Source organism: Ascaphus truei, chromosome 4 (assembly GCF_040206685.1).
Source record: "Ascaphus truei isolate aAscTru1 chromosome 4, aAscTru1.hap1, whole genome shotgun sequence".
Taxonomy (NCBI): Eukaryota; Metazoa; Chordata; class Amphibia; order Anura; family Ascaphidae; genus Ascaphus; species Ascaphus truei.
In genome coordinates, this window is record NC_134486.1 from 334,593,994 (window position 1) to 334,666,082 (window position 72,089).

General features: G+C 43.3%; 3 protein-coding genes across 3 annotated transcripts; 1 reads left to right on the plus strand and 2 right to left on the minus strand.

Annotated features, from left to right (window-relative positions):
- Positions 1-31,861: 31,861 nt before the first annotated feature.
- Positions 31,862-33,420, minus strand: LOC142492135 (uncharacterized). The gene is made up of 2 exons (XM_075594825.1): positions 32,326-33,420; positions 31,862-32,092 (listed from the first exon to the last, which is right to left on the minus strand). The coding sequence occupies exon 1, from the start codon at positions 33,316-33,318 to the stop codon at positions 32,326-32,328; it is 993 nt and encodes a 330-aa protein (XP_075450940.1). The 5' UTR covers positions 33,319-33,420; the 3' UTR covers positions 31,862-32,092.
- Positions 33,421-36,297: 2,877 nt separating this feature from the next.
- On the minus strand, positions 36,298-38,503 carry LOC142492136 (uncharacterized). Its single transcript, XM_075594826.1, has 2 exons — positions 37,409-38,503; positions 36,298-37,174 (listed from the first exon to the last, which is right to left on the minus strand). The coding sequence occupies exon 1, from the start codon at positions 38,399-38,401 to the stop codon at positions 37,409-37,411; it is 993 nt and encodes a 330-aa protein (XP_075450941.1). The 5' UTR covers positions 38,402-38,503; the 3' UTR covers positions 36,298-37,174.
- A 2,026-nt stretch (positions 38,504-40,529) lies between these two features.
- Positions 40,530-42,225, plus strand: LOC142492137 (uncharacterized). The gene is made up of 2 exons (XM_075594827.1): positions 40,530-41,624; positions 41,858-42,225. Exon 1 carries the CDS (start codon positions 40,632-40,634, stop codon positions 41,622-41,624), a length of 993 nt encoding a protein of 330 aa, XP_075450942.1. The 5' UTR covers positions 40,530-40,631; the 3' UTR covers positions 41,858-42,225.
- Positions 42,226-72,089: the final 29,864 nt, after the last annotated feature.

The following is a 72,089-nucleotide window of genomic DNA, read 5'->3' on the forward strand; positions in this document are numbered from 1 at the left end:
TATACATACCATGATCAGTCATACTGCAAATATACCTATAATGCAAAGGAACAATATATAAATTGCAAACATTGACATGCCATCTTCAGTACCGTAAACAACACATCAAAGTGTGTATTTGGTGTTAAATGTGCAACACCATGTATATTTAATGACATTCAAAATGTAAATCAGCCTGGTGTACACATCATATGGATGTACATGTTACACTGCACCAATAACATTGTATGTAAGCATACTAGAAGCATGAATGAGTATGGGCATAATATGTGTATTGTGTTAGCATAAGGAACAACACAATGCTAAAATATTAGTGCTTTGTTACCCCAGTTGTATTCACATACACACAACTAAAGTACAATTGAAGAGGGATTATATAACCTGTGCAACAATAACATACCGGTGCCACATCCCTTTGTGCACACAGCAGAGAAAAGAAAGGTGTGCAACCCATATTCATCTGTGTCCTAACAGAAGGTTATATAAAAAAAAATTATTGTTAAGATAACATAATGTAAGTATAAAAGTAGAACTTGGAACATATCTGTTTTTACTTACAAGAAAAAAATGAATTGATGAGATTCTGGCGTGTCTGGCCACCACTGGCTGTTTGTTCATTTTCAGCAGCTACATGGGTGGGATGCTCGTCTACCAAAGGCTCAGCTAGGTCTGATTGTACATTGTGCCTGAGTGCAACATTGTGCAAAATGCAACAGGCAAGGATAATATCAGAGACTTTTTGAGGCTTGTATAGAAGAGCCCCACCAGTTCTGTCCAGACACCTAAATCTGGTCTTGAGTAGGCCAAATGTCCTCTCTATAACAGATCTTGTAGATATATGGGCTGCATTGTACCTCTCCTCTGCTTCAGTTTGAGGGTTTAGCACCGGAGTCAAGAGCCACGGCCTAATTCCGTATCCTGAGTCACCTATAATGAATGGAGCACACATAAGCTTACATTAGTGATCAAATTCTACAATGCCAACATTCCTAAATAAAAATGTGTTTTGTGTTAGAACATGTAAATGTGTACTCACCCAGCAGCCAACCATATTCAAAAGGTCCCTCTTCGAACGCATGGAAGACTGAAGAGTTCCTCAGGATAGAGGAATCGTGACTGGAACCAGGGAATTTGGGTACCACATGCATTATCCTCATCGTGGCATCACATACCACCTGTACATTGAGTGAATGGTAGTGCTTCCGATTGCGGTGCACCTGACTAGGTGCAATCAAAGCAACATGTGTGCAATCGATTGCACCCAGCACACATGGTATCCCTGCTATATTATAAAAGCCAGTCCTGACTTCCAGCCACTCTGTCGCCTCTGTAGGAAAATGAATATAATTCCTAGCGCGTCTATTGAGTGCATAGAGAAACTGGGTGAAGGCCCGCGAGAATGTAGATTGCGAGACCCCGCCCACTATGCCCACAGTTGTCTGGTATGACGCGGAAGCAAGATAATGTAATGAGCACAGCATTTTAACAAGCCCAGGGACTGCACGACCTCTGGCTGTGAAAAAATCTAAATCTCCCCTTTACTCCTGATAAAGAGCTAAGATTGCTGCTGAACTCAAACGATAGCGACTTACAATCTCCTCCTCACTCATCCCATCTAACAGGGTTCTCTCCCTGTACAGACGCGGACGAGGCACAACTTGTCTCCTCTGTCTTCTCCTCTGATCTCCTGTCCCTCTCCCTGTCCCTCGGCCTGTCCCTCTCCCTGTCCCTGTCGTATCCGCGTCACTGTCCCTGTCACTGTCCCTCGGTGTGTCCCTCCCTTGCCCTATATGATTGTCTTCATCATCAAGCATGTCATAGAAAAGAATGTTCCTCCGTCTCCTAAACAATCTCAACATTTTGAAATTAGTAGCTGTGAATGAGCAGGTAATGGGCGTCCTTTAAATAGGTATAATGATGTCAGGTGACATAGTAAAATGCAAGGTTTTACATGAACATAATAAAGTACTTGTGTGGCAAGCTGTGTGCAGTTGTTGTGTGTATTCTGCAGGGAATGATGATATTTGCCAATGATGTGACGTGATGCTTTGTAGAAACATTGCTTGCAAATAAATAGTTGCATGTGCAATGCATGTAAAACTTGTGAACGCAAGAGTCAGTCATGTAATGAGACAAAAAGGCTGAGATTGATGTGGGAAAAGTTTTGTGTAACATGTGTAATTATCCATGTTATTGTGACATGTTGCCAACAATGAATAGTCGTGTGCATATGCATGCATTTGTGTAATGAGGATAGTTGCTATAGAATGAGTTTACAAGGTGTCCCAATGATGAATTACTGTACATGTGCGTATAAGTTAGGTTGAAGTGCTTGTAATGCAACGGTTATAATGTAAATATGCAATGTGATTGCGCGTCCAATAAGTGACGTCATGAAAATAGGGAGGACCAAACGTAGATGTAAACATGAGAATTTAGATGTACATGAACGTTTAAAGATGCGTGACACATTACAAGCATTGTGTAATGTAAAGGAAGATGAATATACGGTGTATGTGTGACATGTGTGACATGTGTAACATCATGTAAACAATTGTCGATCAATGCAGTAAAATGTGTGCTATGATGTGAGGTTCTCCTTTAAGAGTTGAGTATAGTATTTTCCCTTGCCACATCATCACATGATGAGTAATGTGACCAGCAAATGCTGCAAACATGTAAAAGTATAATGTTATGCAAATAATACACGTCAGCCGTGACACAATGCAGGGAATGCCCCCCACACTGTAATGCAAATGACGTTTGTATTGTGAGCAATGAAACGTAAACAGTACTATACTGTTATACGTCCCCGCTCCATTGACTCCATTGATGTACAGAAGATTTTTTTTTTCTAAGTGCCGTTCCGGCAGCCTTAGCGATCGTTCTCCCGTCCAAACTGCCAACTTTAGTTGGCGGGAGAAATCGGCCATAACATCTCAATTTCGTAGTGCCGATCAGCCCCGATAAGCTGTTTTTTTTTGTTGAATCCAGCCGATTTAAAAAAGTGGCGATCAGTGGCGAAAACAGGCTTATCGGCAGCCGACTGGCCATAACAAAATAATCGGCTCCGAAACCTGGCGAAATCAAGCACTTATCGGCGCTTACTGAATCTCAAACCCAATTTTGGCTATAAAATGGTGATAATTCCCTTATCAACGCTTACTGCATGAGGCCCTATGACTATAATGCTCTCTCTTGTTTTGCGTATAAATGCTGTCAAGGGCCCCTGTATTTACCAGTGTATTTGTCTGCGCTTCCATACAGAACTACATAGGCCGATATACATGTCCATCACGCATGCACGGCGTGCGGTCCAAGCTGACACGCATTGACAGTAGGAGATGACGCGCTGCGCATGCGCATTATAGAACAATGCACGACCTGTGTCTCATACTGACAAGCAGTGGGAGTGAGAGGTAACATGCTGCGCACACGCAGCACTCAGCATTGCAGGGCATTGAGTTGGAGACAGAAGGCATGACTTACGAGTCGCGCATGCACATAGTGCACATGCGGACCCTGTCATGACTCATCGCATTACAATGCGTGCCAGACTGACACGCAGAAGTGGCCTGTAGCTAGTAATCTAAATAAGCACTTGCAGCTGATGCCGCTCCTCTCCGTTTTTGGCGCGAAATTTAAACCCATATAAACAGTTCTCTGCCCTAGTTCCCTCACCACTCCAAGTCTAAGTCTCTGGACGAAACGCGTCGGAGTGGGGGTACTAGGCTGGACCCCTGACAGATGTTCACGTAACTATGCTACCCAGCACTGGTGCAATCAATTTTTTGGACTGTGACACTCTATTTTTACATCATAGATACTGACAATACACACAAGGTTATTTAATAGGTGTTCATTATCAGGCTGTTCTCCATACATGCTAATTACATACTTCATTGTTCTAAACATCTAGTGACTTTATCACATCATGTCACCTTTATCCTTCAAGTGATTTATTTGCGCTGTCGGTATTGGTTTACATATTTGTATGCTCAAGCAGATTTATGATGGTTTGAGATTGTCAGCAATATTTTGACTAGTCACTTGATTGGTGCTTAGTACGTATCATCTTTAGCATTGTAAAGGTGCCTGTGAACCCATTAACCTGTTGTGATTTACTTGGTCAATTTATGTGTCTCTTGAGTCACTATCCATTTTCATGTTGAGGGTTGACATTATTGAGTCATTCCCTAGCCTTGCCCAAATGTTTCTATGGGTAGTACCCGTGACAGGGGACCTAGCCTTTATTAAGTGTTTTTAATCATGTACTGTTTATTATCTCTTTTTTGCACTGTGTCAATTAATAAAATGCTATATGTTATTCTGCATACCTGAGTGCTCCCATACGGGTTACTTTTTTCTCTTTATATTCATATATATATATATATATATATATATATATATATATATATATATATATATATATATATGCAAATATAGCTGTATGCTCATCTGCATGTCTTAGGCAGGTCTGCAACCCCGCCTTTCCCCATTATCACCCAGCATACAGCACTTCCACTGCAGCAAGGGATTCTGGGAAATGATATGCAAATGAGCACACAGTGTCACTTTTTGCCTCAATAACCATTTTTAACATGGTTCCCTATAGGCTTAAGCTTGCTGCATGGTCACAGCTTTGAGCACAGCCAGGGTTAAGGTGCATACCCAGAAAACCACCCACAGACAGCTGTTTCGACCTTGATAGGTCTCATCAGTGTGGGGTTGGATTTACTGGGAATGCAAGAGAGGCTATGGGATAGGCTAAACCATAATACTGAGTTAAGTTATGGTGAGTAAAAAAAGTGACAAAAAACCTCCACAGGAAAGCAAATATGCAAATATAGCTGTATGCTCATCTGCATGTCTTAGGCAGGTCTGCAACCCCGCCTTTCCCCATTATCACCCAGCATACAGCACTTCCACTGCAGCAAGGGATTCTGGGAAATGACATGCAAATGAGCACACAGTGTCACTTTTTGCCTCAATAACCATTTTTAACATGGTTCCCTATAGGCTTAAGCTTGCTGCATGGTCACAGCTTTGAGCACAGCCAGGGTGTATATATATATATATATATATATATATATATATTTATTGTGGGGCTGTTGTGTGGTGTATTTTTTTATTGTGGGTAGCGGGGTTGGGCGAAGTGGGTATTAGCCCGAACGGTGGTTGTTTAGGGCTTGCGGGTGGGTACCGGATGGGCTTAACCCCTTCATGACCGTAGCGGTATTAACCGCTAAGGTCATGAAGGGGTTAAGTCCACCCGCAACCCCCCTGCAAGCCCTAAACAGCCACCAAGGGCCAAATACCCCCTTCACCCACCCCCGCTACCCACAATAAACCTGGCACGGCTTGTTAACCCCTTCATTGCTTTAGCGGTTAGCCGCTAAGTTAATGAAGTGGGCTTTAAATGCATTTTTCCTGCCTCGGATGTATGCTGGGGGGCTCCGGGGCAGGAATTAATAGGTATCAGCTCCAGAGACCCCCGGCATCAATCCCAGGCAGGAAAAAGGCCTGATTTTTTCTAAGTGTCGACCTTGCCACTGCTTCTCCCCCACCAACTTGCCAACTTTAGTTGACGGGCCGGATTGCTGTAAAAATCTCTATTCTAGAATGCCGATCATTCACAAAATACTACAGCCAATTTCCGCTAGGGAAATTTCTAACCAGCCAATCAGAGCGATGCCAGTCTTCTGAAGTCGGGCAACCAGGGATTCCGAATCAGTCAAGAGCATGCTCAAGTTTGCCACCTTAGACCTGGGTCCCGCTGCTACCGACGGCACACGCGGCCGCGTGCGCTTCACTTACCAGACAGGAGATCCTCCCGAGCCGGCCCCAGTCCCCCCTCGCTGCAAGGATCGCTGCGCACTATGACGCGTCAGCCATTAGGGGATACATGAGGATCGTGATCCCAAGCGGCGACGTGTCACGTGGTGCGGCAGGGAGCCAATAAGGGGAGGAAGGGAGCTGTCTGGAGTGCAGGGACTCATTTGTGTGAATCGCTATCTTCTGTGCAGCTTGGCAGCATTTCCCCACTCCCTCCCGTGCCCATTTTGCAGGCTATGTGTGCTGGGGAGTTCGCGGCCAGCTCCGGCTGCTGGGGGGGAGGGGGGTAGTTTCGCCAGCTCCCGGCTCAAAGTGAAAGTGAGGGGGGGTTCCCAGCTCCCGGCTCAAAGTGAAACCGAGGGGGGGGGGCAGATTGGTTTCCAGCCTGGGCGAAGGGTTAGGCTTCAGTGCCTATTACTTTCCCCCTCCCTTCAGTGGATGGCAAGGCAGGCATCTGCCAACAGAGCTCCACGGAGCATACAGATCAGCTGCTGCCGGTTTGGCCACGCTCCCCCGCGCTGAAAACCGGCTCCCTAAAGACTGCATATAGCGGTAAAGTGCCATACATGCGCCGCCTGAACGCAGTGCGGGAGCGCCGGCTCGTGCAGCGGGCCTTAGCCTAAGCCACTTGGTATTCAGATGCCACCCGCTGGGTTAGGCTCCTCACTGTCTGGTCGGGCAAATGGTAGTCCAGAGGACTTCCATGCATCACAAGACGTGGGTACCTTAGCCTAGACCTTCTGCCCAAATGTTCTTCACACCTCTGGCATCCTCTGTGGCTTTCATGTCCATTGTCTCTCTCAATTGGCACAAAGTTGGTAACCAAGTGGCTCACTCAGAACATTGGTTCTGAAAGTCCCAGCTCATAAAACCGTGCACAACAATACATTTTATACCTAACACAATCGTAATAAAAATATATGATTACAGGTCCTAAGTCTCTGGGTATGGGGAATAGAATAAAAAGCTGCACTTTATTTTCTATTAGCCTATATTCCCCACACACTATAAAATGGACTTAGGACTGGACTTTTAAAATCTCCTCACAACCTTATATATGGTTGGAACACCCCAGAACTCTATTCTGCTTCTGAGTAACCTGGGAAGTAACTGGGTATCACCCATAACCTAGGGACCTCTTATAATACAGGGACCCTTTGCATCCCTTTGCCCCCTTTACCTTCTGGGCTGTGCTGAAGCAGGGAACCCTAGTGGTGGGTTGTGCAAGTGTTCTCAAGAGGAGATATTGCCAGGAAAATGTGCCTATATGTATCCGGGAATCACTCATGATTCTCGGGTACATTTTTGGGGTATCCAGCAACTCTGGATCCCGACTACCTAGACACATTCTGCAACACTTTCTCAACAAATCCCCCCTTGAAACTTATACCCTAGAAATCCTTGCTTTAGAGGGAATCCCTGGAAAGGTAAAAACACAACAATTCTTTATTGTCGCATAATTACAGGTAATGCATATACAACAGTTATGCTCAAGAGCTGACACTCTTAAACCCCAAAACATGGATCAGAGGTAACCAAATGGGCTTAACCTTTATTAGTGAGCCGGGTTACCCCCTCACCATCACAGGTATTATCACTGCCGTATTCCATTTTTGTTATTGATGCATGTGTATCTGGAGGGACCCTGTTGGTAAAGAGTACTGTTATCCCTATTGTGTGTTATTTGCTGTGTAAATATATATGTTCCAATGAGAAGCCATCCCATCTATAAAGGTATCCGCTACGCCAAGCACCCTCAAGCTCCCTATGAGCAGAGGCTCTGGCCTTCTGTGAGCATGCAGGTTAGCACCATAACACTCTGTGTATGAAAATCTCCCTTTGGAGGGGGAAAAGGGTGTTACATACAGTATACATAATTATTTTGATTGATTACCTTGATTTGGCATTCTGGAATAGCAATTAAAATACGGTAGTAGGCTCTGTATATACTATGTGATGAAATGCATTGGCCACTAATTTAATGAGGTTCATCTTGGGAATTAAATCCCACAAACTGTCTGATAATTGCATTATGCATAATCATTGTTTCGTTAAAAATATATAATTATTTTCTGCATATAATGTATCCCTTTCCAATTATAATTTTTCATAAAATTTGGTCCTAGGAATTAACTTTCTATTCTTATAGATAATGTAATAATGATCCAACATGACCATGTTTCATGTTTAGCCATTTCAAAAATGTAATCTGTATAGGTAGGTATAAGTATGCACAGGGAAATAAACTTGACTACTAATAACCTCAGTTCTCATTAGGGTTTGCGAAAAATAATGGTGATTCTTCTGAGGACACTTCCTAATAGTTAACAAATAACACTAATCAATTATAAGTGAAAACCAGGATAGGATTATTTTCCTTGCTTCTCATATCTTTATATTAAATATAGTTTGAATTTCCTCCAGGAAAAATTACCAAAGATTTACATCAATACGCTTCATAGAACAATACATGCAATGCTTCAATAAAAGCAACAGCAATAATGGTTACGACTATAATTCTAGGTTTCGAATTGTACCACAAACAGCACACATTTAAACCAGGAACATACAAGATCCTACAGATGCAATATCTTTCAATTATTGGACAATTGGGCTTATTACTCTCTACATAGTTACAGTAAACATACTGTACCTATGCACAGCATTGCTTTGATGTTGCATTCATATTTCTGCATTTAGTTGATTTTATTTACTGGGGAAAGATAGAATCCAGTTATTGTTGCACTAGAATGCCCCCTAAGCAGTGTAAAATCATTGTATTGCTGATATATAACAAATATACATATGGGTCTAGTGATAGTAGCAATGAGAACGATAAAATACTGTATATTATAAAAAGGAAAAAGGCGTGCGTGCTATATGGGAACTGTGTGTTCAACTGATCTTCAATACCCATTTATTACAGAATACAATGGGTTAATTGATGAATGAATCAGTGAAAATTAATCCTGTGTCACATTTCTAACCTTCTATATGTTGCTAAATATTGTAGCTGAAATACTGTGACTAAGGCTCATGTTATACTAATAGTCATAATGTAACTTATGCAGATGTAAATAACAAAGGCAGTTGTTGTGATGTGTTGGGTATATGCAACAAATAATATTACTGAAGTACCTAAGTAGATATAAGACCAATTTAGCACTTTAATTATACACTGCACTTAGTATTAGGTCTATTCTGGTGGAGGGGTCAGTGTGGTAACAGCCTCTCTCTATCTGTAAAAGGCCTCACTAGTTTTATTATTTCACAAGCAGTGAAGTTGCAGCTAATATGGTCATATACAAAACATTAGCAGTGTTGAATCATCCCCAATACTGGGTGTAAACTCAACCTGCTCTACTATGTTGTGCATGGTAGATGCTTTAAGTATAAGCGTATACTAGTATCGCGGGAGAGCAGTGCTTTAACACACATTGATTGAACAAAACGTGACATAAAATAAATTGTAGTTTATTTACACCAGAAACACGCACAGCTTGAAGTACAAAAATTTACGAATAAAAACTTACTGGAATGGGGCAGAACAAAATAAAATGTCCACGGAACGAAATCCACAGAAATCAAGTCTCTAGGCATCAATTCCCAGGAGCGGGGTTGATGCACAAAAAGAGCCGTGTAACAGTCCTTGGCTAGGGACGCCACTCGCAACCCCTGTATCTCTGCCGAAAGTATTTTTTTCTTTCCCCCTTTCAAGATTCGTTTGGGAATCCTTAGTTCTAACGAACGTTCTGAGCAAGGTACAAATCTTAGTTACGATGGAATTTCTTATACCGCATGATGTACTGTTGCGGCCCCTTTTATCCTCCTACATCCCCAAAATTTTCGGGGATGTTTTCCATATGTCCCGCACTTTGCCGCGTTCAGACGCATTCATGGCTAGACAGCGCTAATAGCGCTAAACAATGAAACCACCCGCGGCGCCTAAAACGGAACATGCCGCATCTGCCCCGCGGTTTTTAAAATCGCGTTGAAACGGCCGCACGAGGCTGAAGATGGCCGCCACTGTAGCTTCGCTGAATCTTTTTACAGCATGTTGAATCTTTGGTGAATCTATCTCCCGATCGGCTGCACGCGACGTTAATGACACACAAAGTGTATTCTTACACTGTGCAGCCAATCACTGCGTGGGAATTAATAATCCCACCTATTGGCACGCTCTGCCAGTACTTCGGGGAGCCGGGAAAAGGCTTCAAGGTATGCCATGGTCATGCACTAACTTCAAACCTGAGTAGCATAGCATACCTAACCAAGCCACCTGCCCTGGTGACCTGAAGTCTACCCCTCCCCTGATATATGGATAGTTGCCAGGCACAACTGTTTATTCCTACTTCCCGGCATGTAACACTTTTAAATGTCGGTATCTTTTTAAGTCCGGACTTTCCTAGACACTCTTGTGTAAGTAAAAACATTTCTTTATTAATACAAGTTAAAACAAGCAACAAGTCAAAAAATAAACAACAGTTGAACAGTCACGCAAATTTGATCCCCTCCAGATTGTACTTCCAGGGCCGATGCCTTGTATGACGCAAAATGACATTAATAATAATAGCATGTTCTTGTATAGCGCTGCTAGTTGTATGCAGCGCTTTTCAGAGACATTTTGCAGGCACAGGTCCCTGCCCCGTGGAGCTTACAATCTATGTTTTTGGTGCCTGAGGCACAGAGCGATAAAGTGACTTGCCCAAGGTCACAAGGAGCCGACACCGGGAATTGAACCCTGCTTCAAACTCTCAGTGCTAGTCATTGTCTTTACTCACTGAGCCACTCCCTCTCCCAGGAGGGGAGTCTCTCACAATTTTCATAAAATTTTCAGGAAGCACCCTTTTTTCACGATTTCCTTCGTAGTTTACATTTTTGGCCCACACGCAGTACACCAAGTAGGACACGTGGTGCTTGAAAATTAACATGGCATACTTCTGGGGTAAACCAGCACTCATCACCCTATACTTCTCCCTGATTGGATTGGGCAGCTCGCGCAGGATGATGTCGGGCACCGTATCGATGCAAGCGTATGTGGGTTGGATTCTGGGAGTGGGTGTTCTTCTGGGAGCGGGTGTGCTTGTGGTGGCAGGCGAGGATAGGTTGTCTGGGAGGATGCTTTCCCCCTGTCTTGGTTGCCGTGTTGTCTCCTGGTGTGGTCTTGATGGGGTTGTCATGTCATTCTCATCAACGGCATACATGTACACATATTCTTCTGGTGGAGGGGGTGAGCTTGTTGATGGAAGGCGGTTGAAGGTCCCATTCATCCCATCCATGCCACCCTCCTGTTCCGGCGTCGGAGATACAGGGGCATGAACTCCGAGCAAATTATGTATCCCCGTTATATCAGTCTCTATCTACTCCATCCGTTGATCCATCTTCTCCATCCATTGATCCATCTTCTCCATCCGTTGATCCATCTTCTCCATCTGTTGATCCATATTTAGCATGGTCTCTAAAAGAAGATCTATCTTTACCAGCATAGTAGTGCTCCCGGGGATATCGACACTAAACCCATTCAGCATCCGGTCTAACGAGCTGGATCTTGTGAATGGGGTGTTGTGGACATCTGGGTGGATGGGTGCTACGGAGGATGAGATGGGGGTTCCCTGGAGAGAAGCGGCAGCGTCATCAAAGAAGGATGGAGGAGGTGACTTGTGGATTTCTGGGAGAGAAGCGGCAGCTTCGTCGAAGAGGGATGGAGAAAGTGACCTGTGGATTTCCGGGAGAGAAGCGGCAGAGTCGTCTAAGCGTAATGGAGAAAGTGACCCATGGATTTCCGGGAGACCAGCGGCAGCGTCGTCGAAGAGTAGTGGAGAAGATGGGCTGTGGATTTCAGGGAGAGCAGCGGCAGATTCGTCGAAGCGTAATCGAGGAAGTGGCCTGCGGGTTCCATGGGTTGACTGCCATTTGTTTTGCTTTGAGTGTACATCACCGAATTTCTTCTTGACATAATAAGGCTTACGTGTATTAAAACCCTTAGCCTTTGGGGTAAGCAGAAGGTTTTCTTTATTAGCCTTAGCCTTTCGCTTTGGCCTTGGCTTGGAAATGGCTCCTGCCTTTCGCTTTTTCTGCGTGATTATAGTTATTTCTGTTTATTTATATAACTATATAATACAGTATATCTATCTATTATTGTTTATATTGCTGCACATTAATTTAACTATATAGTATAGATCTATCTAATATTATAGTTATTTCTGTATATTTATATTACTATATAATACAGTATATTTATCTATTATTGTTTACTGTAAATGATGTGCTGTACTTGTGGCCGACTGCAGTGTAGCTTACAGGATTGTTGTTTTTCTTTACACTGTAGGGAGACAACTCTTCTGGTCGACAAGGTCAGGTAGCCACGAATGCAGAGATGCAGAGTACAGCAGAGAAACAGGATTCCACCGGACAGCAGTGGTATGGTAAAAAAGATCCTTTATTTAAACATCATGGTGCAGACAGGAATGGGTGCAAAAAACCTCCGTCTCGAGCGACGGAGGTTTTTTGCACCCACTCCTGTCTGCACCATGATGTTTAAATAAAGGATCTTTTTTACCATACCGCTGCTGTCCGGTGGAATCCTGTTTCTCTGCTGTGCTCTGCATCTCTGCATTCGTGGCTACCTGACCTTATACTCAACCCGCAGAAGCACGCATCTTGGAAGGCATCATGGGCATGGTCACGTGAGTTCATGTACTTTAATATTGTACTTTGAGGTATTTTATTGGTGTTAACAGTCGTTTGTCAGACCCAGTCCACATTGGCAGTGAGGGGGTGGGGCTCATATATCTCCATTACCAACACTCAACCGGAACATTTTATATAGGTCTTAGACATATACGCTCACCCATACATACCTCATTTGCTCACTTATACACCATTAACCCAGCCTATTACCGTTCTTCAATCAAGAAACCAATGTATTATCACATGTTGAACATCCAAGGTCCTTAGAGCACTATCACTGAACTATGTTCTCCTACCTTCTGGTCGACAAAATAAGTGAAGAGAATGATGAGAAGAGTGCATTAAGGGTCAAATACACTCTGCTGCAAAATCACAATCTCACTGTATCCAAGACCAGCATAAAGAAGATGAGACGCAGAATTTGATGGAAATATGGATGTGTGAGGTTAGTACTGGACAGTACAGGAGGTTAAAGTGTTGTTTAAGAAACTGTACTGTACTGTACCTATAAAATTATTCCTTGTCATTACAGAGCGTACCCTATGATAAGGGACGTTAACAAGATCAAGAGAGTGGTCCAGGCCCAGGCATGGAACGACAGTGAAGAAACCTTCCAGGATTGCATCTTCACTGACGAGTCTACTGTATCGCTGAAGAGATTTGCCACCTTTGCATTCCACAAAAAAGGTCGCATATCTTTGAAGCCGCGTCCAAAACACCCAGTGAAGATGCATGTGTGGGGTGCCATTTTCTAAGGCGTGGACCAGGATGCATTGTCATCTTTGAAGGTAAAATAAGTCACACGCTTTTGCCTTATGCACTGTACTGTACTAGTGTGCAGTTTATTTAGCACTTTTCTTTTCTTGTTATAGGAATCATGAATAATGCTTTTTTCCAAGAGCAAATTGTGCCTGAGATTGTGGAATACATCATACGTGAGTTCCCAGATGGTCACCGTTTTTACCAGGACAACGATCTGAAGCACACCGCGTCAACAGCGCATATCCTTGAGCGCGGTATCAACTGGGTGAAGATGCCAGCGGAGTAAGTGCGTAACCGTGTCTCATTTTTTCCCACTGTTTTTACTGTGTATCTCTTTAACTAATTGTTCTTTTTTTCCCCCTCCAATGACAGATCGCCAGACTTCAATCCTATCAAAATGGTCTGGCATCAGCTGAAGGATAATGAGTTTTTGGAACGATGTACTCACCGTGGAACGATGCAATAAATATATTGACCATATTGTGACTGTGTTGCCCATTGTGATCGAGCATAATGGGTAAGCATCAGGAAGGTAGTATGGTATAGTACTGTACTGTAGTATGGTAAGTACAGTATGATACAGGTAAGTATGGCACAGATTTTTTCATGTCTATCATTTTGTAAACTGTGTGTACAGTTAAGTGTATCTAAACTGCAGTCATGATTTACACAAAACCTCCCCTCTCTCAATGAACTACACAGAATGAGGAAGAAGATAAAGACGGAAAATTTGTATTACTGTTTTTATTATTATCAATGTGCATTATTCATGATTATCCACCGGCCCTCAATTTTCAACCCTCCCTCTCTCAATGATTATTTGTATTTTTCTTTCCTGATAAAATAAAATACATATTTAATTACATTAAGATTTTATTTCTTTGAACTTTAAATTCACTGTGAATGTGTGTGGGTGGATTCTTCAAGAAAACATACAGTTTTAATAATTGGTTACCTTTTTAATAATTGGTTACATAATCAGATTTACATAAGGGAAAGCCAATAGGAATATTAACGAATGGTCTGAGAGAGATTGAAAAGCACAAAGACAAGCTTTTGAAAATGAATGGTTTTGGAGAGGTGTCGATAAGAGGTTGAAATCCTTGAGCGAGCCTTGTGTGTCTGTGGGGGGGAGGGGGAAAAAGCTGCATGAAGGATTAGCTGTACTGTAGTTCAAAGACATGACATATTTTCAACAGGCAGGTCATCATAATAATTTGATCCCCACACCCCCAAATACATAAAAATCACACAAATCAATCATGTGCAGTCAAACGCACAGTGTCGCAGTCAAAAGCCACAGCGCAGATTGGATATCGTAATATCAAGATGGTTTAGGCAGGCATGTGGAGAAAATAAAAAATGACAAGAAAAAAAAATATATTTTTTTTTTGGTCACTCACTCTTGAAATTTTTGTTCCCCAATGAGCATTAATAGTCAACACAGAATAAATCAAACCAGGCTCTGCACTGCTGCGTTACACACGCAGGAATGTGATGACAGGAATGTGATTGAAACCAGAAAGACACCAATTCAAATGAATGGTGTGGGAGAGGTGTACTGTAGATAAGATAAGAAGTTGAAATACTGCAGTGCAGTAAATTAGCCTGTTTGTGTGCGGGGACGAGCGAGGGGAGAGCGCTGTATACAGTACGCCAAAATGTGATACTGTTACAGTACATGCCTATGCTTTTCAACAATGTTCAAATGAGACATACAGCACTGTACATGCATGTATAAATATGCAAATTTACAATTACTGCGCGCGCACACACAGACTGTGTAGGTTGAACTGCTACAGTATTAGACTTTGAAGACAACAGCTCGCGAACGATCACCTGAGTTTTTAGACGGTATTGCAGTATTGCAGACAGCGCTAAGAATATGCTAATATTACGAGCCCTAAAATACCGGAACATATTCCGGGAAAAAAAAATATACTGCAATTGCCCGCGCTTATCAGAGTTGCGCCGCTACGGCCGCATTAGGATAAAGGCGGCCGCAGCTGTAGCAATGGGCGGAACAACCCAAACCGCAACTGCACATATCCAATTAACCTGCAGTTTAGGCCGTGACTCAGTGTAGCAATGCGCAGAACTTGCCTAACCGCAACCCACTTATTCAATTGACCTAAATATAGTGATGTGGTAAGTGTGGTTGCAACCCTCGGAACCAATGCTTTAACGGTGACCGCAGCCATTGAATGTAGCTTGTTTTAACGCGTTTGGTCCGCTTATCCCTAGCCAGACACACACAGACAATTCTAATGTAATTACAGGCTCAATCCACAGTGGGCTGCAGAGCTAACACTTCACAGTTACAATATGACTCAGGGGCACCCAGCCGGGCATAATACCTTTATTTACTGGCCTGGGTACCCCTCACCATCACAACTAGTATTAGAGTTAATTAAATAAAATGCTTGTTGATTGTGCATCTAAATTTACGATTCTGCTTTAAAATTTGAGCATATATAGTCATATAAGAGGTGGTTAGAGCGTTATTGCTGACCACAGAGCAGTCTAAATGCTCTGACTGGATTGCAACGCTGGCCTCTACGATAAGCCGGCACCTCTTTGTATGGTAACATCTGACTTACCATATGTACGTTTCACCAATTACCCTCCAAATACCCTCCCCAGTGAAGTTATAATTGGAGAAACGTATCACTATTGATTTTGATAATAGTGTGTGGGGGCAGCTGGTCTCCTGAGGTGAAATGTATTTATTTCAACCTACTTCCTGAGATACAGGCCCCAGTATGGGGTATCCCCTGTGCTTTTAAATCTCTAGTGTCACGTGATCGTGGTATTTAAATCCTGCACTAGGATACCGGCACCCCATAACGGGGCCTATATCTCGGGAAGTAGCGGTCGCTGAGGTTGAAAACAATGTGGTTCACCTTAGAAGACCCCCTGCACCCTCAAAATAGTATCAAAACCCAAATAAACTAAAAAAAATATTGTTACCAAAGCAGCTATCCGCTATGGCAGGGGAGCGCAAACTATTTGTGCTGCGCCCCCCTGTCACTCTGCCCCCGGCTCTCGCGCCCCCCTGCCTACCTTCATTCGCGTCAGATGACGTCACACGCCCACGCAGCGTCAAGTCACATGGTGCCGCGGCGTCTATTGACGCCGCGTTGCCATGGCGACACAACACAGATGGCTGAATCCCGGTAAGTAAACAGTTGCAGGGGCCTCACGCGATCCCCCGGCATTTAATTTAAATGCCTGGGGGAAGAGCGCGGGGCCTCTGCAACTGCCCGCGCCCCCCCAGCACAATCTCCCACCCCCCCTGGGGGTCGCGCCCCCCACTTTGCGCACCGCTGCGCTATGGTAATAAAGCTGCTTTAATGGGATTTTTACTAATAGTGTGCGGGAGAAGTGTGTCTCCTGAGCTTGACCGCATTGACTTAAGCTTCAGGGACCTCCTGCTTCCCTTTTTACAGGACCTGATATGGGGTGCCAGGTCTTCTCCAGTATTTAAATCCCACGATCACATACATGATGAGGAGGATTTAAACATGTCGGCAATACTGGCCCCCTGTACCCCATACCAGGGCATGTAACTCGGGAAACAGAGTGTCCCTGAGACAGGAATCAAAGCTATCCAGGTCAGGAGACCCCCTGCTCCTATACACTAGTACTAAAATCAAATTAAAGCAGCTTCTTTACCTTAGAGGCTAGCCACTAAGGCAATGAACGGATTAAGGCACAATAGCAAATTTGTTGGGGGAAGAGGGGGTGAGTGAAGAGGGTACTTGGTCCTTCAACCACCCCCTCTCCCCCAATTAACATTACCATATCTACTGCCCACCAATACACAACCCACACAAACCCTGTAACCCCAACAACTCCCTTCCCCCCTAACACACATGAAATAATTTTTTTTGTACAGATTTGATACCAGAGGCTGGAGGGGGCCTCCAAGTGGTCACCGCAGATGTACAGGGACCCCACGGGTGTCTTGGGGTTCTCGAGTGGTCTCCACAGTTGTCCAGGTGCCCCACCAGTGTCTGGGGTCCTTGGGTGGTACCTGTTGGTCTCCGCTGGCCTGCGGTATCAATCCTGTGCAGAAAGAAAATGGGCAATGCATTCAAATAAAGCAACCCCCCCCCCCCCCAATACATGCAGTACAGTAATGGGCAAAATTACTATTATCCAGATATTAATAATAGTGCATTTGACCATTTCAAATAAAACATTAATCAGCAGTATAAAGTATATAAAATTTACACTTACCCCTGCTAGCCTGCCAGGCTGAAGGGCGTTCTCATCCTCATCACAGTCCTTGTCCTCCGTTGGCAGCAACAATACAATAAAAAATACAATCTAATGGCCCCCAACACCTTAATCACCTTAGCGGTTAGTAACCGCTATAGTAATTAAGTGGTTATCCACCCTCCCCCACTATCCACCCGGGAGGCCTAACCACCCTACCCAGGGACACTACCCCACTCTCCACTCCCACTACCCATTGATTGGCACAGTGTTAAAGCATGCACATTTAATATGGGCATGCTTTGCCACTATAGCAATAAATGGGGAAGCTAAAAAAAAAGAAAAAAGCTGTGTGTGCTGTGCACGCGCATAGTAAGTGAAACTTCTTTGACTTTTGTCACAGAAATTGTATTTGTGTTGGTGTTGGTGATGTTTTAATTAAAAATCAAAATACAATCTCAATGACAAAACGCAAATAAATTTGACTTAGAATGCGCGTGCTCGGCACACATCCCCTGTATTAGCTATTTGCACTAAGTGTGAATTCCGCGTGTGACAGTGTGCGTGTGACTGAGAGTGTGCATGTGACTGAGAGTGTGCGTGTGACTGAGAGTGTGCATGTGACTGAGAGTGTGCGTGTGACTGAGAGTGTGCGTGTGACTGAGAGTGTGCGTGTGACTGAGAGTGTGCGTGTGACTGAGAGTGTGCGTGTGACTGAGAGTGTGCGTGTGACTGAGAGTGTGCGTGTGACTGAGAGTGTGCGTGTGACTGAGATTGTGCGTGTGACTGAGCGTGTGCGTTTGACTGTGCGTGTGACTATGCGTGTGCGTGTGACTGTGCGTGTGCATCTGACTGTGAGTGTGACTGAGTGTGCATCTGACTGTGAGTGTGACTGAGTGTGCGTGTGACTGAGTGTGACTGAGTGTGCGTGTGACTGTGAGTGTGACTGAGTGTACGTGTGACTGTGAGTGTGCGTGTGAGTGTGACTGAGTGTGTGTGACTGAGTGTGCATGTGACTGTGAGTGTGTGTAGGGGTCTGGGGGGGTCAGTGTGTGGGGGTCTGGGGGGGTCAGTCAGTGTGTGTGGGGCTCTGGGGGGTCACTGTGTGTGGGGGTCTGGGGGGGTCAGGCAGTGTGTGTGGGGCTCTGGGGGGTCAGGCAGTGTGTGTGGGGGTCTGGGGGGGTCAGGCAGTGTGTGTGGGGGTCTGGGGGGGTCAGGCAGTGTGTGTGGGGGTCTGTCAGTGTGTGTGGGGATCTGGGGGGTTCAGTCAATGTGTGTGGGGGTCTGGGGGGTTCAGTCAGTGTGTGTGGGGGTCTGGGGGGTTTAGTCAGTGTGTGTGGGGGTCTGGGGGGTTCAGTCAGTGTGTGTGGGTCTCTGGGGGGTCAGTCAGTGTGTGTGGGGGTCTGGGGTGGTCAGTCAGTGTGTGTGGGGGTCTGGGGGGGTCAGTCAGTGTGTGTGGGGGTCTGGGGGGGTCAGTCAGTGTGTGCGGGAGTCTGGGGGGGTCAGTCAGTGTGTGTGGGGGTCTGGGGGGTTCAGTCAGTGTGTGTGGGTCTCTGGGGGGTCAGTCAGTGTGTGTGGGGGTCTGGGGTGGTCAGTCAGTGTGTTTGGGGGTCTGGGGGGGTCAGTCAGTGTGTGTGGGGGTCTGGGGGGTCAGTCAGTGTGTGTGGGGGTCTGGGGGGGTCAGTCAGTGTGTGTGGGGGTCTGGGGGGGTCAGTCAGTGTGTGTGGGGGTCTGGGGGGGTCAGTCAGTGTGTGTGGGGGTCTGGGGGGGTCAGTCAGTGTGTGTGGGTCTCTGGGGGGTCAGTCAGTGTGTGTGGGGGTCTGGGGTGGTCAGTCAGTATGTGTGGGGGTCTGGGGGGGGTCAGTCAGTGTGTGTGGGGGTCTGGGGGGGTCGGTCAGTGTGTGTGGGGGTCTGGGGGGGTCAGTCAGTGTGTGTGGGGGTCTGGGGGGGTCTGTCAGTGTGTGGGGGGGTCCGGGGGGGGTCAGTCAGTGTATGGGGGGGGTCAGTCAGTGTCTGGGGGGGTCCGTCAGTGTGTGGGGGGTCTGGGGGGGTCCGTCAGTGTGTGGGGGGTCCGGGGGGGGAGTCCGCGCGGGTTGCGCCCGGGTTTTTGTACCACCGCTTCCTGGGGGGCCCGCAAACGCCCGCGTCACTGGAGGGCTGAATGGCGCCGCTGCCAGCCGCTTCTGCGCATGCGCGGCATGGCAGCGGTAGTGGAAGTTAGGCGGGCCCATGTGTGGGCTGGGAGGGAGGTCCCATTCGGGTTAGGAAAGGGTGGGGGGGGGGGGGGCTGTCCCGGTCGGGCAGTCTCTGCTGTCCCGGGCAGCAGACGGGGAACGGCAACACATGTCAACAGCCGTGGCAGCGGGCGGGGAACGGCGCCGCTGCCAACCGCTTCTGCGTATGCGTGGCTTTCCTCCAGTCCCCATGATTACTGAGCATGCGCGGCTTGGCAGCGGATGTGCGGGGGGAATGGCGGCCGTTAGGAACGCATATGTCATCAGCCATGTGGGGGGAGCAGCGGCCGTTAGGAGCGGCGCCGGCAGCTATCGCCGCCGCCGCCGCATCTGATTTGTGGAGCGGGTGTGATGTCAGTGTTGGGGTCGGGCTGAGCCAGAACACAGCCCGGCCTCAACTGCCAGCACTGACGTTACATCCGTTTCATTTCTGTCTCCACAATCCATTTTTGCCCCATCACGAATGAGGTGCCACTAAGGAAGTTTCACTTCTAAAACAAGCCCAAAATAAAACACATTACATAAAAAAATATACACATTACAAATGCCAAGAAAACAAATGATTGGCACAGTGGTACACCATTTCTTATTCTATAAATCTATTTTTAGCTCGTTATTGCCTTTCTGGTGATTTTTAATACAAGAGAAACAGAAGAGGAATCCTTATAGATGCAATCACTAATTGTCAATGATCAAAAATAATAACATTTTATTGATAGTACATGTAGCAGGCACATTCAGAAGCACTTGCTCTATTATTCCCTTGATATTACATCTATTGGCTGTCTAAGATTTGCGCTACCATTGAGGTTTTATATAGTTTATGCTTTCTACTATCAATAAAATTTTATTATTTTTGATCATTGACAATTAGTGAGTGCATCTATAGGGATTCCTCTTCTGTTTCTCATATATCTACTTTCTATCCCTGATAGCACCACTCAAAGTTTCTATCCCCTATGTAAGCAGCTGAGCAGGGCCTTCCCAATCTCTCTACCCGCTTCCCTTCCTATTAGTGACGCTTTTTAATACAAGCCATTAAATCTACCTAGAAGATGAGGTTGATTTATGTCTAAAGACTGCAGCTGTAGTGTAGCTCAGGTGATTCAGCCCTTTCTCACTTGTATGATGGTGTTATGTGGAGTCCAATGCTGAGGACCGGGAGCAGGTGCATTCCCTAACCAGATCTTATCTATGTCCAACGCTTGGAGTGTGATTGTTTACACCGTTGAGCAAGAGCAGGTGCCTTCCCTATCGGCGTTGCTTTCGCTCAGAGTGCAGACATTTACTACTTTACTTTACAACCTGGTAACATCTTCAAAGAGCAGTTCGTGATCTACATGGAAAAACTGGTAACACTGTATAGATTCTAATGCAACATTGTTATCTTTCTAAACAGTACTGTTCTACTTTATGTAGCACTAAACTTGTTCTATGTGGCATTGTCCATGTGTTTTTATATACTTCAAATATAATTTTTTACATGTTCTGCTAAAATTCATTATGTGAATTATTGCACTACACTACTGTGTTTCTTCTCGATTACTAAAATATAACTTTTTATTTTTACGGGTAAAAATGTCCAATGTGCCAGCCCAAAGAAAATGCTGATTGAAGAAAATTGTACATTTGGAAGAAGGGTGAAATAAATTGTATTATTTTATTTTCACAGTCATTTACTGCAATTATTCACTTGCCTTCACTGTAAGGCTTGTGAGTATGGCGCAAATAGAGCCAAGGATTTAAAATCAAATATTACTGGAGAAGTTTTCCCTGTTACCAGTTTAATAAACTACAATATGAGTTTTGTCGTTTATCTTTTGGAATGCCCTTGCGGCCTACAATATGTAGGCCGCACCAACAGGCAACTGAAGGTTAGATTTCTTGAGCATGTAAAGAATATAAGGATAAAGAAATCCCATAATGTTTCTATTCAATTTAAACGTTATCACCAATCAAACCCAAAAGGTTTATTGTTTAAAGACATAGAATTCATTTCAAACAACTGGAGAGGTGGCAATAGGGAGAAAGATTAATCCCAAAAAGAAATTCTCTGGATATACAAATTAAAAACTTTGAAACTATCGGAGTTAAACCTGGATTTAAATTGGGTCCCTTCTTAAGTAAATAAGTCACAATGTACTGTAATGCACTTGGGTCAATAATCAATTTATTTGAGGGATTTGTTTGGTTAACCTTTATGGATTTTTAGTATTAGCTTAATAGATTTTTAAATATATATTTTAGAGATTTTAAATATATTTATATTGGATTTATTATTGAGTTTAATGGATTCTACCTAAATTGCATTAATTCAGGTTTGTGGTATTATTATTATGAATTTAACATGTTGTCTCCTTTTTTGTAGATATTTTTCATAATGTTCTATGAATGTTTATTCAAGAGTTTTAACTTTCACGTGTTTAGTTTCATTTCGATGTGTTTTAGATTGATTTATATTTAGTTTGTATTTTTTAATTATTTAAATTAAAGTATTTAGCATATTATTATTATTATTATTATTATTATAATTATTATTATTATTATATTGTGTGATTTTGGCTTTTTTTATTATACTTTTGTGACATGTAATGGGAACTGTGATATGAGATCTAAAACAAATGCACAAGTCATAATCCTGAGAGTATTGGATGTATTGGATTGGCACAGTCCTAACCAGCATGTCTACAAAAGTATGCTGGGGAGTTTGGATTTGACAATCCCTGAGGAAGCCGATATTCTAACTTGGAGGACACTATACAAACCAGCCAGCAAGTCAGACACCTTTGGGACAACATACTGTTTTGAACACGCAGACACAGAATTACCAACTTCGGCAAACACAACAAAGACACGAGGAGCTGAGTGGGACATCAGTGGCTGAACATGGCATTTTTGGGACACTCCAGAGTGTCTAGAGTGTGCCCTTATAACACTCATTGCTCTCAACAGACTGGGAAAATTTGAGTGCAACCTGTACGTTCCCTGTTCTGTCAATGCATATTAAATGTTATTATGCTATGTTCACCCTATGTTTTAATTTGAGGAGGATTTCAGTGGGCAGTTATCACCATCTGACTACTGCATTTTTGGTCAACTGACTACCAAAGACTAGTTGGGAGCGCTTGCAAATCAGTTGTGAGCAGTCAAAAAAAATTATGCTATATCTGTATGCTGTGCAGCTCTTCTAGAAGTGTATGGAATTCAATCTTCAGGAAATCACCTTCACATCCTTATGGCACACTATTGTGCCTTCCTTGTTTCAGATAGTATTAGTTCTTCCTGTCCATTTTATGATTGAAGTTATTACTTGCCCATGTACCATAAATGGTGTACTTATGAAGAAAAATAAATTATCCTTTAAAATCTATGTAGTCACTACTTTTGTCATTCACTGACACTAGGTTAACTTCCTTATGTAACGGGTTTCCCCCCCCCCCAATCTCACATTGGCCCGGGTACTCTAATAACCAACTCCCATTACGTGTGTGTTTGGTGGTGCACCTATAGGCAACAGAACTCCTGAGTCTCCCGCTTGATGGTATTAGGGGATGTCATCAGGACAGGTAGCTGAGGTAGTGGGTGCGAGTTCAACTTACATCATGTGCAGCGCCTCCACCTCATCAGGGTCTATGCTTCCGCAGGGAGATGGTCCTGGTGAGGATCTCCTTCTTGGTGGTGCCATCCACTGCTGAGTAATTTCACACTCACACAGTGGGGGTATCGTTAACAAGGTCATCTTTATTGTAGACGGTGATATAGCAGACTGCCCCATGCAGCTGCCGGCTCTAGCCGCACATCTCTCCGTGCTGTCCCTTCGCCAGGTGGATTATTGTATATGGAGCTCCGCTCTGCGGGGCAGCTACCACATCCGTACAATAAACATGCCTTGTGCACCACCTCGTGTACCTAACATATGTCTAACTCATGTTTGCACTACCTCAGGCTAGGCTCACTCTCTCAGTGTCTACTGTATCTCCTTCCTCCCAGTCTGTGCTCCCTTCGGTAAGTGATCTGGAATGGCTAGAGTACTCTGGGGCTCCCATGCAGTACTTGGGCGTCTACCTCTCTTGGTCAGCCTAGTGCAGACCCTCTCCAGGACTCCTGACCTAGTTAACAGGCTCTCCCTTCTGGCGTCCTACCCCTAGCGCGACCTCAAGGTGACTCGGACAGCTTTAGCCCCTCTCCAGATCCACTAACTCCTCTCAGGTTCCCAGGGTATCCCTGCAGTTCCATCCAAACACAGCACAAAGTGGCAGCATACACTCTCCCTGTTTCCTAGTGTGCCTAGCAAAAGCCTGTCCTGTTGACAGGTCTCTCAGCAGCGCCTCCAATTGTAACGGGTTTCCCCCCCCCCCCAATCTCACATTGGCCCGGGTACTCTAATAACCAACTCCCATTACGTGTGTGTTTGGTGGTGCACCTATAGGCAACAGAACTCCTGAGTCTCCCGCTTGATGGTATTAGGGGATGTCATCAGGACAGGTAGCTGAGGTAGTGGGTGCGAGTTCAACTTACATCATGTGCAGCGCCTCCACCTCATCAGGGTCTATGCTTCCGCAGGGAGATGGTCCTGGTGAGAATCTCCTTCTTGGTGGTGCCATCCACTGCTGAGTAATTTCACACTCACACAGTGGGGGTATCGTTAACAAGGTCATCTTTATTGTAGACGGTGATATAGCAGACTGCCCCATGCAGCTGCCGGCTCTAGCCGCACATCTCTCCGTGCTGTCCCTTCGCCAGGTACGCCCTCCCAAATTGAAGTGGGATTCCCTCTTCTCCTAGGGAGATCCTCTCTGTGCCAGGTCCCTGGACACAGAGTGGCTTAGACAGGCTGATTGGTCAACCAGGACCGCTAGTTACTTCACTAGGGTCACAAAGTGTTCCTACAATCCCTTATGCAGGAAAATACAACTTCCCAACAGCTTTCCACAGCTGCTAGAACACACTGTAACTAACTGCGTTGTGCCTTATATACTTCAGGAGGCAGGCGCATCCCTGATGTCACTATCCAGGGACTCAGAGCATACAGCCACTCCCCTCCATACACAGGGCACCTCACCATGGTGTGAGGGAAAACCTCCATAACTACTGCTGGCATGCCTGTACTTATCAGGACTTACTGCCAACAGAGAGGAAAGTAATATACCATTATTATGCATGGCTATATACTCCCCCTGGTGAATCCCCACCGTCCCGGCTGGGGCCTAAATTTGGTGTACCTTGCTCCAGGAAACACTGAAAAAGAACACACAAACTTAGCGGTTAAACATTATCACCTTCACATAATAATGACAGAACATACGCTCATTGACCAGCAGAGAGCATCAAAGAAAAAGGCAGACCACTCTTTGACGGACCTAATAGTAGTGTCGAGGGTCTGGTTTCTTCACCTCCCGCCCCGCTGCATCGGTGACTCTTACACTGAACTCTCGGGGCAAGCCTCGCTCATTGCAATACACCACCTTGTGCATATAAACGCTGCGCCCTATTTTTCAGACCCGCATCAGTTGGGAGACCCTCTGCTCAGCCTGAACTCCCTTAATGGCTCCTCCCTTATTAACGATATAGTATTCGATATCATTACGAAGCCACCTTTCTCTATTGTCCTCTATTTCCCTCATCAGAGGTTCAGGGACATATGGGTATTCCAGCCCGTGTGACCTTTTATATTTAGCTGCAATAGCCCGTTCAGCTCGGCAGGCCCGGGTCAACTTAGTTTTCCCAGCCCTTCCCGGCAACACCCATGACAGGGGCTCATCTGACTCCACCGGATCATCTAACCCCTCAGATCCCTTTGGGGTAATAAGACCTACTTGTATTCGGTCCCACCTTACTCGTAGCTCCTTGAGATAGGCCTCATCGTCAAAATCCCCAGGAGCCCACCAATGGTCAACCACCATATCCCTTTCTAGAATGAAACGGGTGCGGTCCATCCAGGCGACATATCCCTCATATAATGGGGCCCACAACCTAGTTTCCCGTACCTCCTCTGAGTTGGGTTCTAGGGGCTCTTCCTCCTCAGGCCCACCCGATGATACCCCTGAAGTACCCTCAGATGGCGCAAACCTTTCCTTACGCTTTGACCAGTGTCCACCCGTAATACTCAGTATACTAGTGCTATCACTGGGTACCGACCCTCATCGGGAAATCCTCCCTCCACCCTCCGACCCATCGTCCGAAGTTCCCCAGTCCAGGCTTCCAGTCCGTTCTGTGGTAGGACCCCGGGAATCCCCTGACATACCCAGACTAGAGGTAGACCTGAAGGAACAGGTGACAGGGACAGGGGTTTGAACTAGGGCCTTGGGGCTAACTTTGGGGATGGACGGGGTTGGGGGACGGGGCCGAATGGTAGGTACCGGCAAGGTCACGGCCTGCTCCTCCGCAACACCTGACTCACGTTCGCCACAAAGTTCGTTCTGTCCTTCGGTAGTGGATACTCTCGTTCTCCGATTCGAGCGCCTACTCCGTCAGTCCGTAGGGGATCGACTCCCACTGCTCGACCATAGAGGCGCAATCGCCTCCCATTCGACACCGCTCAGGTCGTCCGGAAATGCTTCTGGATCCGCACGTGCTGCGACGCCATCTTGGGTTGGGTCCCCAAGCGAGACCTCTTCCTCCACGAGGATATCCGGCAACGCCCTTCTGCTGCGCGGTCCAGCCTGACCCTGAATCCGCTCTTCGCTCACCTCCACCCCCGAGATCTGCAGTGAGCACGGAGTTAACCTACTGCTCCGCAGGGTCGGGGTGGATCATCCTCCTTCCGACCCGCTAGTCACCACGGCAGTGGGACTCCGGCGATCGGGTTGTCGCGGTACTGGAGACACTCGACTCCGTGTCTCCACACCACGAGGGATAGCATCTCGCCACGGAATACCAGTAGTATGGTACTCCTCCAGCAAGTCCTGTGCCTCTGCCAGCCTGGCACAGTCCTCATCCGAGGGCTCTAATTTACAGTTCGGGCGGGGTATTCCAGTAGGGGACCGTCGATGGGCTCCTTTCCGGTCACCTCTCCGATGGTTGGGTTTCTCGGCCTTAGGAACTCTGCTTGATTCCGGCTCCACGGGACCTGCACTCGCATTCCACAGTGCACCCGGAAGCTCCGCTGCCGACGTCGGGGTAGGATTCCTCATCCCCATGGCTTGCACCAGCACAAAGGTCATCATAGGCCACATATATTGCAGTCCACAATGAGGGCATCGAGCCTCACTGCCCACGGCTCCGCTAGGCAGTCTGCACTGCACGTAGAGACAGACCATTGTCTCCACACCTTCTACGCGGATAATCAGGAAGCCTCCTGGAACCGAGTAGGGGTGGGTTGATATCAAGGGACTCTGTTCCACTTTCTCCGCTTGCTCAGCCATGGTCACCAACGGAAGCACTCGTCCTAGCGGTCTGTATTGATCAATGGCTCTTCGCAACTGAAGTGCCGAGGAGGGTTGAGCAATCCTTCCCCCCACTTCCTCCATCGACATCCGGTGGAACTATAGACCACTCCCACTGGTTGAAACTAGGGGGATGTCTCGTCACTTTGTAGGCTGACCCAGCACAGGGGCGGAGTGAGTCATAGTCCATGAGGGCGTGGCTCTAGCTTTCGCGCCAAACTCCTCAACTGGGTGGAGTTTCCTCGTTGCCGCCAATCCTGGCCAACAATTTGCAGCCTGCACAGTTGAAAGACCTTCTGCAGCTGGCCCACGCGGTGTCCCGGGAACGCTGGAACCGCCATTTTGGTAAGCACTGTCCTTCTTTATATTTGAGGTAGCGTCTGGCTGTTTGTTTATTGGTGTGTAACAAAGTCCATTTTGTTCCTCCCATCTCGCAAGGCTGTCGTCCTCACTATTCTCAGGTGTATCTTCCCAAGAACATAGGCATGACAAACACGGCGCAGCCATGGCTTTCACGCCATTCTATAACAAACACACAAGAGTCACTCCTGTAGCTTGTTCTCCTTCCTCATCCCGGCATCCTGGACCTTCTGCTCTTTGCAGATCCTCCATTCTGACGGTCGCTTCTTGCTCACGGTATACTGGATTATTGTATATGGAGCTCCGCTCTGCGGGGCAGCTACCACATCCGTACAATAAACATGCCTTGTGCACCACCTCGTGTACCTAACATATGTCTAACTCATGTTTGCACTACCTCAGGCTAGGCTCACTCTCTCAGTGTCTACTGTATCTCCTTCCTCCCAGTCTGTGCTCCCTTCGGTAAGTGATCTGGAATGGCTAGAGTACTCTGGGGCTCCCATGCAGTACTTGGGCGTCTACCTCTCTTGGTCAGCCTAGTGCAGACCCTCTCCAGGACTCCTGACCTAGTTAACAGGCTCTCCCTTCTGGCGTCCTACCCCTAGCGCGACCTCAAGGTGACTCGGACAGCTTTAGCCCCTCTCCAGATCCACTAACTCCTCTCAGGTTCCCAGGGTATCCCTGCAGTTCCATCCAAACACAGCACAAAGTGGCAGCATACACTCTCCCTGTTTCCTAGTGTGCCTAGCAAAAGCCTGTCCTGTTGACAGGTCTCTCAGCAGCGCCTCCAATTGTAACGGGTTTCCCCCCCCCCCCAATCTCACATTGGCCCGGGTACTCTAATAACCAACTCCCATTACGTGTGTGTTTGGTGGTGCACCTGTAGGCAACAGAACTCCTGAGTCTCCCGCTTGATGGTATTAGGGGATGTCATCAGGACAGGTAGCTGAGGTAGTGGGTGCGAGTTCAACTTACATCATGTGCAGCGCCTCCACCTCATCAGGGTCTATGCTTCCGCAGGGAGATGGTCCTGGTGAGGAACTCCTTCTTGGTGGTGCCATCCACTGTTGAGTAATTTCACACTCACACAGTATCGTTAACAAGGTCATCTTTATTGTAGACGGTGATGTAGCAGACTGCCCATTGCAGCTGCCGGCTCTAGCCGCACATCTCTCCCTGCTGTCCCTTCGCCAGGTACGCCCTCCCAAATTGAAGTGGGATTCCCTCTTCTCCTAGGGAGATCCTCTCTGTGCCAGGTCCCTGGACACAGAGTGGCTTAGACAGGCTGATTGGTCAACCAGGACCGCTAGTTACTTCACTAGGGTCACAAAGTGTACCTACAATCCCTTATGCAGGAAAATACAACTCCCCAACAGCTTTCCACAGCTGCTAGAACACACTGTAACTAACTGCGTTGTGCCTTATATACTTCAGGAGGCAGGCACATCCCTGATGTCACTATCCAGGGACTCAGAGCATACAGCCACTCCCCTCCATACATAGGGCACCTCACCATGGTGTGAGGGAAAACCTCCATAACTACTGCTGGCATACCTGTACTTACCAGGACTTACTGCCAACAGAGAGGAAAGTAATATACCATTATTATGCATGGCTATACTTATATAGTGTAAGATTTACATTATAACTATCTCCACTGTTTATGAATCCATCTACAGTATTTTGATATGATCTATGCTTATTTTATTTTTTCTTATTAAAATTGAAGCATAACTCACTTAAACATTATACGTTCTATCATAAGTTACATTACAATGATTTATACTTTTTTTAAATTCTACATTTTTATAAGTTGATGCATCTGTAGCTTTCTCATAAAAATTAAAATACTGTACATTATCTGAAATATAATGTCACAATTATATTGCACCGTACTGTATATTGCCATCATAACTATGTGTAATTTTGTTCATATGATCTTTACTACTTAACCTTCTTTTCTTAGTTGTTTTGAAAGCTTTATTGAAACTCTTCTCTAATTAGACATTAATAGTGAAACATATGACATTGAGATATCTATACCTTTTCCATTATGACCTTGACTTGATACCTAAGAAGACAGAGGCATATACTATTTATAATTTATTGCTATATTAGAGCAATATATGTTCCTACTGTCAGGCTGTCATATTCATCATCTTCTAACAGTAAATAAAGTGCAGCATAGTCTATTTCTATCCAGAATATTTACCTTTTATATTTTGCTCATAGTGAACCATACAGTTAAGAGGATATTTGTCTTCTACAATGACAGAATACCAAAGCCTGTAACAACCTTTGGAACATATAACATTGAAAAATAATTAGTGGAATGGGTTTTACTGCACACTGTATCTTGATAATTAGTTTTCTACTGCTTCCAAATGTTGTCATTGTATTGTAAGTGAGGCTTTAACTTTTTAGCTTATCCTTGCAATGTATGCTTGCAGCATTTAAGCGCTTTACTTGGTGTAGCATAATTGTCAATATTTGTTAATGGTAACAGCAAAAGAAAACAATAGCCTCTATGGAAAGTAGTCAACTTTTTCAGTGTGATTCTAAAAATGTTTTCATGATGTAAACAAATATTTCTGCTTAAAAAAGTATGTTTTATCATGCCGGCAAAGTCATACTACATCATATAAAATATATATTTTTAATGTACTGGGGAAGAACATGTTGGATGCAAGAAGTACTGTATCACCCACTTACATTTCTAGATTTAAAGATGAAGGATGACCGGAGTGCTCCGGAAAACAGTACCACCTGTCAATTGGGAGATTCTCTCTGGATTAGTTTCTGTTTGATACTAATGTAGCATGTTGAAAAAGGTTTTGTGCAAATCTTTCCTGTACCATTGTGACCACTGTAAAATATATTGTTTAACAGTAGAAGAGATGTGAAAGCCAGTCACAGAACATTTTACAAATGTGCCTTTTTATTTTATTGCAAATTGGCAAAATGTTGTACTAAAGGCGATTTATTGATTTGCAAATTCAAAAATAAGTACAGTACTTCTAAATTTATTTATATGATTATTTGCAAAGTTCACACATTGTCCAAAATTTTCAAGTATTCACCAATATTCCCATGTATGTTTGCCATTTTTGTATCTGTGAAAATTGGTGCCTGAGGACCCGATTCAATAATGTCAGAAGTAGAGACATGAAGCATAGTAAAACAAAAACGGATCAACACTGTGACGGTGAGGGGGTAACCAGGCTCTCAATAAAAGTTTAAGCCCCTTTGGTTACCTCTGATCCATGTATTGGGGTTCAAGTGTGTCAGCTCTTGAGCCTAACTGTTGTACATGCATACTGTGTAATTGTGCGACAATAAATCATTTTTGTGTTTTTGCCTATCCAGGGATGCCAGCAAGCAGGGATTGCTAGGGTATGAGTTCAAGGGGGGGGGGGGGTTGGAGAGGAATTGTTGTCAGAATGTGCTTAGATAGTTGGAGTCCAGAGTTGTCGGTTCCATTAAAAATGTACCCGAGAAACATGCTTGGTTCTCGGATACATATAGGCACATTGTCCCGGCATAATCTCCCCTTGAGAACGCTTGCACGACTCACCGCTAGGGTTCCCTGCTTCAGCACAGCCCAGAAAGGTAAATGGGGCAAAGGGATGTAACATATCCCTGTAACCGAAGAAAAAAGTGAATTGCGCTCTAAAAAATGTGTTAATGTGCTCTTAGTGATATTAATAATATAAATAAGATAACCTGTTTACAATATGAGAGGTTTATGCTGCTGCGCTCGTGGTACCGCTCCACAACCAAACTAGTGCAAAAACAAAGAAAGAGACAGCGCAAAAAACCTCATTGTGCAATATTTAAACAAAATTGTATTGGTAAACTGGTGAGTATCACACGTACATCAATATAGTTAGATTTAAGCAGAACATGTTATGGACATGTTACCAATCTGTGCTCAGGGTACAGGACTTCTAGGTTAGCTGGCTTCTCACAGGTCTCGTGGAACAGCATGCAGGGTACAGCAGTCGTCACCGCAGGGGAACTGCCACTCCAGATGAAGAGAACACTCCGATACCGAGTGTTACGGTGGAAAGTCCTATCAACTGTATCCAGCCCTCTGCACACCAGCTTCAAAACGCCACACGGGGCAGAGGATGATTCGGCTATGTATGCCGCTGCAGGGAACCTCACCGTCAGCCGCTTACTCGGAGAACGCTAGACGCACATCCGTGACGTCATCGGGCGGCGTCAGCGTCGTGCGCGAGTGGGTCACTGCTTGAGGAAGCTAGAAGTCCCAAGAATGTCCCGTATAATGCCCGCTTAAGGTCGCGAGCAATTAGACAATGTATTAGACAATGTATTAAAACATCCAGTATATAGGAATAAATGAATGCGCCCCCAATCCAACGCGTTTCGTGTTTACAACACTTCGTCAGGGAATGGAGGATTAATTCATGGGGGCGCTTCATATACCCACAGATCTCTTATGATTGGCTGCTTATCAAAAAGTCCAGCCTCTCATGTGGGAGGTACAATAAAACACAAGTGTTTCCAAGCAAACATAATTATTTTACATAAAATACACACAATATATTTATTAATCAAACAAAAAACTTTTCGGCGATGTTGCTAGAAATATAAAAAAACACATATTAGTACATAAAATCAAACACTTAATATAATTGTTATTTAAAAAGATCTATAAGGTATATATGAAAGAGGAAAAAAGAAAGAAAAATATATATAGGAGAGGTATAACACCAGTTTTGTGACCTATATAGAGAATACACCTATACTCTAAAATGACAGATTTATAAAATTATTATATTTTAAAACAATAATTTAAAATAATTTAAAATTACTTAGTAAAGGGACCAAACATCGAGTTCTTCATTAAGTCCTAGAGGAGACAGAGTTTGCATTTTATAAATCCACAGACTTTCCTGTTTTGAAAGCATCTTGTCTCTATCTCCCCCACGTCTTCCAATGTTAACAATTTGGATACCAATATACTTCAAAAGACTAGAGTCACAGTTATGTTTATTTTTAAAATGTCTAGAAACACTATGATGTTCTAAACCTAATTTGATGTTTCTAGCGTGCTCTAGTATCCGAATCCTCAAATATCTTTTAGTACGTCCAATATATTGGTACCCACATGGACATTGAAGCAAATAGACTACATGTGTGGATTTGCAAGAAATGCAGTCCTTCACCGTAAAACATTCCTTTGTTGTATTTGAAATGAATTTTTTACGGTCAGTATGGAGCATTTTGCAAGCTTTACATCTACCGCAACTAAAATTGCCCTTAGGTTTTACAGGTAACCAGGTTGTCCCCGATTGTAAATCAATTGGGGGACCAATATCACTGGGTGCCAGATAGTGTTTCAAATTTTTTGCTCTACGGTAGATGAAGCTTGGTGTGGACTGTAGAGACGGGCCAAGGATAGGGTCATTACATAGAATATTCCAGCTATTACCTATAATTTTCTGGATATTTCTACTGACTGAGTTATACTCAGTGACAAAGGGGACTTTAATTACATTGTCAATATTTCTATCCTCTGTCACAATTTTAGTCTTATTTTGTATCAGAAGCGACTCTCTGTCCATGTCATAAACCTTTGCTAGTGATTTAGTAAGGAGGGCCCTATCGTATCCACGTTCAATGAATTTATCAAATAAGAGCACCGATTGGCTCTCAAAATCAGACAATAAACTGCAGTTACGTCTTATACGCATAAACTGGCTCTGTGGGATGTTATCTATCCAGGACCGTTTATGGTTGCTTGTTGATAATATGAAGCTATTTGAGTCCACTTTCTTGAAGAAAGTTTTAGTATTAATTTTCATGTCTATTCTAGACTCTAAATGAAGGTCCAGAAAGTGAATCTCTCTGTCATTAGATTCAGCTGTAAACCTCAAATTGAAAGTGTTTTTATTAAGATATATCTTAAAAAGTTCCAAAGTATTCTCATCACCCTCCCAAATGCACAGAATATCGTCAATATATCTTTTCCAAACAATTACATGGTTTGAGAAGGGATTATTATGCCATATGTGTTGGTCCTCCCATGATCCCATGTAAATGTTGGCGTAGCTAGGGGCAAAACGTGTCCCCATAGCCGTACCACAATTCTGAATATAATGTTGATTCAGAAAAAGAAAATAATTGTGGGATAGTATAAATTTAATTGCATTGACGATAAACTCACAATTCAGAGGGTGTAATTCTAGATCCTTCATTAGGGTCTCACTGACGGCTTGTAGGCCTTTATCATGGGGAATACAGGTATATAACGACTGGACGTCGAAAGTGGCCCATCTATAGTTTTCTTGCCATTTTATTGTTTTCACTAAATGGAGAACTGCCGTTGTATCTTTTATGTAAGATGGCTGCACTTTTACATATTTCTGTAAAAAAAAAGTCTATATACTCAGACAAATTGGCCGTCAGTGAGCTAATGCCAGAAATTATTGGCCTACCTGGTGGATCAGTCAGTGATTTGTGTATTTTGGGAAGGTGATAGTACACCGGAACCTTTGGAAATTGTGCATATAAAAATTGAAATTCAGCTTTATTAATTACAGTGGATTCAATAGCTTCATCCAAAAGATTTTTTAAATCCTTGAGGTATTCATTTGTAGGATCGTGGGGGAGTTTACCATAGTAAATAGGGTCATGTAATATACGGAATGCTTCCTTTTCATAGTCCCTTCTATTTTGAAGCACTACCCCTCCCCCTTTGTCTGCTTGTCTTATGATTAATTCATTATTGTCCTGTAATTCTTTAAGGGCTAAATGCTCATTGTACTTTAAATTATGTTGAATATCTGTGGACTTAAAGTTTTTTACTAATGATATGAACTCGTTATTGACTATATTAAAAAATGAATCAATAAAACTGCCTTTACTATTAGCAGGATAAAATCGAGATGGTGGTTTAAAAGGCGTATGTTGACAAAGTGTATCCTCAAAAGTATCATCTCCAGAGACTTGATCTGTCTCCACTAATGTATAATTAATGCTTCTTTCCTTTTTAAGGAAGTGCCTTTTCAAAGTCAAGTTTCTCGTAAATTTGTGTAAATCAGAGAATAACTGAAACCCATTTGGGCCGCTTGACTTTGAAAATTTTAAGCCCTTATTTACACTGGCGACACACTTTATTCGAGCTCGGCTAGTCCCACGAATTCGGGTATACCCGGGTGTATTGAGGTTTGTGACTGTTTTCTGCCCGAGTGCATTGAGTTATTTTCCAGCAGGGATTGAAGCATTTTATTCCCGCTGGCTGCAATACTGAACAGTACATATATATATACTGCATTACAATTCATGAATTTATGCCATCTGGTAGACACGCGAAGCATTGCAGCCTATTAAATCCTAATCATTATCATTTAACAGATCAGCCGCCCATCAGCCAGGCATGAACCCAGGCTGGGAAGGCAAATGCAACGGGGCTTGTCAGAGGTGAGGAGCGGCGCATTCCAGGTATCTGCCAGGTACATACCGGGTATTTGCTCGAATAAAGTGTGTCGGTGCAGTAGAACTTGTTTTTGGCAAGGAGATAATATGATTGAAGATAGGTTAAAGATACCATCCACTTTATCATTTGAGCCTAGTTGGATTCCCTTCTCTGTTTGGGGTTTCCGCCCCCCTCTGGTCCCTCTTCTGGTGAATGATGTCTTTTTTGGGATCTCGATATCTCTTGGCTTTTTATCTGTTTTTCTCTCTCCAATTTTCCCTTCTCTGTCGGACCCAAATATCGTGATTTCAGGGCCTCCAGAAAAAGGGAACGTTGTGGAGATTGGCGCTCAGAGTTCGTTCGGGGTGGTGTACTAGCTCGTTCATATTTATCATACTGTTTCTCTCTATAGTTAGACTCTCCATGTTTTGAATATTCTGATCTGGTATTAGAACTATCTCTTCTTTTATTTTTATAATTTTTATAATATTTTTCTTGATTCTTTTTAGGATAAGGTTTGTATGATTTTTGATGTTCTCTATGTTGTTCACCCTGATCTCTATTCCCTTCGGTGCGGTGACTACCATACCTTTGCTTTTTCTGATTATTTGGCGGGGGATTTTGACCAGTCTTATTACCACTTTTATTTTTTTCTTTTTCAAACCTATTCCAATCTTTCTGTCTACCGTTATCGTAATCATATTTATCACGGTAGAATTTTTTCTGTTTGTTCAACATGATCTCCTCCGTAACTGATTCTAAGTTCATTTTAAGTTCGCATTTTAATTTAGAACAATCAGTATTAATTATTAGAGGTTCTAGTATTAAATTTTTTTTACCGATATCCTTTTCCAATTCTGTGATAGTTTTACTACGCTCATATATAATGAGTCTCATCAGATCTCTAGAACACTCTTCTAGGATCCTGTCCCACTCTTTCATGAAGTGGGCATTGTCTCTCCCAAACGTGGGGTTTTTCTGAAACCGTAATCCACGTGGGGCCCTATTACAATCCAAATATCTTTGGAGGGTATTACGTTCTAACCATAATTTGCTTTCAACCATTAGTAAATTTTCTAGTTGTTTGAAATGTGTTTCAACAGAAATTTCAGATATATCATCATCTTCAAAGACCTTATTCTCATCTTTAAACATTGAATCAAAGAGTGCTGCTCTTTTTTCTCTGCAGCTGGACAAGGTCCATGCCATGGTTAAAAGCTATAGTGTAATACAACAAAAATACAATTTAAAGTGCCGCAAAACGTGAGCTAAAGAAATAGTGATAGAAGAAAAAAGTGAATTGCGCTCTAAAAAATGTGTTAATGTGCTCTTAGTGATATTAATAATATAAATAAGATAACCTGTTTACAATATGAGAGGTTTATGCTGCTGCGCTCGTGGTACCGCTCCACAACCAAACTAGTGCAAAAACAAAGAAAGAGACAGCGCAAAAAACCTCATTGTGCAATATTTAAACAAAATTGTATTGGTAAACTGGTGAGTATCACACGTACATCAATATAGTTAGATTTAAGCAGAACATGTTATGGACATGTTACCAATCTGTGCTCAGGGTACAGGACTTCTAGGTTAGCTGGCTTCTCACAGGTCTCGTGGAACAGCATGCAGGGTACAGCAGTCGTCACCGCAGGGGAACTGCCACTCCAGATGAAGAGAACACTCCGATACCGAGTGTTACGGTGGAAAGTCCTATCAACTGTATCCAGCCCTCTGCACACCAGCTTCAAAACGCCACACGGGGCGGAGGATGATTCGGCTATGTATGCCGCTGCAGGGAACCTCACCGTCAGCCGCTTACTCGGAGAACGCTAGACGCACATCCGTGACGTCATCGGGCGGCGTCAGCGTCGTGCGCGAGTGGGTCACTGCTTGAGGAAGCTAGAAGTCCCAAGAATGTCCCGTATAATGCCCGCTTAAGGTCGCGAGCAATTAGACAATGTATTAGACAATGTATTAAAACATCCAGTATATAGGAATAAATGAATGCGCCCTCAATCCAACGCGTTTCGTGTTTACAACACTTCGTCAGGGAATGGAGGATTAATTCATGGGGGCGCTTCATATACCCACAGATCTCTTATGATTGGCTGCTTATCAAAAAGTCCAGCCTCTCATGTGGGAGGTACAATAAAACACAAGTGTTTCCAAGCAAACATAATTATTTTACATAAAATACACACAATATATTTATTAATCAAACAAAAAACTTTTCGGCGATGTTGCTAGAAATATAAAAAAAACACATATTAGTACATAAAATCAAACACTTAATATAATTGTTATTTAAAAAGATCTATAAGGTATATATGAAAGAGGAAAAAAGAAAGAAAAATATATATAGGAGAGGTATAACACCAGTTTTGTGACCTATATAGAGAATACACCTATACTCTAAAATGACAGATTTATAAAATTATTATATTTTAAAACAATAATTTAAAATAATTTAAAATTACTTAGTAAAGGGACCAAACATCGAGTTCTTCATTAAGTCCTAGAGGAGACAGAGTTTGCATTTTATAAATCCACAGACTTTCCTGTTTTGAAAGCATCTTGTCTCTATCTCCCCCACGTCTTCCAATGTTAACAATTTGGATACCAATATACTTCAAAAGACTAGAGTCACAGTTATGTTTATTTTTAAAATGTCTAGAAACACTATGATGTTCTAAACCTAATTTGATGTTTCTAGCGTGCTCTAGTATCCGAATCCTCAAATATCTTTTAGTACGTCCAATATATTGGTACCCACATGGACATTGAAGCAAATAGACTACATGTGTGGATTTGCAAGAAATGCAGTCCTTCACCGTAAAACATTCCTTTGTTGTATTTGAAATGAATTTTTTACGGTCAGTATGGAGCATTTTGCAAGCTTTACATCTACCGCAACTAAAATTGCCCTTAGGTTTTACAGGTAACCAGGTTGTCCCCGATTGTAAATCAATTGGGGGACCAATATCACTGGGTGCCAGATAGTGTTTCAAATTTTTTGCTCTACGGTAGATGAAGCTTGGTGTGGACTGTAGAGACGGGCCAAGGATAGGGTCATTACATAGAATATTCCAGCTATTACCTATAATTTTCTGGATATTTCTACTGACTGAGTTATACTCAGTGACAAAGGGGACTTTAATTACATTGTCAATATTTCTATCCTCTGTCACAATTTTAGTCTTATTTTGTATCAGAAGCGACTCTCTGTCCATGTCATAAACCTTTGCTAGTGATTTAGTAAGGAGGGCCCTATCGTATCCACGTTCAATGAATTTATCAAATAAGAGCACCGATTGGCTCTCAAAATCAGACAATAAACTGCAGTTACGTCTTATACGCATAAACTGGCTCTGTGGGATGTTATCTATCCAGGACCGTTTATGGTTGCTTGTTGATAATATGAAGCTATTTGAGTCCACTTTCTTGAAGAAAGTTTTAGTATTAATTTTCATGTCTATTCTAGACTCTAAATGAAGGTCCAGAAAGTGAATCTCTCTGTCATTAGATTCAGCTGTAAACCTCAAATTGAAAGTGTTTTTATTAAGATATATCTTAAAAAGTTCCAAAGTATTCTCATCACCCTCCCAAATGCACAGAATATCGTCAATATATCTGTTCTAATACCAGATCAGAATATTCAAAACATGGAGAGTCTAACTATAGAGAGAAACAGTATGATAAATATGAACGAGCTAGTACACCACCCCGAACGAACTCTGAGCGCCAATCTCCACAACGTTCCCTTTTTCTGGAGGCCCTGAAATCACGATATTTGGGTCCGACAGAGAAGGGAAAATTGGAGAGAGAAAAACAGATAAAAAGCCAAGAGATATCGAGATCCCAAAAAAGACATCATTCACCAGAAGAGGGACCAGAGGGGGGCGGAAACCCCAAACAGAGAAGGGAATCCAACTAGGCTCAAATGATAAAGTGGATGGTATCTTTAACCTATCTTCAATCATATTATCTCCTTGCCAAAAACAAGTTCTAAATAAGGGCTTAAAATTTTCAAAGTCAAGCGGCCCAAATGGGTTTCAGTTATTCTCTGATTTACACAAATTTACGAGAAACTTGACTTTGAAAAGGCACTTCCTTAAAAAGGAAAGAAGCATTAATTATACATTAGTGGAGACAGATCAAGTCTCTGGAGATGATACTTTTGAGGATACACTTTGTCAACATACGCCTTTTAAACCACCATCTCGATTTTATCCTGCTAATAGTAAAGGCAGTTTTATTGATTCATTTTTTAATATAGTCAATAACGAGTTCATATCATTAGTAAAAAACTTTAAGTCCACAGATATTCAACATAATTTAAAGTACAATGAGCATTTAGCCCTTAAAGAATTACAGGACAATAATGAATTAATCATAAGACAAGCAGACAAAGGGGGAGGGGTAGTGCTTCAAAATAGAAGGGACTATGAAAAGGAAGCATTCCGTATATTACATGACCCTATTTACTATGGTAAACTCCCCCACGATCCTACAAATGAATACCTCAAGGATTTAAAAAATCTTTTGGATGAAGCTATTGAATCCACTGTAATTAATAAAGCTGAATTTCAATTTTTATATGCACAATTTCCAAAGGTTCCGGTGTACTATCACCTTCCCAAAATACACAAATCACTGACTGATCCACCAGGTAGGTCAATAATTTCTGGCATTAGCTCACTGACGGCCAATTTGTCTGAGTATATAGACTTTTTTTTACAGAAATATGTAAAAGTGCAGCCATCTTACATAAAAGATACAACGGCAGTTCTCCATTTAGTGAAAACAATAAAATGGCAAGAAAACTATAGATGGGCCACTTTCGACGTCCAGTCGTTATATACCTGTATTCCCCATGATAAAGGCCTACAAGCCATCAGTGAGACCCTAATGAAGGATCTACACTGGCGACACACTTTATTCGAGCTTGGCTAGTCCCACGAATTCGGGTATACCCGGGTGTATTGAGGTTTGTGACTGTTTTCTGCCCGAGTACATTGAGTTATTTTTCAGGCAGGGATTGAAGCATTTTATTCCCGCTGGCTGCAATACTGCACAGTATATATATATACACTGCATTACAATTCATGAATTTATGCCATCTGGTAGACACGCGAAGCATTGCAGCCTATTAAATCCTAATCATCCTCATTTAACAGATCAGCCGCCCATCAGCCAGGCATGAACCCAGGCTGGGAAGGCAAATGCAACGGGGCTTGTCAGAGGTGAGGAGCGGCGCATTCCAGGTATCTGCCAGGTACATACCGGGTATTTGCTCGAATAAAGTGTGTCGGTGCAGTAGAATTACACCCTCTGAATTGTGAGTTTATCGTCAATGCAATTAAATTTATACTATCCCACAATTATTTTCTTTTTCTGAATCAACATTATATTCAGAATTGTGGTACGGCTATGGGGACACGTTTTGCCCCTAGCTACGCCAACATTTACATGGGATCATGGGAGGACCAACACATATGGCATAATAATCCCTTCTCAAACCATGTAATTGTTTGGAAAAGATATATTGACGATATTCTGTGCATTTGGGAGGGTGATGAGAATACTTTGGAACTTTTTAAGATATATCTTAATAAAAACACTTTCAATTTGAGGTTTACAGCTGAATCTAATGACAGAGAGATTCACTTTCTGGACCTTCATTTAGAGTCTAGAATAGACATGAAAATTAATACTAAAACTTTCTTCAAGAAAGTGGACTCAAATAGCTTCATATTATCAACAAGCAACCATAAACGGTCCTGGATAGATAACATCCCACAGAGCCAGTTTATGCGTATAAGACGTAACTGCAGTTTATTGTCTGATTTTGAGAGCCAATCGGTGCTCTTATTTGATAAATTCATTGAACGTGGATACGATAGGGCCCTCCTTACTAAATCACTAGCAAAGGTTTATGACATGGACAGAGAGTCGCTTCTGATACAAAATAAGACTAAAATTGTGACAGAGGATAGAAATATTGACAATGTAATTAAAGTCCCCTTTGTCACTGAGTATAACTCAGTCAGTAGAAATATCCAGAAAATTATAGGTAATAGCTGGAATATTCTATGTAATGACCCTATCCTTGGCCCGTCTCTACAGTCCACACCAAGCTTCATCTACCGTAGAGCAAAAAATTTGAAACACTATCTGGCACCCAGTGATATTGGTCCCCCAATTGATTTACAATCGGGGACAACCTGGTTACCTGTAAAACCTAAGGGCAATTTTAGTTGCGGTAGATGTAAAGCTTGCAAAATGCTCCATACTGACCGTAAAAAATTCATTTCAAATACAACAAAGGAATGTTTTACGGTGAAGGACTGCATTTCTTGCAAATCCACACATGTAGTCTATTTGCTTCAATGTCCATGTGGGTACCAATATATTGGACGTACTAAAAGATATTTGAGGATTCGGATACTAGAGCACGCTAGAAACATCAAATTAGGTTTAGAACATCATAGTGTTTCTAGACATTTTAAAAATAAACATAACTGTGACTCTAGTCTTTTGAAGTATATTGGTATCCAAATTGTTAACATTGGAAGACGTGGGGGAGATAGAGACAAGATGCTTTCAAAACAGGAAAGTCTGTGGATTTATAAAATGCAAACTCTGTCTCCTCTAGGACTTAATGAAGAACTCGATGTTTGGTCCCTTTACTAAGTAATTTTAAATTATTTTAAATTATTGTTTTAAAATATAATAATTTTATAAATCTGTCATTTTAGAGTATAGGTGTATTCTCTATATAGGTCACAAAACTGGTGTTATACCTCTCCTATATATATTTTTCTTTCTTTTTTCCTCTTTCATATATACCTTATAGATCTTTTTAAATAACAATTATATTAAGTGTTTGATTTTATGTACTAATATGTGTTTTTTTATATTTCTAGCAACATCGCCGAAAAGTTTTTTGTTTGATTAATAAATATATTGTGTGTATTTTATGTAAAATAATTATGTTTGCTTGGAAACACTTGTGTTTTATTGTACCTCCCACATGAGAGGCTGGACTTTTTGATAAGCAGCCAATCATAAGAGATCTGTGGGTATATGAAGCGCCCCCATGAATTAATCCTCCATTCCCTGACGAAGTGTTGTAAACACGAAACGCGTTGGATTGAGGGCGCATTCATTTATTCCTATATACTGGATGTTTTAATACATTGTCTAATACATTGTCTAATTGCTCGCGACCTTAAGCGGGCATTATACGGGACATTCTTGGGACTTCTAGCTTCCTCAAGCAGTGACCCACTCGCGCACGATGCTGACGCCGCCCGATGACGTCACGGATGTGCGTCTAGCGTTCTCCGAGTAAGCGGCTGACGGTGAGGTTCCCTGCAGCGGCATACATAGCCGAATCATCCTCCGCCCCGTGTGGCGTTTTGAAGCTGGTGTGCAGAGGGCTGGATACAGTTGATAGGACTTTCCACCGTAACACTCGGTATCGGAGTGTTCTCTTCATCTGGAGTGGCAGTTCCCCTGCGGTGACGACTGCTGTACCCTGCATGCTGTTCCACGAGACCTGTGAGAAGCCAGCTAACCTAGAAGTCCTGTACCCTGAGCACAGATTGGTAACATGTCCATAACATGTTCTGCTTAAATCTAACTATATTGATGTACGTGTGATACTCACCAGTTTACCAATACATATCCCTGTAACCATAAGGGTTCCCTAGGTTAAGGGGGATACCAAGTTACTGCCCAGGTAGCCCAGATCCTGTATTGGGGTTGTGAGGGGACACTTTGACTCAAGTCCATGTCTACGAGATAGTGTGTAGGGAATATAGGCGAGTAGAAAATAAAGTGCAGCTTTCTATTCTATTCCCCATACCCAGAGACTTAGGACATATACAAGTATATTTTATTCATTGTTGTTTAATATGGTATATAAAGTTGTGCATGGTAAATGAGCTGGGACTTTCAGAACCAATGTTCTGACAGGCTACCAGGGCTACAAAGTTAGGTGCTAGTAAGTCTGCAGAACATCAGAGTCATAGCCACCAAAGGATGTCTGAGGTGTGAAGACCATTTGGGTAGCAGGGAAGGGTTTAAGTACCCATGTCCTGGGATGAATGGAAGTCGTCCGGGTTACCATTTGTCTCACCAGACTTGGAGGAGCCTGATCCAGCAGGTGGCATCTGAATAGCAAGGGACTTAGGTGGCAAACTTGTGCATGTCCCTTGGCAGATTCAGATTCCCCACTTACCCGGCTTTCTAGACCATCATCGCTCTGATTGGCTAGTAAGAAAGTTCCCACGCTCTGATTAGCTATAGTATTTTATGAAAGAACTCCAAAATACTATAAGAAACCCCTCAGCTAATCAGTCAGGAGATTCTCAAGCGCCAAAACAGTGGCAGGCTTTTTGAATGTGCTAAAAAGTGCTCTTGCACGAATAGCAAGGCACTGGCTTCAGAAAAACCTACCCGGAATATTTTCTAAGTCCAGCTTTTTGCGACCAAGTTCTCATAAACAAATGTAGCGGTCGCGGTTGGGATTGCAAGCAATTTTAGTTCTAGGACATTTGGAGCTGTGTCCCGATCAAGGAGAAAACTCTGTTTTAGAGTGTGCACAGCAGCTGGGAAAGTCTACAATTTTTTTTACCCCAGTTCCCAAGTAAGTGTGTCTTTTCTTATGTAGTTTGTATATCATAGTGTGTATGCCTTTTCATGCGAATAAAACACAATTTATTTCACTTTACATGTTTTGCTCAATGAATGATCCTGGTAAAAAGGTATAAATGCCTAGTCTACCGTAACAAGCACTCAACAATAAATCTGGAAAAATCAATTAAATGCCATAAAGACAAAGCAAATTTCGCAAAGCTGCACACAATATGCTATTACAAAGTTTGACTCTCACAGATTATAAAGTAAAAGGTATTGAGTAAGTATTGTACATCCTATGCCTACCTATGCATACCCTCTTTGTAATGCCATTAGGTCCCAGCATAGTCAGTCTAAGTGACACAATGTCATATCCAGTGTGGGTGCAGCATGCATTAACCTCCCTAGACACAGCTTCCATTTCATGGGACAAATGGGTGGAATGCAGACTGCACCAAGTTTGATGCTGCAAGATATTCTTTCCCCTGTTTTCACTTCCAGTTAATGTAAGAGTTTACCCCAAAAAAAAGTCTTCTTTAAAAAAAAAAAAAAAACAACTATGGACATTCCCAAGATTTGTGACTGTTCCAATGTGGGCTACAAAAATAAATTGTACTGCTAACCTTATGTACTTTACCCAGTGACCTCTAATGCTATAATAAAAACATTTTTTAAATTATCCTTGCATTTTTAAACAAGGATTTACATTCTTGTCCAAAAGATTTTTTAATGTTAAATGTTTTTTTTAAAACAATCTCTCTTTTTTAAAGTATATACTATTCAACATATTTCCTTATAAACAAACAATTTATACTATACACAGTGACCCAGGCAATGTATTTTTTTTTTTTCCAAATAATTTTATTAGGCAGTTAAATATGGAAGCAGGTACAACAAGCGAAATAGCCTAACATTTTTAAATCGACATATTTTTTGGGGGAAACAGATTGACAACCTCAGTTGTCTGAAAAGAGGGGGGAGTGCCTTCCAAGAGGGGAGGCAGGGGGGAGAGTGGGGTGGAGGGGAGAGGGGGTTGGATGGGGAAGGGTAGGGGGGGGTGGGTGTCCCATCTGGCTGTTGGGGATGTAGTCTCGCAGGTAGTTTTTGTTCTCTCAAGGAGAGGGGGTAGTCCTCTGTCTCGTTGAAGCTGGTTGTCTGACCCTATTGCAGGAGGTCCATGGTTCCCAGATGTCCTCATGGGCGGGGAGTTTTTGTCTCACTATGGCGGTAAGTCTTTCCATGATCATCACCTCGCTGACTTTTTTTGATCGTACCAAGTGCCGGCGTGGTTGTTTTCCTCCAGGAGGCCGCGATACAGCATCTTGCCAAGGTCAGAATGAAGGATATTAATTTCCTGGTTGGCCGGACTATGTCGGTCATTGGTGCGGCCAACAGGTAGGTCAGTGGTTCGATAGGTATTTCCAGGTCGGTTACCTCTTTTATCAAAATTTGGACCTTGGCCCAATACTTCACAATTTCTGGACAGGTCCACCAGATGTGGACCATGTCGCCTCTATGACCACAGCGTCTCCAACATAGGTCTGATGCCAGAGGGTAGATCTGGTTTAATCGTGCTGGGGTAAGATACCAGCCAAACATAATTGTATAAATGTTTTCCTTTATTGTAGTACATAGGGCAGTTTCTGAGGCTGCCTGACAGATTTCCTCCCAAGTCTCTCTGTCGATATTTATATTTAGGTCTGCTGCCCATTTGTAAGAGTATAGTCATGCTCTTTGGTGGGTCAAGGAGTGCTCTAGAGCACCATATATGTCCGAGATTGGACCTTTCTGGTGGTCCTTTGTCTCGCAAAGGTGTTCAAACGTCGTGAGAGTGGGGTATTCTGGGAGAGGGCATGTTGTCCTAACAAAGTTTCTGATTTGGATGTATTTAAATGTGTCCAATTCTCTAATTTTATATTTGGTCCTCAGTTCTTGGAAGCTCAGAAGCCTCCCTAGGCTCAGTAGGTCCGCAATCGCCTCTATACCCCGTGTGTTGAATTGGTCGAACAGTTTAGATCCACATCCCGGGGGGAACTTTGGATTGTTAAAAATAGGGGTCAATTGGGAACTTTTGGTGGTAAGGCCGTATTTGTATTTACATCTTATCCAAACGTCCCACGTGAACCGTGAGGCCTGTAGTTTAAGATTGTGTGTATGCCCCTCTCTTCTGTCCAGGCTCCAGAGGCAGGCTTGCAGAGAAGGCATTTTGGCACATCGAGTCTCTATCTCTACCCAACTACAACGGGTCGGGTCCGAGTTCCACATTACTACCTGCTTGAGCTGTGCAGCTAAGTAATATCTATGTAGATCAGGAACTCCCAGTCCTCCCCTAGATCTTGCTGCCAACAGGACCGATCTGGCGACTCTGGGTCTCTTGCCCTGCCAAATGAAGTGAAACAGTCTGTTCTGAATATGTTTTAGATCAGTGCCCGGAATGTGGGTCGGGAGTGTTTGGAAAAGGTATAACATTCTTGGGAGTATATTCATCTTGGTAGATATCATTCTACCGAACCACGATATCTGGTAACCTTCCCACTGATCTAGATCTTTTATGATCTTGTCCCATAACTTCGGGTAGTTATCCCGGTATAAATCCCGGTAGTGCCTTGACACATTAATTCCCAGATATTTAATGTATGAAGGGCACCATCTGTAGTTAAAGTTTGTTTTGAGGAGTTTGACTTCGGGATCTGGGAGACAAAGTTTAGAGCCTCTGATTTTTCGCTGTTTATTTTGTATCCTGATACTTTACCAAACTCCGTTAGTTCCTTCTGAAGGTTAGGGAGGGAAGTTAGGGGTTTAGTCAAAGTGAGAATGATATCATCAGCGAATAGGGAAATTTTGTATTGCGCTTTTTCAATAGGGAGGCAATGTATTTTTTAAACATACGGGTATCATGTTAACTGTACAAGTATTACGTAATTGTTCATTTATTATTACCTAAATGGTATGTAGTTACACACTCAGGTAATCAAGTATAGTTCATTCTGATAATGATCTATAATCATCTTATCTAGGTTCTTTAAAGATCCAAAAACACAGACTTTGTCAAGCTATGCACAGTTTGCATGTTATAAAATAGATGCTTATGGTCTCTTCTTAAATCTCAATATGTAATAAAGATTAATCAACCAGGAGTCTGTTACACCGATACCATTGTCTGGGTCTCTGGCTCTAAGATCAAGAAATGGGCATCCTTGTAAAGGGGTGATAATCAGATAAAGAATCTTTTTAACTGAAGAATTCTTCAAAGGTTCTCCAATTTACAATGATGGATCTTACAGGAGTGCAAGTTTGTATGTATATAAATACAGAGGAGTAGAAGGTTCTCCATTTACTCATCTGAATTTTCTATATACTTGTAAGGGATCGGGGGACTACATAGCCGATCAGGCAGAGGAGATACCCTAAAGGAGTTGAAGGAGTTGAAGGATGTAAGGACTCAGCTTAACCTCCTCCTCACTTCCAGGGCCGAGAAGGACTTGAGTTGGACACATAGAAAATTTTATGAGAAAGCCAACAAGCCAGACACGATGTTAGCTAACCGACTTCGCAATAGGCAACCAAATTATAATATACAAGCAATTAGAACTAAGTCAGGGGAGACATCCTCTAACCCCAAAGTTATAGTGGAGGAGTTTAAACAATATTATGCTCAGCTGTACAACGGGGAGAAGGTGATTCATAATGTAAATACAAGGGGCATACTGCGTAATTTTTTAGCAGATGCTGTACTGCCACAGTTGGGCAAACTGGAGCGGGAGGCGATACAGGGTGATTTTACACGGGAGGAATTGACAGCGGTAGTCAAAAATTTAAAGTCTTCCAAGGCCCCGGGCCCAGATGGGTTCTCCAACCTCTACTACAAAAAATGTATAGGTACACTAGCCCCACATATGCTCTGGTTATTTAACGGGGTCCTGGCGGGAGAGCCCTTCTCAGAACAGATGCTCCAGGCATCAATCTCCTTGATCCACAAAAAGGACAAAGATCCCACAAATTGCCAAAGCTAGAGGCCGATATCATTGATAAATTCGGATGTTAAAATCTATTCTAAATTACTGGCCAATAGATTAAGTGTTGTCCTGCCTAGGCTGATCCATCCGGATCAGGTTGGTTTTATTAGAGATAGACAAGCGGCCGATAATACAAGAAGAGTAATAGATATAATTGACTTTGTCAACGCCAGCAAGGTTCGTAGCTTGGTGTTAAGCCTGGACGCGGAGAAAGCCTTTGACAGGATTACTGGCCATACTTGGAGACCACGCTTGGGGCATTTGGATCCGGGGAAAAGATCCTAAGGGCGATAAAAGCATTATACACAGCTCAAGCAGTGAGGGTGCTCCACCAGGGCTTCCCCTCCGAGTTGTTTCCAATCAAAAGTGGGACAAGGCAAGGGTGCCCGCTATCACCCCTGCTCTTTGCCCTATGCATTGAGCCACTAGCAGCACATATACGTAGTAATAGAGACATTACGGGGGTCCAAATATATTCACAGGAGCACAAGTTAGCGTTATATGCAGACGACATTATTTTGACGATTACCAAGCCACTCACCTCCCTCCCCAATCTGTTTGCGCTCTTGGGACGGTTCAATCAGATCTCAGGTTTCAAGATCAACCAGACAAAAACTGAGGCAATGGGCTTGAACATCCCCGACGAGATGCAAAAACTATTAGAACTCAATTTTGAGTTTAAATGGCAGCCCAAGTCCATAAAATACCTAGGGGTGCATATCACAAAAAAGATAGCCTCCCTATATCAAGCAAATTATCCCAGTCTAGCGAGGACTCTAAAAAAGGAATTGAGAGACTGGTCGGCATATGGTATTTCTGTTAGGAATGTGAGCACACAGCATCTCAGGCGGAGCTCACGGCTCTCTCCTTACACTTCTCAGACCCTTCCACTACAACCACGCAAGCCCCCTTCAGCTTCATCACTTACCCCTCGGCATGGTGGGACGCTCCACGAGGTTCTTCCTCCTCCCTCTGCGCCGCAGCCGTCGGCGCGGAATCGCCGCCCCGCACGCACGTGCGAACCCCACATTGCTTCCTCCCATGCACACGTTGGACTTACAGTGCACACACAAAAGCCCTTGAACTTATCCCCACTCAGGCTCCGCCCCCAAACACCGCATGGTTACAATCTGGCTCTTGCTGAGTGTCACCTGAGCTCTAAGAACAGCTGCCAATGCACTGAAGCTCCCTTGGCTCCCCCAGGCACGCCCCCTCTCCTGGTTGGCTGTTCCAGCTTTATATACCCTCTCTGTTCTGTGCTTCCTCGCTCGTCATAGTTTTTGTATGGGTGTTTCACAGTGCTTGTTCTTTGATTCTCTCGGTTTAGACGCGGCTTGGCAGACTACCCCCTTTGGCTCTCGACTTCGGATTGTTCCTGTTTAAGTACCTTCTGGCTCCCTTCGACCTCGGCACTCATCTCGATTCCTCCATACATCTCCTACCCCTGATCTCGGCAACGACAACGACCATTCTTCTCGGAAAACGGTATCGGCAAGTATTCTCGCAATACACCCCATCTGGCCTGGCACCATCTAATACCACAACCCGGACACGTCCCTCGCTCTGTCGGTGTGTGTATTCATACCTGCCACTTCAGTTCTAGGGACAGGTCTGGTCTGCGGGCTACTCCGGCGTAACAATTTCATGTCTAGGCAGAATTCACAGTGTAAAGATGAATATTCTCCCCCGGATACTCTATTTGTTTCAAACTCTTCCGATACCCGTGGTGAGATCCGAGATTAAAGATTTACAAAATTCAATAAAAAAATTTATATGGAAAGGCAAACAACCACGGATAAAGGCAGCTATTATGCAAAAATCTAAGGAAGCGGGAGGACTGGCAGTGCCATACTTGCTGTCCTATTATAAAGCGGTGCAGTTGTGCCAAATCACGCAATGGCATGGAGACCCAGAGCTGCGAAGGTGGGTGGCACTGGAGAGGGAGTTGTGTGCCCCACTGGAGCTCAGGGATCTAATCTGGTACCCAAAAAAAGAGTTAAAGCTCTAAAAGAGCCTTTGACATCGGTACTCAACTCACTTTCAGTCTGTGAGGTGTCTAAACAGAGTGACTCATTGACCTCTAAACACACATTAATGCCCCTTTATATAGTAACCCGGATTTTGCTCCTGGACTAGAGGGGAAGAATTTTACGCTCTGGCGACAATTAGGGGTTAATAGATTGAAAGACCTGGAGGGCAGAAACACTATTAAATCATTTGACCAATTAAAGTCAGAAACAGGCATCCCTAACACAGAATTTATTAGATACTTCCAGGTCCGGGCATTTTACAATAAACACATGGTGAGACCACCTTTAACGAATTTTGAAAGGCTCTGTGTGCGGGGCACTGACACACGGGGACTGATCTCCACTCTGTACAGAAATGTGGTCGGTTCTGACAAAGACGACACAAACAGACCCAGATTCATGAGTCAATGGGAGTTGGATCTACAAGAAACATTAGAGGACGACGACTGGACTGAGATATTCAAGGCTGCGGGCAGTAGCTCTATCTGCACGACATTGAAGGAGAACTCATATAAGGTATTGTTGAGGTGGTATCTCACCCCAGTTAGATTAGCTAAATTTATCAAAGGCGCTTCCCCGCTCTCCCCGCGGCACTGCGGGGAAAGAGGTGATCTGGTGCACATGCTGTGGTCCTGCCCGAAGCTTATGCCAGTTTGGCAACAGATTCTAGATTGGCTGCAGAGGATCTTGGGCCTCCAAATTCAGCTAGACCAGTGGCTGTTCCTGCTAAGCAAACAGCTATGCGGTGCGAGACTGCAGCATTGTGGAACCAGAACGCAATTCCATCAATAGACAAAATTAGAAATCGAATTTGGTTTGTAGGCCAGATGGAAAAGTTAACAAGTCTGGTTAATGACACTGGCTCAAAATTTCAAAAGGTCTGGCTGCCGTGGCTAGCCCAGATGGATATTCCAGGGCTGAGCAATGCCACCATCTGGCTTTAATAGGACAAATGAGTTCTCCTTGGATGCGCAACGAAGGAGACGGATTGGACGTAGAGAACCGACGGTAGGCCCCCCCCATATAGAGAGCTGGGAACAAGCTGGTGCTTCAAAACCCCAGTACGAGGGAGAGTTACAACACCGAGAGTCGGTGGTGACCAATTGACAGAGGGATTCAGGAAGAGAATGGGAACGCCTTCCCAAAGCCCCCCTACCCCCCTCTCCCCTCCCCTTATCCCTCTCCCCCTACCTGTCTATGTCTTGTTGTCTTCCCTTCCCGTGTCTGTTAAATGTGGTATGTCCGATGTAGAGTCTGTCCAACCGGACAGTGTAACGCAATGTTAACTGTATGATATCTATCTGAAAAATAATAAACAGAAAGTTGAAAAAAAAAAACAGCCCATAAAAAACAATCACATAACTACAGCAACAAGACACAATCTCTTTTGCAAACGTTATACTGGTATCTTGTGTACCTAAAATGCTATAGTACCATAACATGTCACCCCAAGTACATTGTTACTCATATATTGTTATTTTATTTTTTATATGTTGGAAAGTGTTGCAACCCCTATGTGCATAACACCCAACTTGCCTGGAATATCCAATATATATATTGTGATGCCGTCACTGCCCTCTAAGGGCTAGAATGGGGCAGTTGTGGGACTTTACAGCTCTCATAGAGTTAATCATTCTGGAAAGGTCTGTTCAGCTGTGAGTTAATGAGCTAATTAGCCTAGCCTGTATAGTCAGGAAGTGATACAGAGATTCCCCCCCCCATGCTGCCAGACACACACTGTTGAGAGTTAGGCCGAGTCCATAGAAGGACAGGCCGCGCTGAGCCGTGCGGATGCTCCGCGTTAAGCCCCTGCATCCTCAATGAGGATGCCTTGAGAGGGGGCTCACGTGAGCTCAGTCCGCAGGCTGAAAACATCCAATCAGCGCGGAGCAGCATCAACGTCACGGCGCCGTGATGTCGGCTCCGTGACGTTGACGTCGGTGCGTCGCGGGCGATTGGCCCAGTGACGTCACTGCCCCGCCTCCCTCAGTCTCCCCCCGCCTCCGATGGCGCCCGCTGGCTCACCTGCATGGGCATGAAATCATGCAGATTTCAGCAGGCGAGCCTCAGCGTCAGCGTGGCTCCGAACTCCTCACCCCTCTGTGGCCCCAGCCTTATACAGAGAGGGTTAGAGACGCTGCTGCTATACTGATCTGGGAAGGCACACACAGACAGCCCTGTGAGAGATTGAAAGGGGACCTGCTGCAAGTACACTGGGTAAAGTGGGGAAAGAGTTTAGTTCTCCCATGATTAGTTAGCGACTAAGCAGTATTAGTCAGTACTCCTGGAAGGAGTTAGGTCTTCTGTTTCTGTTTTGTGTTATGAGTTAACCCTGTACCTGCTTTGTACCCTGTAAATAAACCCCTGCTTAGAAAGTACAGTGTTTCCTGCCTTTGATCAGGACAAAAGATCTGACGCTGGGACGGAGACGTCACAATTGGTGGAGAATGTGGGCAGTCCACAAGGCAGTGAAAGGGGAAAATGGAGGAATTTCTGACCTCGCTTCAGTACAAACGAACAGAAAATTCTGCAATTTTAATGCGAGGTTTGCAGCAACTGGCAAAGACCCAAGAGATGTCAAAATCCTATAATGAGAGTTTACTACAGATGACAAAGTCACAAACTGAAAGTACAGCGGCGTTAGTAAAGCAGATGGCGCTGTCCCTACATCAGACGCTAAAAGATGAGCAAAACGAGGCGCAACTTCGCCTACACCAGGAGCTCCGAGTGTTGGGAGAGAAAATTACCACCCAGCCTGGAGTGGCCCCACAGGTTACTCACCAGGTAAAAACGCACCTCATTCCGAAAATGACGATGGACCATGACGTTGAGGCGTACCTGTCAATCTTCGAGCGCACCGCAGAACGCGAAGGATGGACAGCTGAGGAGTGGGCGGGAATAATTGCTCCCTTCCTGGTGGGTGACTCACAACAAGCCTATTATGACTCAGAGCCCGAGCAAGCTAAAGACTATGACACCCTGAAGGCGGAGATTATGGCATGGCTAGGGGTCACCCTCGCAGTTCGGGCCCAACGGTTCCATTCCTGGCGTTATGATTTGGAGAAGACACCCCGCTCTCAACTCTATAACCTTATACACTCTGCAAGTAAGTGGCTCCAGCCTGAGGTATGTTCCATTGCAGCAGTTGTCGAAAGAGTTGTTATAGACCGGTTCCTGAGGGGTCTCCCCCGCACTATCCAGAAGTGGGTGAGCTAGAGTGACCCCAAAGACGCCGAACAGTTGGTCGCTTTAGTCAAATGTTACTTGACTGCCAAAGAGATGTCCAAGAGTTCATGTCCAGATGAGTGCTCCTGTTCTCGCTTCCTGCGCTCCAGGAGGTCCGATAAGACTGTTCAACAGGATAGGAACCTCAAGGACTCATTGACTTCCGTAAAGGAGTAGGAAGTCCCACAGCACCTAGGAGGGACTCTGGTCTCGTTGTTCCCAGTAGACTGGAGACAAAACACCGACCCAGTTTTGAAAGATATATAGAGTGCTACAGATGCCATGAACTTGGACATGTGGCCGCAGTTTGCCCTCGTAACGCAAAACCAATGGAATGTAACTTTTCTGAGGGGCATGGTTCGTGCTGGGTTTCTACGGTTCAGCACAGTTCTTGCAGTTCAGAAGAGGACGATGAGGACTCCTATGTGGCCCCACGGAAAGGACAACCTCCGTGTGCAACAGAAGCTGCAGGGAAAGTTTACCCCGTGGCATCAGAAAAGACCAGAGGTGGATTACAACATAGAGCGCTTGGTGCAATCGTCACAGGAGTGACTACTAGCCTTGGCATGACAAAGGCTACCGATACCGCCATAAGCAGAAATCCAAGTGAGTCAGACCAAAAGAGTGTTGACTGGAAACAGTTCTATGAGGTGTCCCAACAAGGCGTTCAATGCCTCATTGGCAAGCAAGAAGTTTCTCAACAAGAGGTCTGCACGTTAAAAACAGAGCTGGGTAAAGTAAAGCAGCAAGTGCTACAGGAGCGACTGAGTACCCAGTGGGTCCTCGTCGAGCAGCATGATGAGCTGAAGGCCACCCTGAGCCTTACCCGAGCATCACTGGAAGCAGAATACAAAAAAACTAAAAATGTCCAAACCTTGGAATCTGAAAAACTGAAGTTGAATAAAAGGCTTCTAGTGCTAAAGCGGATAACTGAACACACGTCCCAGCAACTCACTGCTATAAAGGAATATAACCTGAAGCTGGAGAAAGAGCTGAGAAGCAGAGAGCCTGCTTCATCACCAAAAATCAGTACTCCCAGGAGAAAGAGGCATGGAAAACAGAAGCAGCAGCAATCCTAGCGACAAAAACTACAAAGATCCAAAATCTGAAGGATGCGCTGACACAAATCCAGAGCAAACACCGGGAAGAGATGGAGGCCCTGAGAGGAATTGAATTGGCAGCTGCCTTGAGCCAGAAAAGAAGTATAGAAGGACAGCTTCAAGACCTGAGGAAGGACTTGGAGTTTGAGCTTGCTGGCCGCAAGAAGGCAGAGAAAACCCCGTGTGACCTAGGCGAAGAGCTCGAAGCTCTGAAGACTGAGTGGGAGACTATGCTGGACTCTATTACTGCTCAGCAGGAGGTCTAATGAAGAAAACCTTTAAGAAGAGGTGGATGTCAGACATGTCTGACAAAGAGGTTAGTGCACGAGATAGTGCATAGGCCGGTCACAGGACAGTGTTTCGCTGGGGGGGGGGATATGTGATGCCATCACTGCCCTCTAAGGGCTAGAATGGGGCAGTTGTGGGACTTTACAGCTCTCATAGAGTTAATCATTCTGGAAAGGTCTGTTCATCTGTGAGATAATGAGCTAATTAGCCTAGCCTGTATAGTCAGGAAGTGATACAGAGATTCCCCCCCATGCTGCCAGACACACACTGTTGAGAGTTATACAGAGAGGGTGAGAGACGCTGCTGCTACAGTATACTGATCTGGGAAGGCACACACAGACAGGCCTGTGAGAGACTGAAAGGGGACTTGATGCAGGTACAGTGGGTAAAGTGGGGATAGAGTTAAGTTCTCCCACGATGAGTTAGGGACTAAGCAATATTAGTCAGTACTCCTGGAAGGAGTTAGGTCTTCTGTTTCTGTTTTGTGTTATGAGTTAACCCTGTACCTGCTTTGTACCCTGTAAATAAACCCCTGCTTAGAAAGTACAGTGTTTCCTGCCTTTGATCTGGACAAAAGATCCGACGCTGGGACTGAGACGTCACAATATATATACACACATACACACATTACTAGGGACCATAACTCTATTATTGAAGGAAACCTAAAACAATTCTATGAGTCCCTGAACTCATTCTATCCATCAATTACTCAAAATTGATTATTCGGCAAACCTAGTAAACTTTCAAGATTCAACAGTAACACTGAAAAATTGCAAAATGCAGTTACTTCCACAACTCTAGCTTCCATCCTACTCATACAAAACAAGGTATCATATACAGCCAGGCTGTTAGATACCAATGCATATGCTCTGACACGGAAGACAGAAACCGACATCTCACAACCCTTTCCGAATCATTCAGACTGAAGGGATACAAACCAAAGACTATTGCCAGAACTATTACATCTGCACTAAAAGCCCCACGAGAACACCTGCTACAATATAGACACAAAGAACCTACCACATGCCTACCACTAGTGGCCACATACAACCCTACCCTAGAGGAAATACGAAAAATAATCAAAGATCTGCAACCTATACTGGCAGAGGATTTGACATTTAAAGAAATCTTTCCCCATTCTTGTGTTCCGGCAACCACCAAACCTCAAACAGAAATTAGTCAGCAGAAAACTTCATAGCAAACTTAAAGACACTGATAATGGCACAAAACCGTGCAACAACACACGTTGCAAACTCTGCAAACATACTGTATATGTCAAGATGTCACAGCCAGTCACAACCGTGGAAAAGGCAATGTTAAAGGATCAAACTTCTGCACATCCAGGAATGTGTTTTATATGATTAAATGCAACAAATGTGATCACGGATGCTACATTGGGGAAAGCAGCCAAAACGTTCAAGGCAGAATGAATATGCACAGACACTCTATACTCCACCACGAAGAAGGAAGATACTGCTCAACAGTGGGACATCATTTCTCACAACCAGATCATTCCATAAATGATATAAAAATCAAAATCCTCAATGGAATGTTTAAACGCACCCAAGAACGGAAAACATTTGAACTCAGAATGATAAGACTCTTTGACATCAAAACAAGAGGACTGAATGCGGATATGGGATTTCTCACACGCTATCACAATTGTTTGTAATTATCTTGTCTGCCTCACGGAAAATGTTCTTATCCACAACTCCCCCCCGCAGCATCCCCTTCCCCTCCAAGCTGTTACTTATCACCTTCTTCAAACATCCCTTTCTCACCTACCTTATCAAAATCTCTATTTTTTCCTGCTTTCCAAACCTGTTTTAGCCATAGATTCCTTTGTAAACAAGTATTGAAGACCTGAGGAAGAGAGGAGAACTCTCGAAAGCTTGTCCTATGACATAAATTGTTAGTCTAAATAAAAAAGGTATCACCTAATACTGAATAACTCATTTACAGTAGAGGCAACTCTTATTCTAACAAAAACCAGTGGCAATTCCCAAAAATACCCAGGTTACACCCAGGTACATTCTGAATACATGCCTTAAACTTTCCTTAAACTAGCCCCAGCATTTCTGCATTGATTAATGGCCTATCAGATTAACAGCGGGGGTCCCTGGCAGTCCCATTCAAACTGAATTGGACTGCCAGGGATCCCTGCTGTGTTAATCCTATGGATCGTTAGTCAATGCAGAAATGCCTTAAACGTGCCTCAAACTAGCCCAGAACATACCCAGCACATACCCAGCACATACCCAGAATGTAACCCAGCTAGTTTACAGCAAATGTTAGAATAAACGTTGCCTCTACTGTATTCTGCACTATCGCAACTGGACTAACACGGCTTTTTCCATTTTATATATACATACGTAGATACAGTCAACAGGGTGAGGAAACAATGCCAAGTGCAACATATAATAACTGTCAAAAAATAGATGTAAACAAAAATGTGTGCAGATGTATATCAAAAAATAAAAAAAGGCCAGACTGTATTTTGTAGTAAAACTAACAAAACTCCTCCTGATATACTCCCAAATATTTCTGTTCCCACCTCTCCAATGTTTTTCCTGCTCACTGATTTTTAAGATTTGTCTTATTCCAACTTATTTTTTTTTTTTTTTACCCAAAACTGAAATACTGTAAGCATGGCTATTTATCGCCTCTAATTACGTGACACTTCCTGACTTAAACTGGCAGTAGAAAGAAAGTCATCACTATACAGCATTTCTAATAAGGCTTTTTGAAGACTGCATTCAAAGCAGCTACATCATGTGCTTCTCAGTAGAGTAGAGCAAAAGGGAAATAAGCAGAGAATGTGGACATATTTACACTCCACAGCAGTTTTGAGGAATTTTTCAAAATAAAATCCAAAAAAGCTAGGGAACAAAAAGGTTGATAATCTACTTTAAAGCACACTATTTTCCTCCATATCTGTGCATTAGTTTTCCAATGACCATAACGATAAAAGTCATACAACTAATGCACTGAATGACCTTGAATTCCTGCAGATGCTACTTCAGTACCATTGTATTGAGGGTATATTATTCCTCTGCTGTATTATTGGATGGGATGACCTTTCCATACTCCTAAACTAAATTGCTGTAGGCAGTGGATTACATTTTACGTAGATCTCATCTAACAGCTTGTAATTAGTAGGCCACTTTTTAATGATTCAATTTATGCATGCACAAATGATGAAACTGAACAATTACTGCTGGGCCGGGCCAAAAAACAATTACTAGTGGTTTAAACATCACAAGTACTATAATAATTTTCTATGGATTTCTATATTTCTAAATATGTAAAATGTCTAGTCTTCACACTATGTGCTGATTTAAGAGAAATTATTAAACATGCTTGAGGAAAAACTGTAACAGTGCATGTGCTATAGAAGTTTGTATAATCAGCAAATACTAAATAGTATTTTTAAAACTAATATTTTATTTTGGTCTGTTCATGCCTATTTGATTAAATTAAGCATAGTCATAAGATGGATGAATTGCACTCTAAAGTGCATCTAGGGATAACAGTACCCCTATTCAACTATCATGTGTGGAAAAATGCATAAATAAACAGTTCTGGTTATTTGTTGCATGACTCATTTACTAAACTTCGATAAGTGCCTTATAGTACTATAAATGCCATTATAGCGCAATATTGCCTGTTTTGCAATTCACTAAGCTTCGATAACAAGGCAATATCATGCTATAATAGGCTTTGTATATACTAGAATACTGGCAAAAAAAATGTACGATAAGCCAAAAACTGCCCCAAATCGCTTTTTTTTGCCAGAAACTGTTCTTCAATAAGCAGTAAAAAACATATCACACTATAAAAACTTGCAATATTTTGACGCGAGTTAAAGGCTGGTTCTAAAGATAGTGAAAGATGGCTAAAAGCATTTTCTCTATGTTATACTACTGTCGCGGCCCCTTTTATTCTCCAACATCACTGCATTTTTCCGGGATTTTTTTCCGAATGCTACGCACTTCTCCGCGTTCATGCCGCATTCATGCCGCATTCATGTTGCATTCACAGCTGCGGTTCATACGCGGTTGATGCGCGGTTGATGCACGGTTGATGCGTTTATTGAGAAAGGTTTAGATTTAATTGGTTGAAAATCTTCGCGTGTCCGCCAGATGGCAGATATTCATGAATTGTAATGCGCATGCGCTTCAGTAATGTGTCGACTTGCAGGTGTTTCGTTTAAAAAAGATACCACAGTGGGCTATTGTAAATTGGCCTTGGGACTGAAGGAAGAGGTTACAATAATGTATCAATTAAGGCTTTTCATATTAAAGAAAGACAAGCACCAGTTTCTGTTATTCTCCAGAGTCAGTGCCGCCGCCATGAGTGAACAAGTGCAGCTCGTGTTCCAAAAACCCGACAGAACGTACGCTTATTTAATATGGGCCTCGATTAATGCAACAGATGATAAGATGGCAACAGTTGTTCAAATTTATCAGTATTTTATCGAAAACTATGACTTTTACAAATTTTCGTCAGCTCCTCATGTGTGAAAGCGTGCAATAAGGAAAAAGTTATGTAGCGATCCATGTTTTTATCATATTGATCCCGAATTTATTGGAGGGTATTGGTGTGTATCACCGGGTTTTTCCTGTATCTATGATCATGCAGACGGCAAAAGTCAAAAGGTCGTGTTAAAACCAACTAAGAAACGACAGTCGCTGGCAAGCAATGCACCAGCACCAGCATCGGCTTCCAATAACGGTCCGACCGTCAGTGACGACCATTGCTGTCTGTCCACGCATGGATACCTGTAGCCTGAGCCAGATTTTGCATATAGTTTCGAGCAAGCTTGCATGTACCCAAGCGATTTCCAGCCTCATCAGCTGACTACAGGTGTAGTAGTCCCGCTGTCACCTGTCAACGTGTATGATCAAGAATACGGGACTGGCAGTGGTCCGGCGCCAGCAGATTGGGAAATTCTATGGTGAGTAATGTTGCCATATTTTATTCTGTTTTTTTTATTTTGAAAATATCAATATCAGTGCGATTCAAAAGTCAAGCGATTCTCCTTTAAGCAATATCATTGGCTGAGCGGCTTCTACTGTACTGTAGAAACTGAACAATTGGTGGAACTCTAGGCGCATGCGCATTGGAACCTTCTTGAAACGCATATGCGTGTCATCACATCGACGGTAGGCGCATGCGCATGTGAACAGGAGACGCCCCCCGAGAAAATTATTGGTGGGACTGACTTGGAACTTCTTTGGGGGACTGACCATCACAGTAAAACTTTTATTTTTTTTTCCTCATAAAAGAAAACTTTGTCATCTCATGCGGAAAACGGCAAATGGAGGGATTTCGATGGATAATATCGCTTCGTGTAACAATGCCTGCACATTCTGAATCGGATTTTAAAAACCACATACCGGAGTCTACAGTTTAGTGGCCATTCTTATTGATTAGGATAGAATACCTGAAACAGTATGCTGATGTTTTCAGACCGTACTGTATACAATGCTTTTTTTATATACAGTATACTGTATAATAAACCCGAGAAAATAAAAAGTATGCATTTATTCTACATGTATTCCAGTACATACAGTATGTGTCTTCTATACCAGTACATACAGTATGTGTCTTGTATTTTTTTAATACTCTTGTGATGTACAGTACTGAGCATGCCTACAGTATACAATACAGTATGCCTGGACAGTACTGTACATTCTAGAACACTGTATTTTGTTACAGTATCAAAGGAGACAATGGAACAATTTAAAACTAATCAACATTTTCTTTTATTGGTGGAGTAAGTACAAAAACATTTATTTACAAATACTGTACAATGTAAAAACATTTTAAGTGCACAGCAATTCAAAACATCAACAGGTGTATGGTTTACTGCTAGTGAAAACATTTATGTACAGAAAGTAAAAACATTTACAGTCAGTCAGTATGGTTTACCGTCACATGTTGTTATTAAAAAAAATTATTTATTCATAAAATATACAAAACGCAACATCTCCTTATTTAAAGTACAGCAAGTCAAAACATTTACAGTAGGATGGTGAGCAGAACAGTCAGTCAGGCCTGCACAACTCCAGTCCTCGAGGGCAGCAAACAGGCTCGGTTTTCAGGATAACCTTTGAAAACCGGGCCTGTTTGCTGCCCTCGGGTACTGAAATTGTGCAGGTCTTGTGTACAGTAAATAAAAACATTTATTTATTAATACAAGTTAAAACACACAACATCTCCTTTATTTAAGTACAGCAGGTCAAAACATGTACAGTAAAGCACAACAGTATGGTGTTACCTGTTTTTAAAAAAATTGTTTATTCATAAAATATACAAAACGCAACATATCCTTTATTAAAGTACAGCAAGTCAAACCATTTACAGTAGGATGGTGAGCAGAACAGTCAGTCAGGCCTGCACAACTCCAGTCCTCGAAGGCCGCAAACAGGCCCGGGTTTCAGGATAACATTGAAAACCGGGCCTGTTTGCTGCCCTCGGGGACCGAAATTGTGCAGGTCTTGTGTACAGTAAATAAAAACATTTATTTATTAATACAAGTTAAAACACACAACATCTCCTTTATTTAAGTACAGCAGGTCAAAACATGTACAGTAAAGCACAACAGTATGGTGTTACCTGTTTTAAAAAAAATTGTTTATTCATAAAATATACAAAACGCAACATATCCTTTATTAAAGTACAGCAAGTCAAAACATTTACAGTAGGATGGTGAGCAGAACAGTCAGTCAGGCCTGCACAACTCCAGTCCTCGAGGGCCGCAAACAGGCCCGGGTTTCAGGATAACCTTGAAAACCGGGCCTCTTGCGGCCCTCGGTGACTGGAACAAAACATTTACAAAAAATAAACAACAGTTAAACACTCACGCAAATGCATACCCCACCAGATTGTCCTTCCATGGCCGATGCCTTGTATGGCACAAAATGCCATTAATGCTGTCTCGAACGCCTTTCATTAAAGGATCTGTAATTGAAAAAAAGCGCCGCAATTCCTCCAGAATAGTCTTTCTTAAATTGTCAGGAAGCGCTTTTTTTCGCAATTTCCTTCATAGTTCACTTTGTAGGCCCACTCGCAGTTCATCAAGTAGGACACGTGGTGCTTAAAAATTAACAAGGCAGACTTGTGGGGTACACCAGCACTCATCACCCTATACTTCTCCCTTGGTAGATCGCACAGGATGATGTCGGGCACCGTTTCGATGCAAGCGAATGTAGGTTGGGTTCTGGAAGCGGGTGTTCTTTTGTGTGCAGGTGTGCTTGTGGCGGCAGGCGAGGGTAGGTTGTCTGGGAGGAAGCTTTCCTCCTGTCTTCGTCGCCGTGTTGTCTCCTGGCGTGGTCTTGATGGGGTTGTCATGTTATACTCCTCCTCAACGGCATACATGTACACAAAATCTTCTGGTGGAGGGGGTGCGCTTGGTGATGCAAGGTGGTCGAAGGTCCCATTCATCACATCCATGCCACCCTCCTGCTCCGGCATCGGGGATACAGGGACATGAACACCGAGCAAATGATGTATCCCCGCTATGTCAGTCTCTATCTTCTCCATCCGTCAATCCATCTTCTCCATCCGTTGATCCATCTTCTGCATCCGTTGATCCATATTTAGCATCCGTTGATCCATATTTAGCATGGTCTCCAGAAGCAGATCTATCTTTGCTAGCACAATAGAGTTCCCAGGGATAGCCACACTTATCCAATTCATCATCCGGTCTTACGAGCTGCTTCTTGTGCATGGCGTGCTGTGGACATCTGAGTGGATGGGTGCAATGGAGGATGAGATGGGGGTTCCATGGAAAGAAGCAGCAGCTTCGCCGAAGAAGGGTGGAGGAGGTGACCTGTGGATTTCCGGGAGAGGAGAAGCGGCAGCGTCGTCGAAGAGGGATGGAGAAAGTGACCTGTGGATTTCCGGCGAGAAGCGGCAGAGTCGTTTAAGCGTAATGGAGAAAGTGACCCGTGGATTTCAGGGGCAACAGCGGCAGCGTCGTCGAAGAGCAGTGGCGAAGATGGCCTGTGGGTTTCTGGGAGGGCGGCGGCAGCGGCGAGGACAATTAGTGGAGAAGACGGGCTGAAGATATCCGGGAGAGCAGCGGCAGAATCGTCGAAGTGTATTGGAGGAAGTGGTCTGCGTGTTCGATGGTTTGGCTGCCATTTTTTTTGCGTTGAGTGTACATCACCGTATTTCTTTTTGACATAATAAAGCTTACGTCTATTAAAACCCTTAGCCTTTGGGGTCAGCAGAAGGTTTTTTTTATTGGCCTTAGCCTGTCGCTTTGGCCTTGGCAAGGAAACGGCTGCCGCCTTTCTCTTTTTCTGCATGACAGGCACGGCAGAGGCGAGTTGGTTCTTGCGTCCGTAGAACCGGGGATGATCCATGGAAGCAGATGGCACAATGCAGTATCTGGACAAGGGCAAGTTCAGATAAAGATCATTGAGTGGTGGGCTATGCAAAGTGTGTAACCTTTTATGCATGGCGACGAGGTACAGGTGTTGAAAGTGGACGTACTCAAATGTGAGTCATTAACGTATAAATACACCATCCATTTTGTGGATTCACTGCACATTGAATACACATCGACTAAACATCGAATATACATTCTTGTGTTTGTGTTTCTTTCTACTCACAGCAATACCTGTTAAAAAGATTTCAAAGGAACTCAACATGAGAATTTAGGCGATGTACACGAGCGGACACCGAATTGCAGATATCCAACGCTGGTTAGCTGCTTCTGGCCTCGTTGTGCCATCAACCACCGTGTGCTATCATGCACACGGAAAAACCAAACAACGCACAAGGACACCAACGGTAACTAACGCGTAACTATATTTATATAACTATATATTACAGTATATCTATCATTGTTTATATTGCTGCATATTTATAGAACAATATATTGTGTAGATCTATCTAATTTTATAGTTATTTCTGTATATTTTTAGAACAACAGTATATATATTGTTTATATTGCTGCATATTAAGAGAACAATATATTGTGTAGATCTATCTAATTTTATAGTTATTTCGGTATCTTTATATAACAACAGTATATATATATATATATATATATATATATATATATTGTTTATATTGCTGCATATTTATAGAACAATATATTGTGTAGATCTATCTAATTTTATAGTTATTTCTGTATATTTATATAACAACGGTATATATATTGTTTATATTGCTGCATTTTAATTAATTAATTAATACCGGATTGTTGTTTTTCTGTACATTGTAGGGAGACAACTCTTCTGGTCGACAAAATAAGTGAGGAGAATGATGAGAAGAGTGCATTAAGGGTCAAATACACTCTGCAGGAAAATCACAATCTCATTGTATCTGAGACCAGCATAAAGAAGATGAGACGCAGAATTGGATGGAAATATGGACATGTGAGGTTAGTACTGGACAGTACAGGAGGTAAAAGTGTTGTTTAAGAAACTGTACTGTACCTCTAAAATTATTTATTTCTTGTCATAACAGAGCGTACCCCATGATAAGGGACGTTAACAAAATCGAGAGAGTGGTCCAGGCCCAGGCATGGATCGACAGTGGAGAAACGTTCCAGGATTGCATCTTCACTGACGAGTCTACTGTTTCGCTGGAGAGATTTGCCACCTTTGCATTCCACAAAAAAGGTTGCATATCTATGAAGCCGCATCCAAAACACCCAGTGAAGATGCATGTGCCATCTCTAGGCGTGGAACATGATGCATTGTCATCTTTGAAGGTAAAATAAGTCACACGCTTTTGCCTTATGCACTGTACTGTACTAGTGTGCAGTTTTTTGAGCACTTTTCTTTTCTTGTTATAGGAATCATGAATAAAGCTTTCTTCCAAGACAAAATTGTGCCTGATATTGTGGAATACATCACACGTGAGTTCCCGGATGGTCACCGTTTCTACCAGGACAACGATCCGAAGCACACCGCGTCAACAGCGCATATCCTTGAGCGCGGAATCCACTGGGTGAAGACGCCAGCGGAGTAAGTGCAGTAACCGTGTCTCATTTTTTCCCACTGTTTTTACTGTGTACTGTATCTCTTAAACTACTTGTCCGTTTTTTTCCAATGACAGATCGCCAGTCTTCAATCCGATTGAAATGGTCTGGCATCAGCTGAAGGACCATATCCGAAAAGTAGTGAAACCCTCCAAAAAGGATGAGTTGGCGCAAGGCATACTGAGTTTTTGGAACGATGTACTCACTGTGGAACACTGCAATAAATATATTGACCATATTGCGACTGTGTTGCCCATTGTGATCGCGCATAATGGGCAAGCATCAGGAAGTTAGTATGGTATACTGAAGTACTGTACTGTAGTATTGTAAGTACAGTATGATACAGGTAAGTATGGCACATATTTCTTCTTTCCTTGAAGTCAGAGCATACAGTAGTTCCAGTATAGACTAGTTTGACAGTACTACGGTAACTGCATTCTGTAGTCCAATATGGAGTAGCTATACAGTACACAATGCCATAATACAGTATGTACCTACAGTACAGTAACTGCTCAATTTATTTATTTCCAGAGAGAGCAGCACCAGCCATCTGGTTACAAAGTATTTAACAGTAGTCAAAGTATACAATAGTTCCAGTATGGACTTGTTTGACAGTGCTAACAGCGTACTGTAGTCCAATATGGAATAGCTACAGTATACAGTACACAATGCCATAATACAGTACAGTATGCACCTAACTGCTCAAATTATTTCTTTCCAGTTTAGAATAGTTTAACAGTACTACACAGAACACAATGCCATAATACAGTATGCACATAACTGCACTAATTTGGATATTATATATGGAAGGCACAGAGGGTACCAACTATAAAAAAATGCAATTATACATTATAATTCATAACTCGTGGGGAAAACATGTAGAATTGAAATCCAGTTTGTATATTAAACTATAATAGGTAGAATAATGCATGAGATGTACTAAGATATACACCCCCAGAAACTCTCCGTCTGGTTATCCCATAAGGAAGTGTTTCAACTCCCAGTCTACGTTGATAATTTATAATTGCATTTTTTTATAGTTGGTACCCTCTGTGCCTTCCATATATTAGTTTTCAAAATTGTATTGTCATTCTCCATAGAACTATAATGTTATGATTCACTGATTCTTCAAACCCTTATTCATTTTTACTGTATATGGTATATATTGATATCATAGATGCTGCAATTCACTGTTTGTGATTTTAATTTATATGTTATTTTGTATTCTTACTTGTCACTTTTACTAATGTTGTTGAATAATCACAAACACTGCAGTCTGTACAGGATCCTCCCAACATCAATTACACAACTCACTGATTGCCATTGCCTGTGTACAATTAAGTGTTGACCAATCAGGATAAGAATCCATGTATATATTTGACACCAGTGTAAGAGACCATTACTCTTTGATAAAGTTCCACACGGGAACGAAACGCGTCAGAGTGATCTCTGTGATGCGCAGCATTCTAGTTTAATAAAGCTGATTTTAAGTATTCACGTTTGCGGTTGAGTTCCTGCTGCAGAGACCGCCTACACACTACAAAATCTTTATTGCAATTCTTGGCGGAGCACGCAGGCCACTACACGGAGCTGGGAGCTGGTTTCTACTTCCCTTCCTGATGACTGCGCTTGGATCTGCCCCTCGCACTCGTTCCAGGGCTACCCAGGATCGCTGATTTGGCAGTGCAGTTCTCATTCATCCACAGCATAGCTGTCGGCCCTCGGGGATGACGTCACGAACCAGCGCGACGCCCGAGGAGACGGGACCGGCCAGGCACAGGCAGTGAACAGACCGGGTCGGTTCAGGGCAGCAGGTGACAGTTTCTTGAGTACACGGGAGGGGTAGCTTATGGTTGCCTCTTTCCCTGTCTCTATACCTTTCCCTGTGCAATAGCCCCCCACCCAGGTTTTATCTCTCATTCTGCCGCATGCTGCTGTTGTTGCCGGTCCCCTCACACAGTATCTTCATGTCTGTGTAGCGGCCTTTCTTGCTCTATATGTGTCTGACATTGCTCATATACACCCTGATTTACTTATGGATTTTTAGAAGCACCGGACTATAGGGGTTCATTCCCCCACAATCACCATACACAAATATATAAGTGAATAAACGTGCAAGTGAGTAAAAGTGAACGATATAATACTCGCACACCAAAACACAATCGTGCCGTAATGTGAAAATTTAAGAGGGCAAAAACCAACTTCACTCAGACTCTCAGCATAGACTTTTTCAAAAGTCTGTAACACACAAATCTCTCCAAACTCCAGGGGAGTGAAGGTGGAGGCCACATGCAAAAGAAAAAAAATCTACATACTGTAGTGCAAAATAGCTATAAACAGTGAAAATAAGTATGAGAGGGCTCTCAATTTCCTACTCGCAATAGAGTAGAGATATGGAAGCAGTGATCCAACCAGTGATAGTAATGTTCCTGGATGGTCTAGGTAGTGAATTCAGCCGTCTCGGACAAAGAGAGATAGAACCATAGTGCAGGTCACATACAATATTTATACGACATAGAAAACTCACAAATGGAGAGCTTACAATCTCAGAGGTTTAATGGGGAACTTACAGAAACAGCAAGTGAGGGAATAAGTGCTGTAGATGGCAGTGCTTGGTCACAATGGGTGGTAGGAGTGACTGAGTGTGGGACACTAACCATGAGTGCAGGCTAATGGGATGTTTGATTTGTGGGGCAAGTTTTAAGGTTATTGTCACGGTTGTGCTCGCCAGAAACCTGGGTCGGACCGCGGGGCTGAGGTAGGGTTGTAAAAGCACAGACCTTAGACCGCGCAGGCTGATCTGGATTGCGCAGTTCGTAGTCATACGTAGCAGGATCAGGATAGGAGAAGACAGCATCGTCGTTGTACAAGCCAGGGTCAGGACAGGAGACATCAGGATAAACATTGTTCAAGCAAGAGTTCGGCAACAGGTAGTCAGGAAAGCCCCACTTCAGCTTAGGAGCACGGGGGTGGCCTCTGCGCGTGCGGCGACCATGGCCCATGGTACTGGTCTCAGGAGGTGGTAGACAGACCAGATTAGCACACCGCCTAGCTGCACGGGTAAACCAGTGCTACAGCGCAAGAGTCCTGAGCGGGCTAGGGAATCCTCCGTTTCAGAGCAGGAAACCAGGAAGCTGAAGGACGCAGGGGATACCTCCGCTTCAGTGCAGGAAACCAGGAAGCTGAAGGACGCAGGGGAAACCTCCGCTTCAGCACAGGAGAACAGGAAGCTGAAGGATGCAAGGGAAACCTCCACTTCAGCACAGGAGAAAGGAAGCTGAAGGATGCAAGGGAAACCTCCACTTCAGCACAGGAGAAAGGAAGCTGAAGGATGCAGCCTCAGCACAGGAGAACAAGCGGGAGCTTGTGGCAGAACAGAAGTGACATCCAGTAAGGACTATGCTCGGCAGGGAGCATTGTGGGAAAGCAGTACTTAAATGCCAGCAGGCCAATCCCTGGAGGGGGGTGTGAAGGTACTGCTCCAATGAGTGAATGCAAGTATAGGTTGCAGTGATAGGCTGCACAGCTGCAGTAGATACCAGAGGGAGTGTGTGGCAGTATTGCTTTGGTGAGTGAATCCAGGCTGCAGTAAATATCAGAGGGAGTGTGTGGCAGTATTGCTTTGGTGTGTGAATCCAAGACTGCACAAGTCTGCAAGGTGAGGCAAACCATAAACCGCGGAGCGGATTCCTTACAGTTAGTCAGTATTAAAATGAGAGGTTAACACAATTCACAGGGGAAGAGATGGCAGGGAGACATGGGTGAAATCAGGTGTGTATGTCTGCCTTCAGACTTAGGGGAGATCCCCAGCAGCAGGAAGGAGTAAATAGAGGGTGTGAATAGAGGATTTGTGTGTGTTTTTTATTGAAGGGTAAAGATGTTCCTGGGAGAGAGGTGTATAAATAATGGTGCAGTGGGTAGTGGGGAAGTTTGAGAGAACAGAGATGTTCACAAAGGAGCAAGGAAACAGTAAACAGAAAAAGCAATAGGGAGGGCATAGTGAGATGCAGGAGGAGACTAAACCAGGTACTGGAGGATAGAAAGAGTACAAAGAGTCACAGCTTTTGGAAAGTTAATTTTTCACAGTTGCAAAGTTGTTGTGCAGAGTCCCGATCTTCCTCAAATCTTCACCTCCAATTTCAACTTCAAAATTTACTCTGCCACACACTTTAAATGTGACACTTTAGATGGAACACACAGCTAAATGGCTTCACAGACTAGATAGTCTGTCTTAAATACTCAGATCACATGCAATTGAATAACAATTAAGGGAAGGGTCTGCCTATCAACTCACAGAAACATACCCCAATAGTTAATTAAATCTTAATTTCTGTTGATGGTAGAATTCAGCTCAATGAAACATACCCCAATAGTTAGTTAAATCTTAATTTCTCTTGATCGTAGAATTCAGCTCAATCAAACATACTTTAAATGTGACACTTAAGATGGGACACACAGGTGGCTTCTGCATACAAATTGGCTTAGGTGGCAAGCTTGCGCATGCCCATGGCTGACTCAGAAGTCCTGCTTTCCTGGCTTCAGAAGACTGGCATCGATCTGATTGGTTGGTGAGAAAGTTCCCACTCTGGGATTGGCTGTAGTATTTCAGGAATGAACTCAGAAATACTATAAGAATCCATCAGCCAATCCAGTGATCAGATTCTATGCGCCGAAACAGCAGCAGCAAATTTGAATGTACCAAAAGATGCTGTCGGAGAAATAGCAGTGAGTCGGCTTCAGAAATTTCAGATCAAAATATTTTCTAAGTCCCACTTTTTGTGGCCAAGTTCTTAAAAGGGAACATAGCGGTCACGGCCAGGATTGCAAGCCAAATTTAGTTTCAGGACATTTGGAGCTAATTCTCGGTGAAGTGATTTCAGCACCTCTGGAGGAAAGAGAACGGTGGCATCAAGAACTTCATGCCGATTTAAGTTCCAGGACATTTCAGGCTGGGTCCTGGTTAACCAAAGACTTTTGTTTTATGTCTAATTCAACTACGAAAGTTTAGTTTTGTAGCCCAGACCCCCAGTAAATGTGTCTTTCTTACGTATTTTGTGATCCACTGTGTTTGCATATTTTAAATGAATAAACCGCAATGTATTTCATTATCTCGTTTTGCTCAATGGTATGATCCCGGTAAAAAGGTGTAAATGCCTGGTCTCCTGTGACAATCAGATTGGGAGATATACCATGTGAGGCATCACATGATACACCCCAATCTGATTTGTTGTAGTAATCCATGTGGGAAAAAAGGAAATAGTTGCGCCAAACTTGTAAAATGGATGTAAAGCTATAGTCCCACACAAAGTGTAAACCTGCTGCCAGAGTCTCTATAGTTGAAGATCTGTTGTTTAATGCAATATCCAGAGTCCTCTCAACTACCATAGAAGACCTCAAATCCCCATATAAGTGTGGTTAAATATACAGCCATATATTTGTTACTACACTCCTGGTACCCCTGATTGTGTCCCCTCACCCCCTTTCCCCCTTTTTTTACATGTACTCTTGAGTTACAAGTGGAGACAAGCGCCGGAGGATCCACCCCGCTTCCAAAGACTGTAGTAATCTCATCTTAAAGGGAGGGACATCACATCCTTTTAAAAAAAATTGAAGCTGTCCCATGGTTTACTACAACCAATCAGATTGGGGTGCATAATGTGATGCCTCAAATGGTATACTTCATATCCGATTGGTTGGAGTAACATGTGATGGCCGTCATTTTGTTTTTGGTGACATCATCTTAAAAGAAGGTAAAACAGCCTTCCTTATTGGCTGGCTTTCCTTGCTTTTGATGATGTCCCATCCTTTAAAAAAAAAGAATCTGTCACATGGTATACCAGCCAATTGGATTGCGGGTATACCATCTGACACTCAAACGTGACATCACAGTCCTTATATAAGGCCTGTCCGTTTCATTTGTGTTTAAGCAGTCAATGGGAAAACATCTGCCCCATTGGATTGGATAACAAGTAAAGACAGAAGAAAGAAGAAAAGAACTTACCAGAAGTTGAGGAGCATTGCATCGAGGATCAACTGCAGTTGGAAGCAGAGGGCGAAGACATCAAATGTAAGAAAACTTCGATTGTTTGTGTTTTTGTATTTTTGGAATTTTTATTGTATTTTTATTATTTTATTTTTAGGTTGTCCATTTACTGCCAATGTATTTATCTATGCCCCTTTAAGATAAAAAATATACACAATGACAAGCAATGTATATTTTGCAAATGCTTGTTTTTATTTTATTGTTATATATTGTATTTGTGGTTCTTGGTTGTATTTATTGTTTTGGATTTGTTGTTCTTGGTTGTATGTAATTGTTTTGGATTTTTTGTTATTGGTTTTATTTCATTGTTTTGAATGTGTTGTTCTTGGTTGTATTTAATAGTTTTGGATTTGTTATTCTCGGTTTTATTTAATTGTTTTGGATTTTTGTTCTTGGTTTTATTTATTGTTTTTGGATTTGTTGTTTTTGGTTTTATTTAATTGTTTTGGATTTTTGTTGATTTTTTTTTTAGGTTGCACATTGACTACCATAGTGGCAACGCATGTCCATATTATATGGGCATGATGTACCACTGTGCCAATCAAATGGTTTATTGGCATTTCAAATGTTTTTTTTTTTTAATGTAAAGTGTTTGATTTTTTTTTTTTTTGCTTGCCCATTTATTGCCATAGTGGCAAACCATGGTCATGGTTTAATACTGTGCCAATCAATGTGTAGAAATGGTGGAGAGTTGGGGTAGTTGCCTTGAGGAAAGTGGTTAGGCCTCCCGGGTGGGTAGCAGTGGAGGGAGGTTAACTCTTTAATTACTATGGCGGTTACTTACCGCTAAGGTGATTAAGGGTTTAGTGGCAAGTTGTTTGTTTCCTGTTGTAATGTTCCTGCCAATGGAGGACAAGGATGGGAAAGGAAGAAGAGGACATCCTTCATTCTTGTCAAGGGGAGGTAGAACTTTTATTTACTTTATACTGACTGATTTTAATTTTAATGGGAAATGCACTATTATCCATATCTGGATAATAGAAATGTTGCCCATTACTGTACTGTATGTGTTAGGGGAGTGGGGGGATTGTTGGGGGTACAGGGGTGGGTGGGTTGTTTATTAGTAGGTAGTAGGTATTTTAATGTTTATTGGGGGTACTGGGATTGGGTGAAAGGGGTACTATGGCCTAGGTATGGCCTAGGGTGGGTGGTTAGCGGGAGGGCGGTTACCATCTCTATGCTAATAAAGGGGGTTAACTCCTCCCACAATCTTGCCGGTAGGCCTAGCCACCCACCCTGGGTGGGTTCTTTCTACCAGCCTCCGTATGTCTCAAACTCTATTCATATATCTCCATCTCTCCTTCCTTCCCCACTTCTCAGTTCACATGAACTCCTTTCTTAACTGAGTCCTCTGACACCACACAGCTATATCCCATGCACTAAAAAACACCCCTACAAATCATCCTCAAACATCCTCTTTCTATCCATGCTTCTCCTCCTTGCTTCTGGGGATATCTCTCTCAATCCTGGTCCCTGCCTTATTCATACATGCGCTCGTCCTCGCCTGCCAAATGCAACCTCTACTCCTTCTGGTGTCAACCCCTCCCACCTGATACCCATCCCCTGCCACCCTCCCTCCTCTCTCCCTTTCTCCTGTGCCCTTTGGAATGCTGGCTCCCTTTCTAAATAGTTCCTCTCTGTACATGACTTTTTTCTCTCTCACTCTCTGTTCCTATTTGCTATAACTGAGACTTGGCTCACTCAGTCTGACACTGCTCTGGAAGCTGCCCTCTCCTATGGTGGCCTTTCCTTCTCCTACACTCCGTGCACAGAAGGCAGGGTGGAGGCGTGGGGCTCCTGCTCTCCCCCC

Excerpts from the sequence above, each read along its gene's own strand:
- LOC142492135 (XM_075594825.1), bottom strand. The coding sequence starts at position 33,318 with ATGAAAATTAATACTAAAACTTTCTTCAAGAAAGTGGACTCAAATAGC.
- LOC142492136 (XM_075594826.1), bottom strand. The coding sequence starts at position 38,401 with ATGAAAATTAATACTAAAACTTTCTTCAAGAAAGTGGACTCAAATAGC.
- LOC142492137 (XM_075594827.1), top strand. The coding sequence starts at position 40,632 with ATGAAAATTAATACTAAAACTTTCTTCAAGAAAGTGGACTCAAATAGC.